The sequence below is a fragment of the Pyxicephalus adspersus genome, chromosome W (genome assembly GCF_032062135.1).
Source record: "Pyxicephalus adspersus chromosome W, UCB_Pads_2.0, whole genome shotgun sequence".
Lineage (NCBI taxonomy): Eukaryota > Metazoa > Chordata > Amphibia > Anura > Pyxicephalidae > Pyxicephalus > Pyxicephalus adspersus.
The window spans coordinates 10432890-10504978 of NC_092870.1; the positions used below are offsets into that span (position 1 = coordinate 10432890).

Here is a 72089-nt window from a genome sequence, read left to right on the forward strand (position 1 = left end):
AATCCTAGGTGCCTAGCAGTTACCAGAAGTCACTCAGAAGGGGTAAATGTCTTTTGCTGCTAATATGAGCTAGGCCTGGCTTGTTACACCACATTCATTATACTATTACACTAGTACAAAGGATTACACTCCTAAAACTTAGAACACTAGTAAGTTGGGTCACAATACATGGCATAGGACAGTTGTGGCAAAATGCATAGAACAGAAAAATTGGATATACTAACAGGGCAGGCATTACAAAGTTGTACCAAATAATTGGGAGAAGGTAGAACACTGAAACAATAAGAGGTTACTGGATACCCATGGCATAAACAACTGGGAGCACTAAATTTGCCGTCTTTTGCCACACCCTCTTTTTTTTACCACCCGGCTACAGCTTCCTACCACCCGGCTGAAAAAAATTTCTGGGGAGAACACTGCTTGGTGATTTCTCCTTTAGGGGTGGTGCTCAAGAAGGAGCCCATCAAATTTCATCTCATTCACCATTTGTCTTTCCCGGCCAGTGCGTCAGTGAATGAGGCGATTGACCCCCCCGCCTTTGTTCCGTATCCTATACGTAGTTCGACAGCGCACTGAAATGGGTGCGTAAGTATGGCAGAGGAGCCCTGTTGGCAAAGGTGGACATAGAGGCGGCCTTTCGGTTATTACCAGTGCACCCAGACAGTCAGCGTTTTTTGGGTTGCACGTGGGAAGGAGCATTCTATGTGGACCACTGTTTGCCGATGGGGTGCTCTTTGTCGTGTGCGCTGTTCGAAACTTTTAGTTCGTTTTTGGAATGGACAGTGCGGGAGGTAGCCATGGTAGATTCGGTCATCCATTACCTGGACGATTTTCTTTTCATCGGGCCACCTGAGTCGGCGATGTGTAAGGGTGTTGGTGGCGACATTTGATTTCTTGGCAGACAAGTTCTGTGTGCCCTTGGCGAAAGATAAATCGGAGGGCCCGACTTGCCAGGAGACAAGTTGCAGGCATTACGGATTCATGTGGCAAGGGCAGTGGACAGAAAAAAAAACTAACATTGAGGGACTTGCAGTCGCTCCTGGGTAAGTTAAATTTTGCCTGGTGGATATTTGCGAGAAGATTGGCGGTGGCTACAGCTGAGGTAAGTTGCCCAGGGCATTTTATTTGTCTGTCCAAGGACTTGAGGGAGGATTTGGAAGTTTGGAGGAGATTTTTGAACGAGTACAATGGGAGGTCAGTTTGGTTAATGGGGCCGGTTTGGAATGCGGACCTGGAGTTATTTACAGATGTGGCAGGAGCATCTGGGTACGAAAAGGGCAGCACAGTTGGTTCAGTGGCTAGCACTCTTGCCTTTTGCAATGCTAGGTCACAGGTTCAAATCCCTATCGAGGAGTTTGTATGTTTGGGCATTTTGGCAGGGAAAATGGAGTGCTGAACCTTGGCCTGAGTCGTGGAGGGAGGCTGGTTTGTTGGCAAATTTGGCGGTCTTAGAACTGTTCCCCATTGTGGTAGCGCTGCAGTTGTGGGGTGGGGAGCTTGCAAGTAAACGGGTAAGGTTCTGCTGTGACAATTTGGGTGTGGTTCAGGCGGTGAATGCCTATTCGGCATCTTCGCCGCCGGTGATTAGATTGCTGAGGCAGTTGGTTTTTTGTTGCCTTCGCTGGAACATTGCGGTGGCTGCTGTGCATATCCCTGGTACTGTTAACGGTATAGCTGACTGTCTCGGTTTCCGTGGAAGCGGTTCCGGCAGCTGGTCCCAGGGGAGGAGCGGCAAGGTGTCCCATGCCCTCAGGAACTATGGAAGATCCCCTTGGCATCGTAGCGGGCATGATTCGGCATTCAGTGAGTGCAGCTACATGGCTGGCTTATTCGGCGGTATGGATAGAATGGTGGGATTTCTGTGAGGAATGCCGGGGGGCTGGGTCAGAAGAGGATTTTAAGGGGTTGCTGATTTATTTTTTGTCGCTGTTTTGAGAAGGGGATGTCCGTGGCTGTTATGAATAAAAAAAATTAGCAGGCTTGGCCTTCTTGATCAAGTTAATAGGGTTGAAGGATTTGAGTAAGGAGTTTTTAGTGCGACAGGCGGAGAAGGGGTTTAGGAAGGGGAGAGTAAGAATGGATGGGAGAAGCCGGTGTCGTTTCCCTTGTTGATAGCATTGGTGAAGAGGTTACAGAGGATCTGTAGTAATAGTTATGAGAGGGCGTTGTTCAGAGTGGCATTCGTTTTAGCCTTTTTTGGGGCTTTTAGAATTGGGGAGCTGGTCAGCCAGGCAAAAAAGACGGCGGGAGGAATTCAGGTGACTGATGTGGAGTGTGACGGTGAGCAAATTAGGATTCGCCTGGCCAGGTCAAAAACCAGACCAGGGGGGTAAGGGGGTGGATATTGTTTTACAGAGTTTGGTTGGGGGTTGGTATGTCCGGTGGAGGCTGTGAGGGAATTTTTGGCGTTTAGGCCTGGGGGGTGGGCCATTGTTGGTGCAAGCTGATGGTTTGGCTTTATTGAGATATCAGTTTGTGGCAGTTTTTAGAAGATGTTTATGGGAGGAGGGGGTGGAGGCAGGACAATTTTCCTCGCATTCATTCAGAATAGGGGCAGCTACGGAGGCAGCTCGGTGGGGCCTTGGAGAGGAGGTTATTCAGTGCATTGGTCGCTGGGAATCATCGTTTTAGGTCATACGTGCGGCCTCATATGCTGTGATGTTCATAAGGGATGGATGGTATCGCGTTGTGCATAATTTTGTTGTTTTGTTTTAGGTGGTTCCCAGTGTCTTGTTTGGATCATCGGGCACCCCTATGTGAGCTGGGGGGCCAGACGAGCAGCATTACGGACGGATGGGCGGCAGCTGGGTTTCCCTCGTGCCGAAGTTGTAATTCGGTGGATTGGAGTGCCCGGGATGCAATGGAGTAGGCTGCTGGCAGAGGTTCGTTGGTATTTGCAGTGGGATAGGAGTCCAAATGTGTTGGTATTGCACATGGGGGGGAATGACTTGGGGATTAGGCCAATAAGGGAATTATCCAGGGACATTAGGTGGGACCTGCTTAGGCTGCTTACTTTGTTGCAGGGTGTCATAGTGGTCTGGTCCGATGTGGTGGCGAGGCGCTCGGTCAGTGGCCCGGGTGAATAAAGCTAGGATTAAGCTTAACAAATCGGTGGGGGGCTTTGTGGCACGGAATGGGGGGTGGTAGTCTGACATAAAGAGTTGGAAGGGGACTTAGGGTTGTATTTGGAGGCTGATGGGGTGCACTTGTCTGATGTGGGTATGGATCTGTGGTGTCTAGGGTTGCAGGAAGGAATTCAGAGAGGTGTCTGGGTGTGGCGGGGCGCACAAGGGCAAAGTGTTGCTCTCGTGGCTGTGAGGTCCTCGAGGGAAGGAGTGGTATTGGACGATTTCAGTGAGGGTCTCATCTATGGTATGGGACCCTTGGTAAGGTGGTTGTTGGGAAGGTTAAATTGTTTTGTGGTAGGGCTGCGAGTGCTGCTGGTATCGTTTCTGAGCTGGAGGTGCGGCTGGGAGCATTATATATCACGGCGGTGCAGACCCATTATGTGCAAGGGGTTACAATAGTGGGGCCTTCGAGGACCAGTAACCAGGGGGTGTGTTTTTAGGAAGGGGATGTTTTATTAATGTATTGGTTACAGTTATTTGTAAGTTATTTGTTGATTATGTGTTTATATATTATTTATGGTTATTTATTAAGAGTTAAATTTTAAGTTATTTTTTAATAAAAGGCGCCATTTAACCAAGTTGTTGTCTGTGTGTGTGTTTGGGGTAAAGGGGTGGGGGGAGGTTGGAGTGGGGCACGGCCTGCGGGAACTCGGCCCTATCACAGTCATGAGAATGTGCCCACCACTTGCACCTATGTTTTCAGTTTTGCACCCCCTACCTCAGAGAAATTGATGTACAAAGAGAAGCAGACAGTAGTCTCATAGGTATAGATTTGTGACAGGTAGGTATATATTTAGGGGCCCACCCCAATGCTCCTTGCTATGTTAGTGGCCCTGGGGTCCCCAATTTGCATTTTCAATTTAGGACTCCTAGTTGCACTTTCCCCTGAAACAGCAACCCCAAAGTTTAATTTTCATAACTGTTTACATTTGTGACCCCCATATCTTGAAATACTTTAAAGCTGGGGGGAATTTGTAGTAACTAGTATATGAGGGTCCCCTGTACACCCTGAAAATTACAAGTCATTGTGACATTTTTAGGAGATATGGAGGTTTGTACACAGAGCTGTGAGGGTGCATGCATGCAGACTTCACACACAGCTCTAGCAGTGGATACATTTCACCGGCAGATTTTTTTTTTTCCTTTTTTTTTTTCCTTTTTAAATAGAAATTCCAGCTTGTGCTATGAGATGGGGGCGGGGCTGCCTGTGTCTTCTTCACATGAAGGCTGAACTGTGTGCTTAACCTCTCATCACAGCAGCAATCCTCTGAACGAATGACAGGTGAGCACAGAGCAGCCTCCCTGAGATCCGTGCAGAGGAGGAGAGCTGCCGAGGAGAGGTGGGCGGGGGGGTATTCACAGCAACCCTCTGGGGAGAACTGTGCATTGTGTGGCATACGTTGATCGTATAGGGAAACTTTTAATCTTTGTATATAATTCAGCAGCGTGCAGAGCCTCCTCTGGCTCATTTACGCTGTCTGTAGTCGGATGAACACGTGAGTGTGTAAACCGCAGCTTGCATCCCAGCACCACGTGTTCTGATTCCCTTTCAGGTTCCGCGCCCATCCATTTCATCTCCGGTGGCAGAAGAGTCTTTCCATATAAGGTGCTACGGTTAAGGTATCATGACTAGCAGGTCTCGCCAGACCCTGAGTGCGGGAGTCGGATTGCTGGGGGATTTCTCTGGTCGGTTTCTCGCTTGTTTATGATGTTACATGGAGATTTTCCTTCACCTTCAATTTCTGGTATGTCGTTCTTAATGTCCAGAGGGTTCCTTGATTGTCAGTCACTTTACACAGGAGGATCCTTATGTTTCATTCCATTACCAATATGTATACATGCTTATAGGTTTCATCTTAGTGTGCCACAAAGGTAATTCTAATGTACTTTACGCTTATCATAATGTATATTACTTCTCAAATTTCCAGGAAAATATATGGTTTAGAAGCATAGTGGTTTACATAGATAAAACCACTTGGTGGCTTTATAATATGTTGGAATATTCCTGTTATTTGGTAACCGGTTACCTTTAAATTAGTGTGTGTTACACTGAATGTGACACATGATTAAAATAACATCTCTTGATAAACATACTATGCACCTGTTGCAAGAGGTTAACTAGTTCAATTTTTTTTTTTTTTTTTCTTTTCATGATACCTATAGTCTAGCATGGGCATGTTTCTCCGGCCCTTTGGGTGTTCTGCGGCTCTGGCCAGTGCCACCCGGAGCAGGGTCAGGAGAAGGACCTGCCGGGGCGGAACACATCCCTGGATCTGAGCCTGCGATGGGAGAGTGGGTGGGGTTGTGTGCAGGGACACAACCCGCCCACTGTCCCATCGCAGGCTCTGAGCTTACAATGGGAGAGTGGGCAGGCTGTTTCACTGCACACAACCCATCCACTCTCCATCGCAGGATCAGATCTGTGATGGGAGAGTGGGCGGAGTTATGCCATCATGACATGATTGCATAACCCCGCACACTCTACCATCGACCGGGCCCCTCTGGCAAATTTTTTTCCAGATTGTGGCCCCTGACTAAAAAAGTTTGCCCACCCCTGCTGTAGCATATAAATGTAAGCACATATAAGCATTGTTTTTGCTCCTTGGCTTTAACCCCTCTAGCGGTAATTCCGAGTCTGACTCGCGGTCGATTTTACTTGCAAAAAGCGGTAATCCTGAGTCAGACTCGAGGTACCAAAAAGCAGAATAAAAACCCACTTACCTTGTTCCATCACTGTCCCCCAGTGTCCTAGCTGTATTGAGTCCAATACAAAGAAATTTTCATATAATATATATGCATTATACATTTTTAATTATATGGTGTGTATGAGGTGTGTTTATTTTTTTTTTTTTTTTTTTTGTTGTAACCGGATTGTCATACAATATTGTATGACCATCAGATTGCACTGTAACGCTTGTTTCTATTTTTAGCTTTCAGCAAGTTTTCTTACCCCGAACCAGGCTTGGGGTAACCGCCCAGGTGGTTAATGACCAAGACAAACTTTGCAGTTGTTACTACATGTATTTTGCAGTTGTCGGGGACTACATGTATTTTCTTTCGTTTTAAAGATTAAAATAAATTATTGAATCAAGTTTTAAACACAAAATATTTTTGTTTCTATTGACACATTAAAAGTCCCTCTGTGCCAAAAAGTTCTACAGTTTTGTAGTGTTAAAGAATAAAAAAAAATGGTAATATTGATCATTTAAAGGGAATATCTCATATGTGCTCCCTTTGGGTGTGTTACTCTAGTACAGAAAGAATATTGTTAATTTCCAATAAGCAAAAATATTTCTGATATTCTGTGCATTCTGCAGTGTTTTTTCAATGTTCTGTAGTTCGAATTTATTTTCTGTCCTGTTGATGCACAGCTGTTCTTCTATAGGTACAGTACGTGAGTGTTTTAGGACACGGAAGTGTTAACTAGATCTGCTACTTAACTGCATACTTCAGAAACCCAAAATGTGACTTAATCTATATCCATTAAGTATCTGCTTTATGTAACAGATCTGTAATCCAATAAAAAGGTCACATTGCTTCAAAATTAGTCTTTGTTCATTTAAATATTTAACTCTAAAGTCAACAGATCTCTGCCCATTGCTGACTCGCTGTGCCTTGTGCATGCTGACTAAAGGTGGCCATCTTGGTAGAGGCAAGGTTTTACTTTTGTGAAATGAGAATTGTGTGTTTTTTTTTTTTTTTTTTTTTTTTTTTTTTTGTCCATAATTGTTGGAAGGCTTCTCAGTGGGTCAGAAACATTGCTTATATGTAAATAAAACTTGTTGATGCAAGAGTTAAGTGTGCTAAAGATGTGCTAGTGCAATTGATGGAGAGTGCCTGAATGATGGAAAGCACCATGTTTTATTCCTGTAACTTTGTTGTATGGCTTGCTGCTGAAATATCTATTGTACTTCTAAAATGTATGTGCCACCCTTTAGAGAAGCATTTGGGGCTCCTAGAATTTTAAACCCTTTAAGCCTTAGGCATTTTTAATGTACAGCGCTGCGTAATATGTTGGCGCTATATAAATCCTGTTTAATAATAATAATAATAATTTTAGTTTGTAAATAGACTGGCCAAAAATGTATTCCCTCATTTCTTATAGACCCAGAGAGATCAATGTACAGCCAGGACATGAGAAGAGTGATGTTGATCACATTACATGACTCGAATTGCTGTATCAGTTACACATTTTCTCTGGTCCACATCCCCCCACAGTGGATAGGGCTAGGCCCTGTACACTAGAAAAATATTGGGTATTAAGTAGACAGGTGCAGCAAAGACCTCTGTCTAACACTACTGGTGTATTTCTATGGAAATTTATGCTATAAGTGGGAATTGGAGAATTTTGCTACTAAATGCAGATGGAGGAGTACATTTTACCAAAAGTAACACTGGCTAGTTTTGACGTTTGTTGCTAAGATTTTACTAATGTGTTTGGTTTTTTTTTTTTTTTTTTTCCCCTTCCCCCCCCCCTCTGTGCAGGACTGGCAGCCACCGTTTGCAGTTGAAGTAGATAACTTTCATTTTACACCTCGTATTCAGAGACTCAATGAATTGGAGGTAAACATCTAAAGCTTGTGTGTTCTTGATTAGTTTTAGAATTGTCATATCAGGATATAAAAATGTACAGCAATAGGGAAAGTTAAAAAAAGAAAAGGGTGTTGCACTTGCTACAGAGACCACTATTGGCAGAAAGACTGGATTGAGCAATTGGATGAGAAGTGAAAATTGCTGTGCAATCTACATAAGCAGAATTACATTACAGTACATTCCTCCCCACCCACTCCTCTGGATTTGGTGTTCTAGACGATTGAATGCTTCAGATTCCAGTTTGAATACTTCAGGACGTGTGATATTTTTAAAACTATTTTCTGCAGACTACTTTACAATTGGTGCCGACTTCTCCATATGAACCTATATGGACATAGGGGCTATTATGGCTTTCTTATTGTAACAACATGTAATGCAACATCCTTTTTGAGCTGCGTTATTCTAACAGGTTGTTGAAATATAGTAGGATCCTGAATTGTATCAATTATAATATTGCTCTCCCTAATCCTAAAACTTCTCTGTTATGCCAGGCTGAAACTAGAGTAAAGCTTAACTATTTAGACCAAATTGCAAAATTCTGGGAGATCCAGGGGTCATCGCTCAAAATCCCCAATGTGGAGCGTCGAATTCTGGACCTGTACACCTTGAACAAAGTGAGAATACATTATATAATGTTTACTTTGTATTTGTTTCAGTCTTGGACTGTATTGTTGAGGGGAAATTATATATACACACAAACAAACGCATACAGTTTTAGTGTAAACAGAAAAAGGTGTAGCAGATAGTGGGGCAGTGATGTTAACAGCATTTCCAACAGGGCAATCTCATCCACAAGTGTTTACCTGTTGTGTTCATTTTTAAAATGGCTTATTATGGTAAATTTAGCCTGCTTGCTACAATTTTTTTTTAATATATATATATATATATATATAATATTCTTCGGTCTAAAATGATTGAGTTTGTCATCAAAGTTAATGGTTCCAAAAGAACAGGGAAGATACTTGAATTTTTCATGCTGCTAAACACTGCTGTATTAACTTCCTGGGCGGTTCATTTCTGTCTGGATTTATATGTCAAAAAGTGGTACATTGTCTTTCATGAAAATTATTTTACATTGCAGGCCTGTAATTCATAAGCATAACTCAACAAAATATGTCCAATATTTAATAAATTCAATAATAAACTTTAAATAAAAAACACAAAAACCTGTTAAAACAAGGGTGCATAAATAAATCAAAAATACTGAAACCTGTAATATAACTGTGCAGTAGTGCATATATATAACTTTATATATATTTTACAGTTAGGTCCATAAATATTTGGACAGATGACTTTTTTTGGTTCTGTACATTACCACAATAATTTTAAATTAAACAACTCCGATGCAGTTGAACTGGAGACTTTCAGCTTTAATTCAGTGGGTTGAACAAAAAGATTGCATAAACATGTGAGGAACTAAAGCCTTTTTTTTACACAATCCCTTCATTTCAAGGGCTTAAAAGTAATTGGACAAATTAAAAAGCTGAAAATAAAATGTTCATTTCTAATACTTGGTTGAAAACCCTTTGCTGGCAATGGACAGGGCTAGACACTAAATTTGGAGCTCCTAGTTAGTTATGCTATAGGTATCCAGTAACCCCTGCCATTGTCAGTGTTCTACCTACCTCCTATACTTTATTACAACTTTCTAACGCCTGGGTTGTTTGAATGTTCAATTTTTTTCTTTTTTTTTTTTTTGTATTATGTCCCAACAGTCCAGTGCTGTGTATTTTAATCCAACTCCCTAGAGTTCTATGTTTTAATAGTGTAATCCCTTGTAGTATTGTAATATTGTGATCAATGTGGTTTAACAAATTAGGCTTAGTTCACATTAGCAGTAAAAAATAAAATGCCCCTTCTGAGTGACTACTTAGCAACTGCTAGGCACCTGGGACTGGTAACAGGCCGGTAAGTGCTGGGCACCTGGGATTGGTAACAGGCGGTAAGTGCTGAGCACCTGGGATTGGTATTTGGCGGTAAGTGCTGGGCACCTGGGATTGGTAACAGGCGGTAAGTGCTGGACTTTTCAGGCCTAGCAGTTTTTCAAGCAGCATTGGTTCCCGGCGAGAAGAAAGTGAGGGGTAAATGCAGCAAATGCAAACTTTCTGCCAGTGTGAATTCAGCCTACCTTCAGATGTCACCTCCTAGTGCTATACCTAGGTAACACAAAGAGCATCAAGCATGTGATTGAGATGAGGGCAGGACAGCCAGTGCTCATCACTGCCAAAAACTTCCTGTGAAATTTATCCCCGCAGTGTGATTGCTGTGTGTGTAAAGTCTGCTTGTCAGATTCTGCAGCCTAACAACTTGTGTTCAATCCTTTAGATCTCCTAAATTGTTGGTTGTAATTACCTAAAATTTTTGGGGTACACAGGGGACTCTCATAGTAATATGGGCATCATGAGTTTAAAAACTTGTGGAAATTGAACATTTGGGTTACTGTTTTATAAAAAAAAAAGTGCACCTAGGAGCCCAAAATTGAAAATGCAAATTAAGGACCCCTAGGGGCCACTTACATAGCAAGAAGCATTGGGGTGGGGCCCCCTAAATATTTTACCTACCTTTCACCAAACTATAATTGTAATACTATGCTGCCCTTTCTGCTTCTGTTCTTTGAATCCCAATTCCAAAGTGGGGAACAGACCCCTAAAATTTCATTAGCATGGCATCATTAGAACATAAAAATCTCTGCCCATCAAACTGTCCGCTTCCCTACCTTGAACCCCAATTTCTCTAGAACAGAGGTGCAGATAAACCGAATTAATGGGTGCAAGTGAGGGCTTTCAAACTTTCATCTCCATGGCATCAATACATAGTCTGACCATCAAAACACGGTGCCCTGTTACCCATGACTTGCCCTACCAGTACCTAAACCCAAATTTGGTTTTGATGGGTAGAGTTTATTCCAATGATGCCATTGTGATAAAACTTTAGGGGGTGTTAGCCATTCCCCACACATTTTCAGTTTCTTACACCTCCCCATTCCAGAGAAATTGCTTTTCCGGTGCTAGAAGTGGGCAGTAATGTGTAACAGGGCAGTGCGTTTGCTATAGTAATGAAATTTTAAAGTGGGTCGTTATCATCAAACTGTGTCTCTTACCCCCCCCCCCATTCTAGGAAAATTGGGGTTCAAAGAAGAGAAGCAGACAGGGTAACATATGACAGTTATAGATTTGTGAGAGAAAAGTATAAATTTAGGGGCCCTTCCCCAATGCTCCTTTCTATGTAGGTGGCCCTGGGGCTCCCTAATTTGCATTTTTAATTTAGGACTCCAGGGCACACTTGCTTTTAATACTGCAACCCCACTATTGTATTTTCACAAGATTTTACAATTCTGATCCCCATATCATGAAATTTGTAAAAGCTGGGGTGCTGAAATTGTGAAAGGAAGTCATTGACATACAGTTTAGGGGATATGAAGGTTTATACACAGAGAGCTCTAAGGCTGAGGAATGTGACATGCAGCATTTATACACACACACTGCTCTGATTACATCATTAAACACGCCCACTGGGTGGAGACATTGTTTGCACAATGTGTTTTTATTTTTATTTTTTTCAAGACTTGCACAGTTATGAGAGGGGGAGGGACAGCCTGTGTCCTGATCTCCTTATAGCTGTGCTGTGCTCTCCTCACTCCGCCCAGCTCTAATCAGGGGAGAGCAGAGCAACCTCTCTGGTGTCCTTCAGAGCTGCTGAAAATGTGCTGGGCAGAATATTCACGGAAGGTGGGCGGCCCGCCCCCAAAAAAACGGGCTGGGTAGAAGTGTGTGTGTGTGTGTGTGTGTGTGTGTGTGTGTATGTATTCCAGTCACTTGTGAAACCAATTTTTCCCTGAGGGTTGAGCTCCTGGGTCCCCTGCAGCACTCACAGGTTTCTTCTGTTAATAATCACCTAACTAATCTATCCTGTAATAGATGGAAATCTGAGAGGAAATGTAGTGCTGTTCGATGTGGGATAGCATAACCAGGTAACAACTTTTGAATGAGACACAAAAATGGATTTTGTGAGCTACATCTAAAGGTCCAATCCATAAGGTTGACAAAAAGGGTCTGGTTCCCAGATTTGTGTGGGTGTCTTTGACAAATGTGAGAGCAGTGGCCTTTATATTTTGAGTGTAAAGTAGTCTAATTTCTATTCCACTAGATTGTACTCGATGAGGGTGGATATGAGCTGGTCTGCCGAGACAGAAAGTGGGCACGAGTGGCACAGCGCATAGGGTATCCCTCTGTAAAGAACCTTGGCTCACTTTTGAGATCTCATTATGAGCGTATTGTATACCCTTTCCATATGTACCAGTCTGGAGCAAACTTGGCAGTAAGTCTTGAGAGAACCATTTTTGCAGCTGAAGGATGCATCAATCTATGTTGACTTTCTTTGTTTTCTTTCTTACTTTCCTTTGTTTTAGGGTTATAGTGAACGGCCACGTTATAACAATGAAGAGAAAGATAAGGAATACAAACCTCATAGTATTCCATTAAGACAATCTGTGCAGCCTTCAAAGACCAGCTATGGACGACGGGCCAAGCGCCTAACCTCGGAGGCAAGTGATCTTGCCGAATCTGCATAGTGTAGTCAAGTATTCCCTTCAAGCCAGTCTCATTGCTTAGCTGCAGTTTTGGATATAGTTGATATTTTTAAATCCATCTAGATGTTCAGGATAGTGTATGGAGGGAGGGGGGCTGGGGGGGGGGGGCTGCCTTTCCTTTCCTTTCCTTTCCTTTCATGGCGGATCCTGACTGCTCAGATCCTGCCTCTCAAAAGCCTCCAAACATCACCACCCTGGGTATATAGTTCGGTTTGTTGTGCTTTTAACTTGGTAATACTACACTTATGCTGCATGTTAAAGCTGAAGTAAACACAAAATAAGTCACCCACAACATCAATCCTGCAGAGCAGTCTATCTGTCAGGAGGGTTCTTCCATCAGGTCCCACGTCGTCCCGGTATCTGTCTTCGGCCCGGCGCAGAAGGAGCCCCAGGCGCCGACATCTTTTCCTCTTTTTCCGCATCGTCCTTCCTGCGTCACCCTCCGATGTATATTGGAATAAACTAGGCAAGTTCCTCAAGATACATTGTCCTGAAAAATGTTTTCCAAAACTGCAGATAGTAATGTGCCACCATAAGGTTTAGATACTTGAGACATGCAGCTGCCATATGTCAAAGAATGTGAGTACACATTGCAACACTAACTCAACATGCTCACTATGTTTTTAATTACATTCCCTACAGTTGAAAGTTATGAAAGAAAACACCGCTAAGGCACCATGGATGCATAATAAAATAATAAAAAAAAAAAAAAAAAAAAAAATGGTCACGGGTTAGACTGGTCTGTATAGTTGACTCTCCTTAGATAGGACTTGGGAATATCCCTGTCTTTGTGTGACTGTGATGGGTGGGTTGTTGCCAAGATCTAGTGCTGTCAAACGCCTATCCTTTTCTGGGATAACTGGATTGTTTGTTGGTATGAGGCAACAAAATATATCTGCTGGTTCAAATTAATAATGCTGCTTGGGTATGGTTGGTGGCACCTGGGGACTGGTTTGGGTTACATTCCTTTGTGTTATGCCCTCTTCCCATTCCTTTACTGTTTAAGCCTGAACCGACAGAAGAAGACATAGAGAAGAACCCAGAGTTAAAGAAACTTCAGATATATGGTGCAGGCCCAAAAATGATGGGACTTGGGCTAATGGCAAAAGATAAAAATCTTCACAAGAAAGGTATGGTAGAATTTTTTTTTTTTTTTTTTTTTTTTGTATTATATAAAGAGCTTTAAATGATAACTGCAAACCTAAAAGAATATAATGCTCAAAATTTTAAGATGGTGAAAAAAAAGCTTTGGATTATGACACACATCCTGTTTCAGAAGGAGATGTCTTAGAATGCCCACCAACACTAGTAGTAAAGGAAGAGGTGGGTGTAGACTCTGAAGAGAGCCAGCCACACTTAACGCTTGAGAGGTCGCTTAGTCCTCAGCCCTGCACCAAGATGACTATGCGACATCGGAGGAGTACCAATAGTTCCCAGTTTGTAAGTCACACAAGGCCATTTGTCCTAATATCTGTAGTTTCCCCTTGCTTTGCTTAGTGTAACCACTAAAAGGTCAGATCAAACAAATCGCTTCTCTTGTTTAGATGGATTCCTACGTGTGCCGTATCTGTTCCCGTGGGGATGATGATGGGAAGCTTTTATTGTGTGATGGCTGTAATGACAACTACCACACCTTCTGCCTGCTACCTCCTCTTCCTGAACCCCCAAAAGGCATCTGGCACTGTCCCAAATGTGTTATGGCAGTAAGTAAACTTGTGGGGGGGGGGGGGGTATTGGAAGGTATCTTTTACTATTAAACTTATCTAATAACCAGGTATTAAAGAAAAAAATAAAGGCCCAGTTCCAACTTGAACTAAAAACAAATGCACTAACATTTAAAAATTAACTCTGTGTTAAATGTACTGATACACCAGTTTTTTTCTAGGTTGACTGGCACCCAGGATGTAATGGATTCTGCTAAATGGGGTGGGGGCGGTTATTGATATGACCAATTCTAGAATACATTTTTCATAACTTTAAGCACATTTCTAAAAATTGTATTTCATGATCACATTTGGAGTTAGAACTCCCCTGTGTGTGTGTGTGTATATGGATATATATGTGTGTGTGTGTGTGTGTGTTTCCTTTATTTGCAGGAATGTACACGGCCACCTGAAGCATTTGGTTTTGAACAGGCCACATGGCAGTACACTCTGCAGAGTTTTGGCGAGATGGCAGATTCTTTTAAGGCAGATTATTTCAATATGCCAGTTCATGTGAGTGTCTATACTTTTGGCTTTCTTGTTAAAACTGAATATTCTTTTATTTTTGCTTTCTCTGGTTCATACTACTCCTCCACCCACATTGGACACCTCATGTTGAACCTACTGATAGGAGGGGCCAGCTGGTGCTTTTTGAAAGGATCACATCACTGGGCTTCATTAATCCTCTTAAAATAAAAACCTGACCTTCATGCAAATGGCCAGTATGTTGTTGAGAAAAGGCATTCTGTAGTTAAGGCTAAGGTATTAGTGAGTTTAGATTAGCAAAGAAAATGAATCTGTAATTTTAGTTTAGTTGGCAAAGCACTTGGCAACTTTAGCAGATGGCATTTGGCTATATATGTTATATACAAAGGTGGTGTACATTAATTGAGCCCAGAGTTATTCCTATATAACGATAACATTTTTGAAAGTAAGGTTTTCCCTATGATTCCGAGGGGTTTGTGTCCTAATCCTGTAATTTTGTTGAGGGGAGCGACTACAATCTATAATCGCACTGCTTACAACATTGTTACAACTCCCATCATTGTAAGCTGCCAGTCTACAATCTAATGGTGCCTGAGGGAATGCAAAGTTAGTTATCACCTGGTCCTTTTTAAGAAGAGAATTGTGGCATTGTGAGAAGTACAGTTCCCAGTTTGACCCCCCTGCCCTCTCCAATTGCCTGAAAACTGTTATAAAAGAATGTTCTTGGAATTTAGGAGCAATTGGCAATATGTCTACTCAGTTTCTCTAAACATTAGATTAGTTGTCCAGTCTTATTAGTGGGATTAAACCCAGTCCCAAAATAAAGAATTTTTTTTGTTTTGTACTGATGTGAAATCTGACTTATGGAATGCATGTTTCTTTGAGAACTTGATGATGTCCTTTATCCTCTTAACACACACTCTGGTCCTCAAAAACAGCAAATGTAAAGAGCTCTACAAGTAATTTTCCATTCCCTGTTAATTCTTTTCTGCACAGTGGACCACCGTATTCTCCCCCAGAAATGTTTTTGAGCTGGGATTAAAGTAGGCGGGTGGACACAAATATGAGGCAACGTATGAAATCTATTGCCCCAGATGTTCAGTGACCCCTCCAATCCCTATAATACGGTCAACTCTCTACTACCCCTATACTTTCAACTTCATAATGGGACAAGTATGTCCCACTTTTTTCATCTTTGTATTTTGACTCAATTTTCAATAACCCCCCCCCACCCCGAATAAAAAAACAAGCAAAAAAAAAAGCTGAGTGGTGCTCCTGTCTAAAAGGGTCGGGGGAAAAGGCTGGACCATTACCTTGATGTGACTTGTATTGATAAGGGAGTTGCTGCACTGTCCCCTCTAAAATATTTGCTTGCCCACAATCTTTTCTTTAAAAAAAAAATTCTGAATGCAGGGAGCAATGTATAACTAAAAGTGCTATATATAGGTCAGCATATGATTATGCTGTTTTATTATGATTATGTAAATATCACTATATTTCTCCAGATGGTGCCTACAGAGCTGGTGGAAAAGGAGTTTTGGCGTCTGGTCAACAGTATAGAGGAGGATGTTACAGTGCAGTATGGAGCTGATATTCACTCCAAGGAATTTAGCAGTGGCTTCCCAATACTGGATGGGAAAACTGAGCTGCCACCTGAGGAGAAGGTAACTAATCTGCTTGCTCCTAAATCTCCACACTTTTTTTTGAGTTTTAATCCTCATTTTGCTCATTTGCCTTGCCTTTTCTCCTCAGGCATATGCCACCAGTGGCTGGAACTTGAATGTGATGCCCGTGCTTGAGCAGTCTGTGCTGTGTCACATCAATGCAGACATTTCTGGCATGAAGGTACCCTGGCTGTATGTGGGCATGGTGTTTTCTGCTTTCTGTTGGCACATTGAAGATCACTGGAGCTATTCTATCAACTATCTTCATTGGTTAGTACTTTGAGTTTGGAATATTTGTTAGCGGAGTGTTTTCTTTACCAAATTGGGTTTAAGAGTAATATTAAGCTAAACCCAGCTCATACTTCTCTTCTGATGGACCCCTGTTACCCCTATAAAGGAATATATAACCTAGGAGTGGGGGGGGGGGAATCTAGACGCCTTATGCCAAGAGTTGGAAGCTAAATTACAAATGAAGATGCATTAAGAGACTGTTTTGCAACAAGTGCATTGTAGTTGCACACAACACATGGACTGATGCACAGGATTGCTTGCCATTGACACTTTATTTTTTTTTTTTTTTTTTTTTTTTTTTTCCCCCCTACACAGTACAGCGCGATGTTCAGCTGTGTTGCCATGCAGTGTGCTTTGAAAAATGCAGCACGACTAAATTGTGACATATTGTGCATGGGCAGCCAATTCAAAAATACCACCCTGAAGCAAATATCCATTATGGGCAAATGTCCTAATAGCTGGTTTAGGAACTCTCAAAATAGTGAGGTTATTGTGTATTTTCCCTGTAATGTTTTTGTAAGGGACTATTTAACTATTCTACTATGACTTTGCACAGGGGTGAGCCCAAGACCTGGTATGGGGTGCCATCCTCTGCTGCTGAACAGCTTGAAGAGGTCATGAAGAAACTGACCCCTGAGCTCTTTGAGAGTCAGCCTGATCTCCTGCATCAGTTGGTCACGCTAATGAACCCCAACACACTAATGTCTCATGGTGTTCCGGTCAGTCATCCTTTCAATTTTAACACTTTTCTGCTGTTCTTTTTCTAACGATATGTTGTGCATTTTGCCACCCAGTATGTAGTAATTGATCATCTGTACTGTTCTCAAGTCCCCTTTTTTTTTTTTTTTTTTTAAGGTTGTGCGCACAAACCAATGTGCTGGTGAGTTTGTCATCACATTCCCAAGAGCCTATCATAGTGGCTTTAACCAGGGCTACAACTTTGCTGAGGCAGTGAACTTCTGCACAGCAGACTGGGTGAGTAAGAGGTGATGCATTGTCTCATTCCTATCCTATGGGTTTGACATTCAGGTTAATTTGCTTAAATATATAGCAATACAGCTGTTCCTACCAGGACAGATAAGGCTATTGTCGTTTCTTATTTAAACTAAGCTCAATCTTACACAGGTTTGTCCAAACACAGTAATTATGATTCCGAAAACTTTATGCAATTTCCTATATCATATGGGATCATGAAAGAAATAAATGGACTATTATTGCTGATCTCTGTAAAGGGGGGAAAAACATGCTTTGCCATTCGGCTGCTGATGAGTTTACCTGATATTTTTTAACAACATTGAAAATCTACTTACGATCCACGTAAATTTTTTGCGTTCCCTTTTTTTTTTTTTCTTTTTTTTGAAATTGTAATTTTTTGTACTTATTTAAAAATTTAATAAAGATAAAAACAATAGAAGATATAAAACATAGCAAGGCATCAGTATACGTATTTCCACATAATTATAAATAACCAGTGCAATCACAAAATAGTCATCTTAACTAACAAATGTTCATTAATAAAAAACAATAGGCGGAAAAAGGGGGGAGGGGAACCAATACTCAGGCCATCATAAGTGAATAGTGTTCATCCCAAGCCTCCCATGTACATTCAAACTTTTGTACCCTGTTCTGAGTACTGCTGTAAGGTATTCCATGAGACGGACATCCTAAATTTGGTCCATTGAAGGAGGAGAGGCTGACCTCCACCTAGTGAAAATAAGTGAGCTAGCTGCCACCAGAATATGTATGTGCATCTTAGAGAGGCCCCTAGGCACCCCAGATATTGGTAAACCTGATGCAGAGAAGGCTTTTGACAGGCTCAGTTGGTCTTTCATGTTTTCCACCCTTTTGCGTACTGGGCTCACTGGGCCTTTTTACCAAGCGATCTGTTCTATTTACTCGCTCCCTTCATCCAGATGCGTGATCATGTCTAGTTGTATATGTAGATGGGAGACATCCTGAACCAGCTGATTCACTTTAAGCCAATATTGTTGAATTTAGAGGTACATTGCCAATAAATATTCTCCAATGTTCCCCTATGTGTGCGACAGCGCCAACAGGTGAGATCAGTTCCCGAGAAAAGCCTATGAAGGATTGCCCCGACGTATGAACAGCTTACAGACACTATGAGCAGACAGACGTCCAAGAGGACATGCACCGCAAGTGTGCTGCCAGCTAGTATATACATAGGACTGGGACTCCTAAACCTCCAATCTCTCTAGGAGCACAGACAGCTTTCTGAGCCAGTCGATGTCTTTTATAGGCCCAGATAAAATTCAAAAAGTCTATTTGGAGCTGTCTCAGGGTGTGAGTGGGTGCAGTTACCGGGAGGGTCTCAAACAAAGAAGCTTCGGGACCAGCCTTATTTTTTTTAGATGCTATACAGCCCAAACAGGAATATGGGATGGTTCTTCCAATTCTGGAGGGATGTTTTAAGGTCTCTAATCAATGGAGGAAAATTCTCTCCATATAATAGGGAGTATGATGAAGTGATTTGTACACACAGATATCGAAGGGACTTCTGCTGCCAGCTAAAGGGGTATGTCTCCTGGAGGGATTTGAGTAACAAAGTGGCACAAACAGGGGCAGGGCCTCAGTCTTCTGGGAGTTAACCCAGAAACTGCTCCAAAAATTTGAAGCTCCATCCACAAATTGGGAAGGGTGACAAAAGGATTTGTTAAGGTAAGGAGGAGATATCATCTGCATAGAGCGAGATTTTAATGGATGTCCCCCTATCTGCACCCCTTGTATATCCGGATTAGAACGTACATGGGCAGCTAGGGGCTCAATAGAAAGGGCACATGGCAGAGGAGACAGGACAGTCCTATCGGGTTCCATTTTTAATGGGGGAGGAGGAGGAAGACGCATGGGGAAGTTTAACTGAGGCTGAAGGGAGCGAGTAAAGCGAACAGATCGCTTGGTAAAAAGGTCCAGTGAGCCCGGTACGCAAAAGGGTGGAAAACATGAAAGACCAACTGAGCCTGTCAAAAGCCTTCTCTGCATCTAAATCATAAAGCCATTAAAAAGCTCTGATATGGGAAGTTCTGTAAGGTAAGTTTTTAAAGTTTAAGTATGAAAGGCTGTCAGGGCCAGGGGCTTTATTGGACGGGAGTTGCTGGATAACTTTAGTAATTTCCTCCTCAGAAATAGGACTAAAAGGATGCTCCAAGTTTTCTACTGAAATTGTAGGCATCGCGACAACCGCCAGGTATTCATCAATTTTAGCCTAGGTGTGGGTTGCCTGTGAAGTCTGGGCTTTTGTACTATTTTGTAGAGTTGACTGTAAAAAGTCTCAAATTGGGAAGCTATACCTGGTGGATCATACAAAGGAGTGCCCATTTCATCCTTTAGGGCTGCCATATGTCATGAGCTCCGCAGTTTAAAGAGGTATTAGTAGGTGGTCTCAAGGCACGATGAGCCCTGTTGAACTTAATCGCTTGGGAGGAGGGCCTTCCAATAACATTATTGAATATAGCTTGAAGAACCGGTTTAAGATGTGCAGCTTGAGTGGCTTCAGGCAATCCGTGAACCTGTATATTGTGTCTACGTTCCCGATTGTCCAGGTCCTCTAGGTAGTGATACAAGTCTCAACTTATTATCCTACTCATGAGATTTATTCTCAAGGTGATCCATGTCCCCTTTAGCCTGCTGTATCTCCTCATCAAGGCCCTCTACTCTACCTGCCAGGGACTGGAGATCAGTGCACAAAGCTCCAATTTCTGACCTACATGTTGCCTGTACTTCAGATGTGAGGATTTGGAAGTCAGCCCTAGTGGGGAGACTTTGCAAATAATTTCTCTATTAGAGAAAAACCCAAATCCGTTGGTAGAAATGCAGGTGATCCATCACATAACCTCTGTGGGGCAGATGGGGCTGTATGATGTGGTGGGGAAGGAAGTGGGGTCTTTGGGACCTCATGTATCCTCCTATTAGACGTGTGGAGTGTCCATGGGAACATGGGCATGTGGACCTGGCAGAGCTGCAGGGGTTGAACAAGTCAGCCTTTGGTCATGGGTGGAGCCAGGACCAGCTACCACCGCAAATGTCTGCAGGTCTGGGCCTAAAGAGCGTTGTGAGGCAGAGGGAGAAGAGGCTTCCAAAAGCAAAGAGGGACTCACCGCTGGACCGTCTGGCGTGCAGCAAACTCCGGATCCCATTTGCATCGGAGGAGCGGGAGTGGTAAGCTGTTGTGACCAGCTTGGCAATCCCGGAGTCTCAGAACAAGCCTGGGAGTGCGCTGTCTCCTGCCAACCGGAAGTCAAGAGGATGCTCGGGCTCCCGCATGGCTGCCTGTGGGGAGGCCGCAGGAGGAAATTCGGAGATATAGTCCCGAATGGAGGTCTGAGAGGATCCGGACCGCTGCCACGGGTTGGAGGGAGTCTTCACTTCATTACAGCGCTTAGATTTTTCCCGTGTTCTGCCGGTAAGATTAAGGCTGTAGGTCGCCCAGATATGCCAGCACAAATCGGAGATCTTCTGAGCCCGCCAGGCCATGCCCCCATGACTTGTACATTTTTATCTCCCAGTTCTTCTGTAATCTCCTCACTCCTATTCTTTCTGATACTCTGGCTTGTGGGCAGGCTTTTTTTTTTTTTTTTTACAATGCAGGACTATTGGCTATTTTTGTAGTTAATGACCTCTGAGCTTGCTTAGGGAAAAGGTTTTTTCCTCAGGTCAGCTCTGAGGACATTCCCTACCATGCAGAACCAATAGTACTGGTAATATTGATAATTGTATTTGAGCGTTTAAAGATGTAAATATTTATATTAAAAAAAAAAAAAAAAAAAAGACAATTACTCACTACAAGTAAACCCCAATTTATTACAATTTTCAGATGAAAGATGCCGACTTCTGTGGGAATACACTTATTGCACTTGGCCAGAAAAAAAATATTAATAATAAACAGGATTTATATAGGGCCAACATATTATGCAGCTCTGTATGTTAAATAGGGGTTGCACATGACAGACTAATACAGACCGTGATACAGGAGGAGGACCCTGCCCCGAAGAGCTTACAATCTAGTAGATATTCCTAATGCTGAATATGTACCATAATGTATATAGGCAGATTCAATCCGTTTATTTCCTTGCTTTCCCCTTTTTCTCCATCAGCATGTTATATAAATGTCTTTCTGGGCAGACTCCATTGCATGCAGACCACTCTAGGTAAAGCCCACATGTAGGGCTAAGCTCTGATTTAAAAAAAAAAAAAAAAAAAAAAAAATCTCCAGGGGTAAGGACAGGTAAGCTGGAGAGGAAGGAGCTTATTGCTACTGGACATCCTTCAGTCTGAAAATTAGGAGGGGCTTTTTATGATTTGAAATCAGGTATGCGGTTTTAGATAAAGACCCTGTGCTCCATTGGCTAATAGATTGTAAAATTTGAGTATTAAAGTGTGAGTGGTAGTTAAAGTTTTGAATAGAACTTATGTGCCAAAGCAGGGTTTTTGGCACAATAAATATATTGCCCCTGATTCATCATTGAAATCCGCGATCGCGGGAAGCGCGATAATACGCGCGACCCGCGATCGCGGATTACCGCGGTCCGGGACTCGAGTGCGCGCGTCCACTCGCATCCTGAATCTGCCGGCCGGATCGCCAGTAAAAAGCTGTCGGATAAGCGCGGCTCCGTGCGCGAGCTTTTCCGGTTGTTGAATAGCGCGATCGCGCGCGATTCCGGATCGCTAATACGAATGCGCGACCGATAATCCGATTTTGCTTGATGAATCAGGGGCACTGTATTCAATAAATAGCAATACAGAACATATCTGTTCAAATAGGCCACAATAAATTCTAGTGGTCTATATAGTGTCACTTTGGCCCTAAGCACTATACATACAACATCTAGCAAGTTACTCACATAAATCGCTATTCGTATTTTATACCTTCTGATAACAAATATTATTCGTGTTGACCGTTGTACCCGGTGCTTTTCGCTCTATTTGGCTTCCTCAGGGGTAGAGGTATGTCGGCGCATATTTGACGCTTGCAGTTAATACGTATAGTCTTGGTATATGGTTCAAAGTGCTTTTTGAAGAGGTCAGGAAGGGATAGTGCCACCAGACTGAATTTAAGTAATGTGAGAATATTATTTCCCTGGCAACGGGAAAGTATGTACTGTAGCAGGCTGGCATGGATCCCAGTGAGTATGGTTAGGGATCATACAGTTGCCCCAGCAGAACCTTGGCATTCTCCAAGTGAATAGAATGAGAGAGTAGGGAGGGTCAGCACATAGGAGGAAACCTTGCAAACATTGGTTATTGTGCTGTATTATATTAGCATTATTCTGTAGTAATTGAAGCTGTTCTTTTAATTGGGTTTGTAGATTTTTCAAATAGTTTTACTATTTGTTTAAGAAACTGGATGCCGGTCGCAATGTGTGATTTGTTGCTAACGTGATAATATAATTTGATACACTTTATAAAAAGAGTTTCTTGTGGAGTGGTAACGCATTTTTTGATTGAATGCGTTGGGGTATAATGGTGTGGACAAGCCGGCAGCAGCGTAGAGTACAACGGTCAACATGAATAATATTTGTTATCGGAAGTTATAAATACGTATGGTGATTTATTGTGGCCTATTTGAAATTATATGTTCTGTATTGCTATTTATTGTAAAAAATATATTTATTGTGCCAAAAACCCTGCTTTCTCTTGTTCCTTATTTTACTAATGGATTGTAATTTTTTTTTTTTTTTTCTCCATCCCCCCCCCCCAAGCTCCCAACAGGCAGAAAATGTATTGAGCATTACCGCCGCCTCCGGCGATACTGTGTCTTCTCCCATGAAGAGCTTATTTGCAAGATGTCTGCATGCCCAGAAAAATTGGACCTCAGTCTGGCTTCAGCAGTACACAAGGACATGCTCTTGTTGGTACGGCAGGAGCGACGTTTGCGGAAAGCGCTGATGGAGAAAGGAGTCACAGAAGCAGAACGAGAAGCCTTTGAGCTACTTCCTGATGATGAAAGACAGTGTCAGAAGTGCAAGACAACCTGCTTCCTGTCTGCATTGGCCTGTTACAACTGCCCTCAGGGCTTGGTGTGTCTGTATCACATTGATGACTTATGTCAGTGCTTGCCTTCTCGACAGTATCTCAGGTAATTGTATTGTCCATGGAATGACCTGTTCTGGAAGACTGCGTGTCATGTTCACCGTCATGTATTTTTTCAAAATTAAAGCTTTGAGGTGTAAGGAAAACAAATCTCCTCATCTAGTTATTTTAGAAGGTTAAACCCCTGGCCATATTCTTGTTTAACATCCCGTTCCAAAACTATTGATCTCTTTGTTGCGGCGAATGCCTCCATTCTACTTGGAACGCTTTCCACAAGATCTTGAAATCTTTGTCCCTGCAGCCTAAAGAACCTTTGTATGTCATGTACTGATGGTTAAAGAGAAGACCTGGTTTACAATCAATGTTCAAATTCATGTTCTAAGGTGTTCATTAGGGGTTAATAAAAGTATATAGTGCCAACATATAATGCAGCACCGTACATAAAATGGGGGTTGCAAAAAAAAAAAAAAAAGTCTTGGAGAGCTGTGCGTTTGAGGAAGTAATTAGGTCATTGGAGTAGTGAAGAGATCGGTTAGGCGTGTATTTTGCACCTCCTGTTGAGGTATTTGCAGGCAATGCACAGAAGCTTAAATTTGATTTGAAGGGGAAATGGAAGCCAATGAGAGAACCACAAAGAGGTATAGCAGAAGAGGAGTGGAGGGAAGGATGGATAAGTATGGCTGCCGCATTCATAGTATATTGTAGATGGGTAACATGGCTGACTGTCAGTGATTATTTACAGGTGGAAGGAGTGGATATGGTTGGAGTGGCATGGTGGGCAGAGACATTGTGTCTGATTTGGACGATTTTTATACAAATCCAGGTGGTTTCTTGATTAAGATTCATCCCATAGGCCTAAGGAGGAAATTGCAGAGTATAGAAGTTTCAATTCTGTTCAGTTCCTATTCTGTTCAATTCCCTGTATTGGTCTCAAAGCACCTACAATTTGGCATTTGAAATTTGGGTAAATGACCATGCCTGATGTTGAAATAGTTATCCTTAAGGGCTTTGTGCAGGCCACTTGTGATCCTCCACACCAGAATGGTAAAACTTTTGTATTAAGGAGGGGATTATAGTTAATAGTTCTGCTAAAACAGCGAAGGGCCTTACCCAAACTGTTGTAAGGTCATGTGTCAAAAATCTTTGCATGCTATAGCATAATTTGTAACCTTCAATAGTAAACTTAATACATTGGAGGGCTAAATGCATACTTTACAAATCCGGAACAGGATGCACTCAAAGACGAAACGAATCATTTGGACACCCTTTGACTTAATCAGGAATGCAGATGGCAGATCAGAAGAATGAGGTTTACCTTCTACGTGCCCATTTTTATGAACCATAAATAATTGTCTAATATGGTATCCTTCATGTTTCTCTTAGTACAAGCTTTCTTTAAAAGAATCTTATTGTAAGAGAACATGAAGGCTGCTAACTATTCTGCAAATTCTGGTTATCTTTCTGTAATGCCAGTGCTCTGATAAATTTTAGGTTAAATCACTAACCTAAAACCAAGCTGCAAACACAAACTTTAATTTGATTCAAATAGGTTGTTTTTATTTTTTCGGAATGAGGAAGCTATGACATTTTACACTTTTGGTACAGATTTTCAGTACGCTAAAGATTTCAATATTGTGTCCGTTCTATGTCTGTTGATATCCGTCAAGTGGTTGGTGGGTAGGTTTTCCTGACCCAATTAATTGACTGTTGAGGATGTTATGATAGAAATAGTTGTTTAGTAATTATTTGTTAAGCTTGAATTAGTAATTTCTAAAAGCCTGATGTCATGCTCGGTCTCATTTCCTGTAGCTTTATAGCAGACTAATTTGCATGTGGAATGCTGTTTTTGTGCAGTTTTTATGTTGTTTTTTTTGGCATGGTAGCATGACATTTGTAGGCTTTTTCTTTCACTCTCAAAAGGTTCAATGTTTTAAAGATTGTCTGAAGTCATACATGTAAACGGTTTGCAAGGTCGGATTGATGTGAATGGTGTAATGCACTGTCAGACTTCTGCCATAATATTTGTTTATACAATGTTGTACAGATTGAGCTATAATTTGTTTGGATTGTTAAATTCAGGTATCGTTACACCCTGGATGAGCTTCTGGCTATGTTACACAAGCTAAAAGGTCGGGTGGAATCCTTTGACACCTGGGCGAATAAAGTGCGACGTGCTTTGGAATTCCGAAATGTCGGCAGGACAGGTAGAGTCCTAACTCCTCTTTATTCTGTTTTTGTTATGGGGGGAGGGTTGGTGTGTGTGTGTGTGTGTGTGTCTGTGTCTCAGTCTCAATTTATTCTTTTTTTTTTTCCAACTTTTAAGAGCTGGAACATTTGCGAGTCCTTAAAGCGGAGGCAGTGGAGAATAAATTTGCTCAGAATGATTTATTACAGGAGCTGAAGGATACCATCAAAGAGACTGAATTGTGTATTAACGAGGCCAAGAAACTTCTTGATAATCCATACTTGGACAGGTTTGTAGTTGTATGTCAGCAAATATCTATATTTATGCAGGTGGTCCAATTTAGATGAAATGATCTTTAATTGTTTACACCTGTACTAATTGTATTTTCCACCAAAAAAACACGGGACAATACTGCATGTGTGTGTCATTGATGACAAACTGCAGATTGCTTGTTTCACTGGTATCAACATCAAACTGTTATATGCATAGCAATCTTCAGCTTACACCCCTTACACAAACTCCTGACCTGGTTATGTGTAGTCTGCTGTCCTGTCTGTCTTTTATCGGAGAGCTGGGTTCTAATGTTTGCGTGCATCATTTTAAACTGTGGTTTTCCTTAGCAATGTTATCAGAAGTGTATTTTATTCAATCCTTTTTAATGTAACCTATGATACATTTGTTGCATCATAATTTAATACTGGGTGAGACATTCACTTTGCATGTGGTTTAATTTGTTACTCTGCTCTGTTTGCTGTAGGAGTAGTGCTGCAGCCATATCTTTGAACAGCTTGAATAAGCTTATCCATCGTATCCAAGCTCTTCCATGCGTGTTCAATCAGCTGCCAAGACTAGAGGTAATTCTTTGGTCAGGTAACATCAATTGATACATGGATTACAGTCAAGTCGAATTAAAGTACAACTGGATTTCTTTTTGTATGTAAAGGTAACACCTTTACAATGATCATGCCATTGCTTTATGAATATACAGACTATTGCAGCAGCACAAAATGGCTCCCGTTGTCCCTCCAGCAATGCAGATATGAGAGCTGCAGCTCTTATTCACAGCTGCATACTGTGTCTCTCTCTCTCGCCTGTCTCTGTCTCTCTCTCGCCTGTCTCTCTCTCTATATATATATGTGTGTGTATATATATATATATATGTGTGTGTGTGTGTGTATATAATATATATATAATGTGTGTGTATTTATAATGTGTGTGTGTGTATATATTTCCACTTTAACACAGCCTTATTTTTCAGACAAAAGCATCCACCTGCAACACTTGAAGCAATCATTAAAGAAGCAGAGAACATTCCTGTACAGCTTCCCAATACGCTAAGTCTAAAAGAAGCTCTTTGTAAAGCCAAAGCCTGGAGTGCTGATGTGGATGAGATACAGGTAATGAGAAATATAAACCACTGTATAATTACTATGCTTCATACAGAGTAGCAAAGGCCACCTTTTAATGGAAACTAGAGTTCACCTAAAGTATTTATTTGCCACCACTTCACACATGTTACTACTGTGATAGGGCTCAGCCATGGCTGGAGATAAGAGAATGGGTGTCACTTGACTGCTGTCCTCTATTCCATGATTCCACCTGACTACATTTGTTGCCAGTGGCAATAAAGTAGACCTTTTGCTTTGCCCTGCCCATCTGTTGGACGTATAAGTAGTCTGCTCTGCAGATTATTAATTCCTAGGGCATTAAAGTGGTTGCGAGCGTTCTGCATTTAATGAATAACAAACAGCCCTGTAATAGTAAGCGTCATTTTGATACATACGTGGCATGCAAGTACAAGTCTAGTGTGGATCAGGGACATGTAGTTTGTAAATGTGTATTTGTTTTGGTAGAATTTTAGTAAAATTTGTTTTGCTGTTGAATAACTGACTTCAAAAACTTTATATGGGTTTATTATTTTTTATTTTGTAGCGTGGGGATCATTACCCTTGCCTGGATGACTTAGAAGGGCTGGTGGCTGTGGGTCGGGACTTGTCAGTGAAAATGCAGGAGCTGCATCAGCTTGAGGTAGAAGTGGCTGCTGCACACTCCTGGAGAGACAAAGCTGCCAAGACCTTCCTAAAGAAGAGTTTGTGTTTTACCCTATTGGAGGTACCAAGTACTTGCCAGTTGACTTTTATTCTTAAATGTATAATTTATTTGTATTTAATACTCATTCTAAAGGGATTGTTTGACTTAACTTTGTAACTATTTGTTGAACTGTGCTTTAAAGTAAATCTAAAGCCAAAACTTAGAGTAGTGTTACACTACTTGGTACCGGAGAAGGGTCAGGTGTTTTATTTTTGCGAAAAGCATTAGATTGCAGTTTAAAAGTAAAATTGGACTGTAGTTTACTCAAATGGTGTTGTCATTTTCCGCTTTAGGGAATGACTGTGATATGTGCATGTAGTCTCAGTGGGTATATTTATGCATTTTAATGCATTTAGGAAATGTGTCAAGAGGTGTGACTGGAAAAGTTTGTAGTATGGAATGCTAAACCCGTCAGGACCTGGAGCTTTCCCTGCTTTGGAGGTGGAAATGGCTATGGCCAATTCTTCAGATTTGATGGGGATCTCTAAGCCTTCCATCCCTTCCTCTGGCAGATTGGGCATGCCAGATCTTTCTAAATGAAAGATTATACGTTTGAGGTGCGTTATCGCTGGATCATCTGGAGGAAAGAGGTTATATATATATATATATATATATATATATATATATATATATATATATATATATATATATATATATATATATATATATATATATATATATATGGGTTTGAGTGTGCCTAGCCCGATACGTATAAAAAATAGGAACAGTAGAAGACTGTACCAACTTGAGCAGATTGAAAATAAAAGGTGGAGATAACTCTATTCCCAATGTGTTTCGCCCATTGCGGGCTTCCTCTGGGAATTTAGGAGTTGAATGTACTAAAGTAACATATAATACAGGTGTGTCTTTAACTTACAGCAGTTGTTGCATTAACATTGCATATCCTTAATCAAAAATATCAAAATGGTAAACTTACTTTAGTCAACCAATGAAGGATCATACCAACTGTGTATGCAAGGTAAGAAATAATGTAGCCAAATGGCTGTATGTTATATATTCTAGGTGAAATAAAAGATAGTGTTAGACAGTCATCCAGTGACTATGCGGACAAATAATGTCAAATTTCCTTACTTGTATGCTGGCCGTATGTTGAGTGTTATCAATAAAAGGAAGCCTGAAAGGCGTATTAACATGTTAAAGAAGGCTAGATGATTACCATTGCTAACAGCCGTCACAGTTTTTACTGACGACGAGCGGACCTTCCTTTTTTGAAGGAACTACTTCTTAATATCTTTAGTAAATAAAGTGGGGCATGTAATGTTTAAATAAGTCTGTATATATCTAATACTCATTAATGAATGTAGATAGTAGTTAATATTGGAGTCCTGTAATTAAAGGACATACCTCCTCTTTATTGTTGGAATATTCACCGGGTGGTTTGATTTTCCCTCCGGAAAGTAGCCGTACGTGAAGCACTACAAGAATATAATTATAAGAGTTGTATAGTCTAGAAAAATCGATAACCATTCCTAATTGGAAAGGTATCCAGGAATAAAATGGGATTTATTAAAATACGTATATTGGTGATTACTAAAATATACAGGGTGTCTACATACATACATGGTATGTGGATTGCACAAAAAATTGAAGAGATATAAGAGAGTTTAAAAGGATATAAGGAACCTTTGCATGCATGTATGGTGCATCCATTAAATCATGAAAGATTGTAATATGGTATGAAGATCGTTAGATATACTGATATGCTATGTGAAGGCTCCACCATCATCGGACATAGCTAGCTTATTGCCACGGGACTGGTGGTTGATACCAGTGATATACTTTTATTATTAACATTAAAAAGCGATAAACAGTTTGCTGAAGCTTTAACACGATCTAGCTGACCTCTCGCGCATAATTACATGCAATTAACAATGTGTTAAGTAAATAAGCCATGATTGACGCGTAGTAATGTACAGGGAAACAAATTAATGCAGTATTCACAAAATATATTGTTGCATTAGTTGTATCCAGGTTATTGTCCTTCTTATTGGACAAATACCTATAAGTGTTTCACATATTGTAAGGGAAAGTTACAATGTATTCAGACAGGGAAAAAAGATACAAAGTAACTACACCTCAAACACCTCAGATGTGGTAACTGAAACTGCTCTTAGTAAATATACAGTGTATTCAATATCATATGTGGAGAGTATAGTTACATTGAAAAGCACTCATAGCTGACAACAATGTTATAACAATCACATAGTACGGAGTCAGAAGTTATAAAATATCCAAGGAATGCTTGATCTATAATATGGTGCACTTATAGTATACAATGTGTATATGTATCCCAAAAAATCATGTAATAATTTATCCAATTTATATCCAATAAAATGGATATTTTGGGAAAAGTATCCTGTTAATTCTGAAATTAAAACCGATATTTGAACACTAGTCAGTCTTGCAATGGCATATTAATTTCTTTGAGAAGTATATAGCTGAGGAATGTAATCAGGTGCGAATTGGAATCAACTATTTCCCAAAGGTAAAAACCCTGAAGTTATCAAAGGAGAATGGGAAATGGTGCATAATAAATGCTCTAAATCACTTATGCAAATCATGATTAACTATTTTAAGCAAGAATTGATCACTTTGAATCACCACTTAACAGAAATTCACTCCAAAAATTTGGATACTATTAACTCAGCTGTCTTAAAAGACAAATACTTAATACTAAAAACTCGGAAAAATTCAATACGAATATCTTTAACAAAAAAGAGAATAAATTCCAGAAAGATAAATGGTCATTTACCAAACACTAAGCATATAATTGGTATTCTTCTTATCCCAAACACGTGAATGACCCTTCACCAACCACTTCTGACTTCCAATCTAAGCCCTCAACAACAAAAAAAATCACCATCTAATACGACAACCTCAGCCCCTACTCAACCTAAGGACAAATACAGGAAGGAGACCGCACAACTACACCCTCACAATATGGATCGAAAGGAACCATCGACCATGGTTTCCAACACCTATCGAAACCTAGGAAAATAACGCTAAAAAAGTGATTCTAGTCTCATTGATCCAAAATGGAAACCGTCACTAACCTCCCTTGACATTCCCTTACTCTACACCATCCCATCAGATTTTTCTCAATTACAAATACTGGATACAACTTTAGACAAAGGACTGCCCACACTCCACAAGGTACCAGATGACCACTTGACAGTCCAGTTCCCCCACCCAAAGCAAAAGACCTCCCACCCATACTATCTCATTATGCTCTACCACTCCCTACTTCATCATTCTGTCCTTCCTCTAACTTTTCTTTGCTCAAAACCTCACTCTGAAAGTGATGTTTAACAAATCGCAACTACAACAGAAATTTACTATCCCACCTGAATTTAACACTTTCAATACACGATTTTAAGAATCTCAAAATCCACCACAAACTCCTAGAGGAGAACAATACAAACAACCAGGAATCCTAAGCTATGTCTCTCCCTCAATATAGAGAAGATCAAACAATATCCATTCCCGTAAGATGGGTCCACGTTTTTTCATTCTTTATCACAATTTCCCCATATTCAGACCTTCACCAATCTGATTACTCAAGAAATATGAAAACTGACCCCTGACACTAGTCGAGTTTCCCAGAATCAGGACCCTATCCTTCGCAAAGCATGGAATAACCGTAGAAGTAACCAACACATTGTAATCAAACCCTCAGACAAAGGGGGGAATATTTTAATACTAGACCAGTCCCATTACAAAGTTATTTGGTATAGAATTCTTCACAATACTGAGTGGTATAAGGCAATCTTCTCTAACATCATCTATTTCTTAGGCCCAATATTATTCTATAATAAATGATGCCTACATGAGAGGCACTATTGATCTAAAAATGAAGAATTATCTCGACAATAAATACCCAACTATGCTCTCCCGAAGGTACACAAGGATCTATGAAATCCATCAGGGAAATTTAAATTATTTTGTATTGGATTCAATACAAAACTGTATTGAATTCAATACAAAGTTTTTTATTTATATATATATATATATAACAGGCTTCAATATTTTTGATTTATTTATGCACCCTTGTTTTAACAGATTTTTGTGTTTTTTTTTATTTAAAGTTTATTATTAAATGTATTAACCACCTGGGCGTTACACTGAGGTCTAGATTTCTGTACCAAAAGCTTTACAGGTTTTAATGAATTTTTTTTTTTTTTGAATTTCCCGCCCCGCCTCCCGCCCGCACCGACGCATGCAGCGACATCACCGGGAAACCCCGGTGATCGTCACTGCACTCGCCGGATGAAGAAAGAAGACAGAAGACGTGTCCGGAGGAGCTGCGGGGAGAAGGTAAGTATTTTTTTTTGCGATCGACGCTGGATCATCGCACGGAGGGAGAAGAAGCCGGCCGGCTTTTTCTTCCCGGAGAGGACACCAGACGCTGGAGGACGACGCTGGAACGCGACGGATGGACGATCGCAGCGGGACCAGGTAAGTGATCGATAAACCCGAACTTTTCTCACTGTATTTTCATACAGTGAGAAAAGTTCGGGCTTATCGAAAATAGTAACTTTTTTTTTAGCCCGTACCAAGGTCGGGCTTATCGGTCAGATGGTTAAATATTGGACATTTTTCAGTGGGTTATGCCTAAGAATTACAAGCCTACAATGTAAAATAAATTTTCATGAAAAAACAATGTACCGCTTTTAGATACATAAATCTGGACAGAAATGAATCGCCTAAGAGGTTAAAAGACACAATCGAACTTTTAAAATTCACTTCAAACCTACACTTTTCCGCCCAAATTGCTATTATTGACTATAGATGTGAAGCCTTTATATTGTAGATTCCGCACCAAAAAGGAATAGATGATATTCGAAAAATCCTACAAAAACTCTACCCAATGAATATTTAATGTACAGCGCTATATAAATCCTTTTAGAATTTCATCAATGTGTGTCCAAATATTTATGGACCTAACTGTATATAGGAAAGTGACCGCAGGTAACGCCATCCTACATGTGGCAAGTGCCCACCCCACACCTCTAAAAAGTATACCCCCTAGTCAATATCTTAGACTAAGACCAAACTGCACTGAAAATGCAGATTTTGACAAAGAATCAAAAGCTTTCTGAGACCGATTGCTCCTAAAAGGATATAGCAAAAAGTTATTGAAAAGAGCATATCAGGCCAAATCCCAAGAACGACAGGACCTAATATTCCGTAACAAACCTTCAAGCCCAGACGAAACTATAGGAATTATCACTACCTTCAAAAAACAACATAATACCTTACAAAGCATTTTGTCCAAACATTTGCACATTTTATTAGGGGACCCAAACACATCTAAGTTCTTATATCAGAAACCTCATATCTCCTTTCGCAAATCCCCATCACTCAGAGACACACTGGTTTCAAGCCACTACCTTGAAAACATACCCACAGATAGGGTTACTATGCTTCCAGGCACTTACAGATGCGGTAAATGTCCTCAATGTCAATGGATTAAGGAAGATTGATACACTCCACTCCCCAATAAAAAAGTGCACAATTTTGGAACATCATGTGGATTGCACATCCACGGGCATTGTTTATCACCATAAAATGTGGGTGCTAATATGTAGGCAAGACGAAACAAGCCTTCTGCAAAAGAATTTATGAACATATTTACACAAAACTGGAAAAATGCTTACACCAATTAGCCGCCATGTTGGCACAAAGCACAACTTTGATACCCTGAGTATTTCTTTTTCGGTCCTGGATAAGTCTTTATTTACCCTGATGTTTTGTATTTTATATATTAAATGTAGCATTATTTTCATGAAACTTTTTAATTTGCTTTCTCTTTCTTCAAGCATTAGAGAATTTGTAAAACAACCATATCTTGCATATTTTGGTATTAAACTGGGGGACCAAGATAAGTATTGGGCTTCCCATATGGTATGCAAAACTTGTGTAGGTTGGAAAAATAGAAAACTAAATAGTTTGAAATTTGGTGTACCTATGGTATGGTGAGAATCCAAAAATATTCATAATTGTTATTTTTGTGCTGTGAATGTAAAAAGTTTCAATCGTTACAAGAAAAACAAGTGGTAGTACCCGGATTTGGAATCCGCAAGACGACCTGTGCCTCATGGTGCTGATGTTCCCACACTAGTGTTCTGTACACTCCCTGATATTCCTGTATCCGACATGGAGGGTATACAGGGTTTGGAGTTTAATATAGGAGTTAGCAGTGCAACTGAATATTAAGGAAGTGTTTAATCAAACCAGCAGTTCTCCCAAGAAGAGCTCAGTGATTTAATGCGTGACTTAAGTCTGTCAAAACAAGCATCAACAAGCAACTTTTAACATCCAGGCTAAAAGAAAAGAACTTTCTGAGACCTGAAGTTAAAATTAACGGTATATAGCTCAAAAGGTGACACTCCTACCATATTTCAATGAAGATGGAGACGTTGTGTACTGTTGTAACATCCCTGGACTACTAGCCCATATGGGAGTACCAGAATTCCAAGCACAAGACTGGCGGCTGTTCAGAATTGTTCCCCAGTGTAATTCGTGTTTAACCTCCCCAGCAGTAAGCCCGATTGTAACTCTGGGTAAAAAAAAAACAAGCTGAAAGTTAAAAAAATAAAAATAAAAAAAATAAACATTTACCTGGTCCCATCAGCGTCCTCCAGGGTCCTGCAATCCTCTGGCCGCGTCCTCTTCGTCGATCTGTCCCCCGGCGAGTGGGGCAGCCGACCTTAAAATGGTATGCTTCCTTTTTGGTCAACAACGTGGATACACCAAGTATCCCTGTTATCTGTTCATGTGGGACAGCAAGTTCGTGAGAGGCATTGGGTGGAAAGGAATTGGCCTCCAGGATCTGCCCTAAGACCAGACAAACATTCTACATGAGCCACTTGTTGATAGAAAGAATATTATATTCCCGCCTCTGCACATGAAACTGAGCCTGAAGAAGCAGTTTGTTAAAGTTTTGCCAACTGAAAGACTGTTTCAAGCACCTCATTTTGGCATTTCCTAGCCTGTCATTTGAAAAAAATAAAGGCCACTGTGTTTGATGGTCCACAGATTCGCCAGCTCATCAAAGATGAACATTTCATCAGGACAATGTCAGAAGTCTAAAATTAATGCTTGGTTATCATTCAAAGCCATTGTCAAGGACATTCTTGGAAACGCACTAGCAAATTATCACACAGAAATTGTCCAGAAACTCTTGGAGAGCTACAAAATGCTTGTAAAAGTCAAAGTAACAATAAATCCTTTGTATAAAAAAAAGAATAAATGGAAAATAAAATTTAAATAAACACTACATTCAAGTTATTTTTTTCATTGTATGTAAAATTTGTATGTTTTTTTGACAAAAATGTAGGATACCCTGTATCATAAAAACTGGATGTGATAGCGAAAAACTGGGGTAATTTTTGAATACACCACCCAAAAATTAGTAAAAAAACAAGTGTAAGATCTAACTCAACAAAAAATGCGTTCCCCAGTGTTATCATTCCGGAGGTAGGTTTCCTGTACATTCAATTAACATTAAATTAGGAATTGTTATTGATTTTTCTAGACTGTACAACTCTTATAATTATGTTCTTGTAGTGCTTCACGCATGGCTACTTTTCCGGAGGGAAAATCAAACCACCTGGGGAATATTCCAACAATAAATAGGAGGTACGGCCTTTAAATACAGGATTCCAATAACTACTATCAACATTTATTATTTAGTATTCAATATAAACAGACTTATTTAGACTTTACATGCCCCACTTTATCATCGCTAACAGCCGCCACAGTTGCTACTGACGACGAGCTGACTTTTTTGAAGGAACTACCTTTTAATATCTTAAGTAAACATATACCCTTCTTTAACACTCTATTTTAAGGTTGTTTCACCCTTTATGAAGTGTCGTAACACCTAATGCTAATTCAACATCATCCTCTTTTTGACTGCGGCCAGCAAGTAAGCAAATTTGACATTATTTGTCCGCTTAGTCACTGGATGACTGTCTTTTATTGCACCTAGAACGTAAAACAGTCATTTGGCTACAATATTTCTTATGTTGCATATGTGGTCGGTATGATCCTTCATTGGTTGACTAGTAAGTTTAGTTTACCTTTTTCATATTTTTAATTGATATGCAATGTGAATGCAACAATTGCTTGTAAGCTTATGACACTCACATGTATTATATGTTATTTTAGTACTTTGAACTATTAAATCCGCGTTGGGGATAGTTACCAGAAACTGTTTTCCACCCGCTTAAGTTTGTATAATCTGACCACAGACTTTGTTCTTGTTTTAAAAAAAAACTCTGTGAATATTACCTTAAGCATAGCAGAGTTTTGTACTACTTAGACCAGTGTTTACCTTTTTTGAGCGGGGCACATTTTTTACATTGAAAAAATCCTGCAGCACACCACAAATAAAAATGTTACAAAATGACACTCTGTAGCTAATTCTCTTGTCTCTAAGAATAAACAAGGAAATTAAGCTGAAAAAACGGGAAAGGAAGCAAAGAAGGCTTTATATTTAAAAGGCACAAAAAGAATTGTAAATAAAATCAGTCATTTTTTATTGAATACAAAATCATTAAAAATTAAAACGATAATCTCTATTCATACAATAAGGTTTACTTTCCACTCTAATTTTTGGTAGAGGAAGTTACAAACTTGCATATATTTCAAGCATAGCAGGACGGGGTCTAATCCTGAAGCGTTTCGCCCAGAAGCTTCCTCGGGATATATAGACCCTGGAATTGCAGTAATACAATCGGATTATAATACATATGTGACATACAGAGTAAAATTATGCAGGATACAGCATAATTAAAAGTGGTAGGGAAGTGGTAAAGCCTTACTTGGGTGTTTGAGGTGATATTCGAGCGGTTGTGTGGAACAAAAAAAATCTTATTTTAAGAAGAGTTGGTATTAAGGAGATCTAATGAAAAAATGATAGTAGTTACATTAGGGTTTGTGGCCTATTAAAAAGGAGTACATTGATTTCCATAAGTGTGAGTTATTGTACTTACTGGTGACTTATTCAAAGCTGTAATAAATGTGGGTACAGAAGTTGAGATTCCTTTTTGTCAGGAAATTGTTTAAAATATATATAAAGTAATATAATTGTGTGTATTAGCAAAACCTTGGATATCTGTGTGTGTAATAATAAAAAAAAGGTCCACAAGATGGCGTATTTTTACTTTGTGTTTCCGTGATTATATATGTATAGTACCATTAAGAACTAATGATTTGGGTACAAACATGTTCCTTATACTCGGCTTTTGAACATAGTATAACGGTTTAAACCACATTTAGTATTAGCGTCAATATTTAATTACTTGAAAGTAAACAATCATTCAATCACACTGAAATTAACTCCCTGTCTCCATGTCCTAACCCACCTAAAAGTTATGGAGGAGAGCTCCCTCTTGAGGAGAAATTCCCCATAGGTACTCCCTCCAAATAGTGCGTCCGAGGCTCTTTGTAACCTACAAAGGGACCTAACGATGGGTAGGAGGACTGCTGAGGCACATGGAGTGCCCCTGGCAATCAAAGATAACACCTAGGTGCTGGTCTCTCGTCCCTCGTAGGGTATGGACCCTAAAGGAAGTGGTAATACACTATGATAAAGTGATGCCATCTAACAAGGGTGGCAAAACTGTGTATGAGTATTTCTCATTTTACATATATTACTGGTACTTATATAGAGGTATATACCTACTTGTTGTAGTATGGAGGTAGAGATGTGTGTCCAGTATTAAGAGCTATGTTGTTGGTAGTGTTTTCATGGAGGTTTCCTAATTGATAAGGAATAATTGGTTATGCGTATTCTAGTTCCTGAAAAATAGTTTATTGCGGGGGATTATAGAAATGGTTTGAATGAAATAATATCATTCAACCTGGGGGGGGGGGGGGGGGGGCTTGTAGTTCATAAATCCATTTTGTTTCTTTTTTTTCAAAAGATTTTTTTATCCAAATCTCACCTCTAAGATTTTGGGGGAGTTGTTCCAAAACTGAAAATGAGATAACCTTGTTAGATAATTCCCATAGATGAACATGTAATATTCTGTCTAATCTTGTGTAATTGGCCATTGGGGAGGGTAAAGCTAGATTCTTCATTATGCCAAGGGCATTGAGAACAATGTCCACATCTGTGAGTACCAGGTTTGATATTGATTGTGTGAGAAATGTGTTTATTGAGGTATTTTGAAGTGCCGGGATTACTTAATAGTATGTGCCAGTGCCTTTTAAGAATCGTGTTAACCTCCTGATGTTGTGTTTGTTGAAGGTAGTGATTACCTACTATTTTGGTACAAAATATCACCATGAATCTTTAGAAGTCCATGACAAACCACATCTAGTACTCTCATGTCTCAGTGACTTAATAGGGTAGGCACTTCTAAGCCCCCCTTTCTCTCCTTTATTTGCTTCTCAGATGTGGCTAGTCATTTAAAGGACTTGCAATTATTTTTTTTTTCATTCATGTATAACATTAATTACCCTTCTACACAAAAGCCCTACCGTAAGAATAATTTATTAACGCAATCATGGATTGATGCAGATTGGGACAACTTTATGACACAGATTCAGGATGAATGTTTGTCCTCGAACTATGACAAACCTAAAAGCAAAAGTCTCGTATACAAATTCAAACAAATGTTTAAAAGAAAATCAACCATACATTGGCATATCAAATTTCTGGAAAAATATATTTTGGAAAGATCTAAGCCATCTAGACTTCAAATTCAACTCTTCCCCACCAATAAAAACATTGAATTAATCAAACCAGCACGGGAAGAAGCCCTAAATTTATGCTCTGAGACTTTAATGCATATCCTCTTTACCCATTGTGATAAAGAATTAATTGATTTGAATTAGGAAATTACTATGCTATACTCAAAAAACATAGCGCTTATTAATTTGTCATACTTCAAGGAAAAATACACCTCACTAAAGGCATATCTGGAACGATTTAATACAAATCTATTCAACAAGAAACAAAAATTCCAGAAAGACAAATGGTCCTTCATCGAAAAAAAGATCCTACAAATGGGACACAACCACCCCATAATCTCAACCTCAACCCCCTTCTAAAGACACTCAACCACCTCCTAAAGAAACTGATTCAAAATCACAAGAATCCAAAATCCTCTTAATCTTCAAGAGGGGCATCACATCCAACATTCACCCGACAATCACAAGGTCCCACCACATTTTTTCCATCAAAACCTACCCCGAAACACTGTAGCCCTACAGACACCCCACATGAAGCCACCCCGCCTCAAAAATGCCATAAAAATCATACCCTATCCTGACCCACAATCTTGAACCCCCATCGCAAACCCCCTACTCCCTTTGAAATTACCATCCATAAGGAGGAATCTGCCATACAGGCATATACAAATCCCACAATTGCACAACCTCCTAGTCTGAAAGATACTAACCCTACAGCCATAGGAGATTCAAATCCCCCCAACGTTCAACTCACCATGTCTCCCAAATTTATCCAACTTCCCATTCCTTCAGTCGCCCCAAGACACTCACTTGGAGCAATTCCAAAAGAAAGTCTTTTTATACACCTTCACCCCCTTCCATTCCCATCCCCAATACCTGAGAGAGGTCTAATGGACAACTTTTGTCACTAAACAGACAACCTTGAAATAATTAATCTGCCCTCATATACTCTTTCATCGATAGAAATAGATCTCTTAACTTGGACTAACCATTTGTCATTCTGCTAAGTTGGATAAATTTGAATTCAATAAAGACTTAAATCTATTAGGAATCTCACATTCAAAATGATGTTTGATAAAAATTCCAAACTGAACAAATTTGAACCACCTCCAGAATTCTGTCCATTTTAATATCCAGGATTTCAGAAATCTTAAAACATTATACGAACTATTAGCTGAAAATGAAGAAACAGACCCAAGTGGTGTGAACTGGGAGAATATCACACAAGAACCTCCCCTACCCACTATCCCCCAAAGAATATTGAAATTCACTTTTTTTTTCCCCCCCATCTACCAAATATGTGCACCTTCACACTTTAGTTACTCAAGATATCGCCACGATAAACACATCTCAATGTTTAGCACAAGACAACCTTTCACCCCAACAATGCAAGGCTATAAACAATCTGTGCAACAATTATAGAATTATCATCAAAGCTGCTGATAAAGGGGGAAACATAGTGGTTCAAGACAAAAACCACTATGAATCCATCTGCTACAAGATAACTTAATCACGAGCATAAACAATATCAAACTGACTTTTATACCATTGTCAACAAAGCCTTTCAAACGGGGACTATTGACACCAAAATGAAGAATTATTTGAACATTAAATTCTCAACAATACCTACCTTCTACTCCCTTCTGAAGGTCCACAAGGACCTTCAAAATCCATCAGGCTGTCCCATTATCTCGGGAGTATGATCAATTTCTTCTAACGTCAGTGAACTGGAGATACATATCTTAGGCCTATTGTGACTACCCTTCCCTCATATTTGAACTACTCATACTCCCTCATCACATTAGAACTACTTAAACATGCCTCCGAACTATGTGTTCTCCCTGAATGAATCCTAGTCACAATTGATGTAGAAGCCCTCTATTGTACTATCCCTCACAATAGAGGCCTACAAATAATGGAAAGAGTTCTAGATTAACTTTTATCCTAACAATAAACCATTCAACATCTTCGTTATGGCCCTACTAGAATACATTCTAACCAGGAACACTTTCATGTTCAATAACCAATGCTACCTCCAGACTTATGGGGTAGCAATGGGGACACGATGTGTCATATATATATATATATATATATATGCGATTGGGTAAAAAAATCTTTTTGTGAACCCTGATAACATCTTAATTTGGAAGTGATATATAGACGCTGTCTTTATTGTTTGAACAGGTTCTACAGATAACCTACAAGTATTTTTTGAACTCATTCAAGAAAATAACTATAATCTGAAGCTCACCATGGCCTATCACCCTCACCAGGTTCTATTTTTGGATCCTTACATGGGCCTGACAAATATGGGTAAAATTGACACTACACTGTATAGGAAGGACACAGCAGGCAATACCATCCTTCATATGGAAAATGTTTATCCCTTACCCCTCAAGCACAGTATGCCAGGATCACAATATCTGCGAATGAGGAGAAATTGCTTGGACATTCCAGATTTTAAAAAAGAATCTAATGCTCTGAGAGAGACTCTTAAAAAGAGGCTATAGCCTTAAACTTTAAAAAAAAAAAAAAAAAAACATACCAAAAAGCTCTTTGTTTTAACAGACAAACTCTCCAACAAACTACCCTCATTAGACAATTCAGTCCAGTTAATCACTACCTTCAAACAAACATCAGGAGGTTACCACGATTAAAAGGCACTGGCACATACTATTAAGTGATCTCAGCTCTTCAAAATCTCAATAAACACCCTAATATCACATACCGCAAATCGGCATCACTTAGGGACATACTTGTACATAGTCATTATGCTGGGATTTCTCCCACAATTAATATCAAACCTGGTACTCAGAGATGTGAACATTGTTCTCAATGCCCTTGGCTTAATGAAGAAACTAACTTTACCCTCCCCGATGGCCAATTACACAAGATTAGACAGAATATTACATGTTCATGGGAATTATCTACAATTATCTTCTGCATATGCGGAAGAATTTATGTAGGTAAAACTAAAAGAAATCTGAGAAACGCATATATGAACATTTGTATTTGATCGACTCTGGAAAAATGACCACACCGGTAAGCAACCATGCTGTGCAGACACACATAACTCATAATTTCAACAACAAGGCTATCTCATTTTCAGTTTTGGCACAACTCTTAGATCTTAGAGGTGGAGATTTGGATAAAAATCTTTTGAAAAGAGAAACAATGACAAAATGGTCATTACATACATAGTTTACAGTATTGTATAGAACTATATTTTACTGCCCTGAACATATTCAAACTTCCACTATCCCTTATTTACCCACTTCATATCCTTTGAATATTGCCCGTTGCTGTTTTCTTTGTGCTTCATGTTCTTTTCTGCACATAAGTAAGTAATATGTTAAGTTAGAACTCTGCCAAATTAAGGGCGGACGTGTCTGCTTACATACCCTGCCCCCATAACAAATTGCTGAGCACTCATGGGTCAACCTTCACTTGCTACAGTAATTAACATTCCATTGCTGAGCACTCATGGGTCAACCTGCGAGTGCTACAGTAATTAACATTCCATTCTATGTCTAGTGAGGGCGGAAGTATCTTCCTTCACATCCTCTGCCCCTATTCACCCACTGTGCATGCTTGGAACATGTGTCTGCACAGGAATATACCAACTTTACACCCTGTTAGTGAGCCGCGCAGACTCAGTGGAGTGGCCAGCACTAAATGCGAATATCACTAATAAATGTTGAGCCTGCGGTGCCCCCAGTCCTCCGTATGGACGGCTGCCGCCGGCTCACTCTTTCATTCTACCAGGTTAGTAACCCCTTTCTCACTTTTCTACAAAATAATTTCAAGTCATTAATACACCTTCTTATACTACCTTATTCTCAATTTTACTATAGGTCCTTTACTTGAGACAAAAAAAAAAAAAAAAAAACTTAAAATTCTTGGATACACTGCTGGATCAAGCTGTGTGTGTGTATATATATGTGTGTATATATATATATATATATATATATATATATATATATATATATATATATACACACACACACACACACACACCTTGTTTGCTTTCCTTTCTTTCTTATGGCGGGAAAAAAGTTCTCAATGGTACTATACACATATAACTACGGAAACACACAGTAAAGGTATGCCATCTTGTTGACTTTTTTTATTACACACATACATAGAGATATCCAAGGTTTTGCTAATACACACAATTATATTACTTTATATTTTTTGACAGAATTTCCTGACCATGAGGAATCTCAACTACTGTAGCCACATTTATTATAGCTTTGAATAAGTCAACAGTGAGTACAATAACCCACACTTATGGAAATCAATGTACTCCTTTTTAATAGGCCACAAACCCTAATGTAACTACGATCATCTTTTCATTAGATCTCCTTGAAACCAACTCTTCTGAAAATAATAGTTTGTCCAACACAACCCCTCGAATACCACCTCAAACACCCAAGTAAGGCTTTACCACTTCCCTATCACTTTGAATGCTCAATTTTAGTTATCATCAATGCAGTAGGTTCCTTACATTTCCCCTTCCCTCCTCAGAGCATTCAAGCGGTTCCAATGATTGATATTCCAATCAATTGACAATCTTCTACTACTTGGCTTAATTTCAGTACTACACAAGAGTAAGTTTATAACCCCCCTTTTTTATGAATTATGCTATGGATCTAAATGTCGCAATAATTGCTGTATCTCGCATAATTTTACTCTGTATATCACATATGTATTATATTCTGATTGTAACTATGTTATTACTGCAATTCCAGGGTCTATATCCCCTGAGGAAGCTTCTGGGCGAAACTGCTATGCTTGAAATATATGCAAGTTTGTAACTTCCTCTACCAAAAATTACAGTGGAAAAGTAAACCTCATTGTATGAATATTGATAATCGGTTTAATTTTTAATGATTTTGTATTCAAATAAAAATTACATGTAATTTTTTACAACAATTCTTTCTGTGCCTAAAAAAAGCCTTCTTTGCTTCCTTTCTTGTTTTTTTTTTTTTTTAAATAATAGTCCAATTTTGGGCTAAATAGGCTTTTGGTGCCTAAACAAATGGATTGGGACAAAATATTACTATGAATCTTTAGAAATCCATGACAAACCACATCTAGTACTCTGTCTCAAGGCAATTAAGCTACCTACTGCCACCCACTGACATGGAGGAGTATTACGTTACTCTGCCAGTCACTACAGCACAGACACTTGACAATGGTAATTGGATATTTTCCCACAGTACACCTGAAGATCTCCCACGGCACAGTGGTTGAAAATCACCGACTTAGACTTTATGCTTTTTCATTTATTAAATACTTATTTCCACCATTATATTTAGTGTGGTCAAAAGCCTTTCTTTCTACTCTTTCTATCCCTATTTCATTATAGAAGTGGCTGAGATTCCTTTGGTGTTAGTAATTCTGTTGCATGTGCTGCAAGTAGAAATTGTTTATGTAGGCATTCTAGTAGAGCCACTTAGAGAGCAAAGAAGTAACCTTTTGCTGATATTCCTTTTTAATTCTTGAGCCATGTTTATTTGGCTTCCCCCTTATGTAACATTTAGGTGTCTTCACAAGATTAAGGGTTGTTGGTCAGTTTGTTTAACCTACAGCTCCAGGCAGACTGTAAGGTAGATGGAGGTGTTAAATCTTTATATACTGGAGCATGGTCAGAAAAAGAATGGAGTAACAGTATCCAAGGAGCCATGTGATACCAGTTTATGGTTTATGTTTATGGACACCCGAATAGTAAATCTAGTCCCAAGTCTTTGGGTATTGGAGACGCCAAACGTCCAATAATTGGAACTACAGGAAAGGCGAGATGTCCCTCTGGAGACGTCTAAAATGGTGTCTATTGCAACATTATGGCCTCCTCTGATAACTACAGTACCCGAGGAGAACTCTTAACTGTCTCAGAGCTTCTTCCAAAAAGGTAAGTTGGCTAATGTTAGGTACATAAAAACAGTCAAAGGTAAAGTGATGTTGAATTGTCCTGTTCACAAACTCATATCTGCCTTGTGAATCACTCTGCACTTCCACACATTGCCATGGGAGGGAGTGAGACGTTAAAATACAAATCCCCGTTGGATTTGTAATTCAGTGATTTTTCTGAGGGAATCTGTGGGAGCAGAGCTTGTGAAATTTGTCACATTTAAAGTGGGGTTTCTTGAATAAATCGGACACGTGATTGCAAGTAGTACAACTCAAAGTACCATGGATCTCTTGGCAGGTTGATGTAGGTCTTTGATATTAAATGACACTAACCGAAATGTATCCCTTCCTTATATGGTGGAGGGTCAGCCCAAAAAAAGGAGAGGGGTGGGTGATAGGGTCGGAAAAATATTAATCGTGGGTAGGGGGAGGAAAAGCAAATGGGAAGGAAACAATGGAACTTGGGCTACGTACACATGTGCAATATTTAAGTGACATGAAAGCCATAGAAGCAAGCGAGTCGGGGCAGCGGGAGGCATTATAAGTAACAATAAAAAGTGCAGGCTTTTAAATAATTACAAAGTATAGATAGAGCCCTGGGCTTTTGACTTTGAACATTTAACCACCTCTTGTAGAAAAATTAACCTATTGCCTTTTGTATGAATGTCATCAAAACCCTCAGGAGCCCAGAAGACCAGAGTAGGGTACTAGCAGTCTGCAGCTTAAACTGTTTCATATTGAAATTCTTGGGTGGGCCTGAAAAAACAGTGTTTGCATTTTGTCAGAAGTATGAAATATTAGTACAATGAGGCCCCAGCCTTCTAGCTAACAGTGTTGCATTTGCTCAAAAAGTACACATGCAAGTTTTATAGTTTTAGAAATTAGGCCCTGAGACTTTCAATGCAGTATAGAAGGCCAACAATATGAAACCGTGTAGAGGTAAAAACATAAGCATGGGTAAATGCACCATATCCGGATCTAACAATATCTGAATAAAGGATGACCATGGGGCAGGGTTAGAGTCCAAGATTCAGAGGACTGTCCAGGTGAAGGACTTTGGTGACACCAGGATCTGTTGTGTCCGATGCTGGCGGTGGTCTGGAGGTATTGCCGTCTTTAGAGAAATCGAGTCAATCGGGAACTGGTATGGGGTCAATATCCAGGAACCTGAAGGAGGTCCAGTAGCTGATCTGGTTTGTGAAGAGTGAAGAATTGCCTTTGAAGATGAAGGGGGTGGGCCCTACCTGTACTGAGCTGCTTCTTTGTGTACCACATCGAGCAGTGGGTGCACTACTCGTCACATCTGTAATGAGGTTCAAAAGGTGTGGCAGAAGAGAAATTATAGCACTATCAAGGTCTACAGGACCATTGCACCAGGCCCTATGCATGGTTTCTTCTTTTTGGTTGTACGAATTGTAGTATCTAGAGTACCCACTTTATGTACTCTATTTAACCCGAGGGCACTGGTAGGTGGTTGCCCAAGGACAGTTAGGAATGACAATTGCAGAGGCCTAGAAGTCAGGGCCAGATGTCAATTCTGGGATGATATGTAATCTGATGTTGGGTCGATTGCGTTTTTCACCGTCTTCTAGGCAGAGTTTCATGGAGCTCAAAGAGATGACGAACTAAGGACTGGAACATCTCAAGCACCGTCAAACTGGATTTGATCTTGTCGGCTCTCTTGTTCAGGGTAGGCACTTCCTTATTCACAATATGTTGTTTCATATTGTGGTTTTCGCAGGTTGGTCTCAATTCTAGATACCCAATAATCTAGGTAATTTTTACTGGGCACGGCTCGGAGCAAATTTGAGTTCAGGGTCCCTCTGCTGCTTGGTAGGTGAACGAGTAGGGGATCTGTTCAGTGTATCTGCCCCCACTACAGGAGCCTCTGGAGAAGCTGAATCTGTATTTTTTGGAGGGATCTGCAATGAGCAGCACATGGCACAGAGGCTTTCAGGCCTCAGGAAGCAGTCCCATGCTGCAGATTGTGTGGTTGCAGTCTTGGTGGAAGCCTTGGACACCTCCATCTTGGATGAAGCCCGCCTCCTCTTTCCGAACCCAAGCTCCTTTAAAGCAGAGCCGCAGATCTGCGGCAGCTGTCGAGGTGGAGGCACCTCAGCTCTTGCGGCATGCAGACATCTGCATTCTGACCCCGTGCAGCACATGCTTTCTGTTTATTTTTCTCCCACTGACCGGAGCGCTCAGCAGATGCGTGTGCTCGGCTGCATGGTTTGCCTCGCCCCCCAATCTCAATTTTTAAACGATACTAGCCAGTCACTGTTCTGTTTCGGGCACTGTCATCTTTACCCTTCTTCCTGGATCCTTCAGCCATCTTGTCTGGGATGACTTATCTCCTGTGCATATCCCGGCATGCTAAACTGAGCTAGCAGATGCTAACAGCACTGTAATGCAACTGCCTGCCTCCGTGGTGATATATACTTGTATGTTTTTTTTTTTTTTAAACATCATTTTTTTTTTTATTTGTAGGTGCTATGCCCAAGTTCAGATGTTTTCTCAAGCAGTGAGAAAAGGCCTCATTGGAGGAAAGCGAAGGAGCACAGTCTGTATCGTTCAGATAAAGAGAGTCTAGGGCTATCTGCCCAGGACCTGCGGGATCCTGCCTGTATCGTAAGTACAGTACATTCAGAATAGGCAGAAATAATGTTAAATTCTCCTCAGGTGAATTAACAAGGTCTGTCTTTCAGGTCCTTGCATTTAAAGAAGGTGAGCAGAAGGAGAAAGCTGGCATTCTGAAGTTAAGGACAATGAATTCTTCAATTCAGAGACGACGTGTTTGTGTATGTGGCGAGCCTCCAGGAGAACTAATGCTTCGCTGTGAACTGTGCCAGGACCTATTTCACGGGCTTTGCGTCCCTTTTCCCAGATTGACTTCTCATTGTGGTACACACTCCTCGCCTTCCCCAGCCTGGTGGGAATGGAACAGTCACTTTCTGTGTCCACACTGCATACGGTCACGCCGCCCCCAGCTGCAGACCATCCTATCTCTGTTGGTTGCCCTGCAGAAATTGCCTGTACGGTTGCCAGAGGGGGAGGCACTTCAGTGTTTAACAGAGAGAGCAATGAGCTGGCAAGATCGTGCGCGCAGGGTCTTGGCAACGCCAGAAATATCAGCTGCTGCAACAGCCTTGGTGGAGAAAAGGCAGAAGCTGCAGCACAACAAAGGCCCTCAGGCACTTAGAGAGACAACCTGCAATGAGCAGACTCCTGTAAGTAACTGCAATGTGTGATCTGACGTAGAACATGCACCGATCTGCTACTTAAACCGGTGAACTGTATATGTGACTTATTTTATATGCCAAAGGATTTGTTATTCTTTTATGTCATTAACACACTCCTTTCGCAGTTTAATTATGCAGTGGATTAATATGTATTAAGTGTGTTTAAATATCAGTTGCGTTATCTGTGACATTGCTGGTGTTGCACAAGGTTGGGGATCAAAGATAATCTATGGCCACCCCACTAACCCCTATGTGGTTTTGGTGTGTTTTTTTGTCATTTTATGTCTAGTAAGTTTTATGTCCATGTTGTATGATGCACAATTTTTTGAAATACAACAGTCTTCAAGATTGGCAGTGTATGTAAAATTAAAATAACATTGTAGACATTTCTGTGCTTCCAAACCAAGTTCCGGTTCTCAAAGGATTCTTTTAACGGACATTTACCATTCTAGTTTAACTAATTGACTCCTGCCAACTAGCAGCTAGGTAAGGTCTCTGATTTTTGGAGATAAAAGGACGTTAATCACACACTTATTTTTCTAATGTTACATGCATGGCTTTCATATTTGCCCATTTGTGGCAATTGCTTTAGAACACAGTTTGTGGAAACTGTCCTCCAAAAAAGGGCCCCCCCACCCCCAATACTGGCTTATTCAGTGTTCTGCACTGTAATAAAGTGGCATGGTGTGTAAACTCAGTTTAGGGCAACCAGGGCAAAATTCACAAATTTTGTGGAGATAACTATATCATTTAGGTGTTGCATCAAAGTTGATACAATAATTATTTCCTAATTAGTTCTTGGACCTTTAAGGCACCAGAATATTAGACCTCAAATAATTCTAAAAACTTAATTTATTTCAGCATTTAAAAACAAGAAACATGCATGAGATAATAATCTACAATTTTTACAAGAACAATAAAGATGTTACCAAAACTGTCCCATTTTTCAGTTATTGACGTGTTTCGCAAACAATTGCTTCCTCAGTAGGCATGGGACATTGGAGACAAAATATTCATGGATCTCATCCAAGACCTCTGCAATGTCAAATATGCATATATATACAGCTAGACCGTTGTGGTGGATATTGAGTGTGATGAGATCCATGAATATTTTGTCTTATGTTCCATGCCTCCTGAGGAAGCAATTTTTTTGCGTAACACGTCGAGAACTGAAAAATGGAGCAGTTTTGGTAACATCTTTATTATTCTTGTAAAAATTGTAGATTCATATCTCGTGCATGTTTCTTGTTCCTAAATGCTGAAATAAATTATGTTTTTAGAATTTGTCTAATGATATTTTTGAGTCCTAAACGTCCAATAATTGGGAAAGAAATACTTGAATAAAACAGGGCATCATTGGCAACTTTTGGGTTTACTTTTCTGACTTAATTCCCTCTGCAATGTTTCTCTGTTGCTTTAGCTAGCCATCTTGGTAGAGAAGTCTGCTTCCTCCTGTCTTGGGTGCCCCCTTATGACTTTTAATCAGATGCCTGGTGTGAAATATTGGAGATATGTAGGAAGTTCACATACACAAAATGGATTTGAGGCTAATAGATGCATGCGTGCTAGTCCTCAGGTACCGCTTCTATCTGCTTTTTTACATTGTAGGTCTGTAATTCTTAGGCCGAAATATGTCCAATATTTTTTAATAAACTTTAAAAAATACAAAGATTTGTTAAAACAAGAGTATGGAATGGGACAGGCAGGACACTGGAGGACGCTGGCCCTATATTCCAAACAGTTCTAACAGGGATTTTTCTAAAGTAAAATACTTGGCTTAACATTTTTTCAGGCATGATCTGAATTGGACATTTGCACATCTACTATTGAGTGCAGTTATTAGGTGTTCAGATACTTTTCTATGGCGTTTGTAATGAAGTCATCAAAGTCGATAGCTTTTGTTTACAGGTGCAAAGTTGCTGTTGTTTGCTGTTGTTGCTGTTTAGGATACCTTTTCACGCTTAACATTTAGGCAGTGTTATCAAAAACCAGATGTAGATTACCTTTCGTGTGCTGTAGACAGTCTTACAAGGTTACCTTATATTGTCCAACTTGTGTATTCATCCTTTTGACTTCCCCCCCAATTAGATTGCCAATGAGAATGGAGACTCGCACTTGAAGAATGGCACAGCAATTCCAGGTAATGTGACCTTATTATGTTATTATCTTATTATGTATACCATGTTCTAATTGTGTAATAACCAGTCCTTTTTTCATCACAATGAAGATCTGGATGCCATGGCTGCTCTCATCTCTCAAATTGATAAGACGCCAGTTCTGGAGATTTCTATCGGCTCTCGAGCGTTGTTGGAAGACCTGATGTTGGAAGGGGACCTGCTTGAAGTTGCACTTGAAGAAGAGCTCAGTATTTGGAGACTGCTGCAAGCTTCACAGCCGGCCTGTGTGGAGAAATTAAAGACTCTAATTGAAGTAAGATGGGATTCCCTATATGGCTATGCTAGTCATTTTGTTCTTTTAATCCTCTGTACAGGGTTACTGGCACCTCTTAGAAATTATTTTCTGATGATCATAGTATATGTAGTGTATGTTGTGAAGAAAGGATGTAGTCGTCATAATCCAATTTTTCTAACCTGTATTTGTCCCTGGGGGTTGTTGATTGTACATCTCTGTATGTGCTCTTCCTTTTATTTCTTAGAGGCAATTGTGTCAGATTCCTGTATACACTGCTGGAATTGATTTGTCATTTAGATTGGCTTTAATGCTACTTGTGCAGTAAGTTCCCTTTGGTTTCCATACCACCATGTGTTGAGGGATATGACTGACGGAGCAATACACTTGGAATTAGCTGAATGTGATCCCCAAACCTGTTCTTCCTGTGTCTGTGGCAAACGAAGGTTTATTCTTCAATGTATGTACTGCTTTAGCATGCATTAACAAAAAAAAAATATGGGTTCTCAGGGTTGCAGCTGAGCCTGATTAGATCCCTACCAGCACTTTAAAACTTGTCTGGTGCTTGTAAACCATACCACAACTATTTTGTGGCCCTTCTCCTTTGTACATTCCATGTACAGCAGTGTGTCCATCTTGGTCCTCAGGTAGCACGTATAGGCTAGGTTGAATAAAAACATTTTATACAAGTATTTTCTACCTCCTTGTAAGCCACATATCCCTAAACTTACTGCTTTTGGGGAAATAATAAACATGTGTTTGAATTCTGTCACTTGAACTGCAGTTGGACACCTCTGTTATAGAGCAATGCAGACTGTGTGGGAGCCTCCTGCCTGGCATGGTGGTGAGCGATGAGGGCCATACAATGAGTAAGTCAGTGTTTCTCTACCTTTTTTAACAAAAGGAACCCTTGAAATAACTTGAGAAACCCCTGCTATATTTACTATATCCACAGCTCACAGTAAATTTGTGTGGTCGTCAGTAAGAAGAATGCATCCTATATTTCTGTCTAGTAAAAATGATGCCCCCCTTAGACATTGTCAAAAAGATAATTGATACCTAAACTTTCCTGAGTGGCACAAAATGTTAATGGCTTAAGGAACCCCAGTTGACCAACACGGGTTACCAAAACGGTTAAAGGCTAGAGTTTCAATGTGTCAAACATTAAGTGTGATCAACCTTTACCAGTCATCAGGATAGATTTTAGAAGTCTCAATTTTTTCTTTGACTTTCATGTCCCATCTGCAAAACTTGTATATAGTTACCTTAACTACAGTTAGGTCCATAAATATTTTGACAGACAACTTTTTTTCTAATTTTGGTTCTGTACATTACCCCAATAATTTTAAATGAAACAACTCATTGCAGTTGAACTGCAGACTTTCAGCTTTAATTCAGTGGGTTGAACAAAAAGATTGCATGAAAATGTAAGGAACTAAAGCCTTTTTTTTTAACACAATCACTTAATTTCAGGGGCTCAAAAGTAATTGGACAATTGACTCAAATGCTGTTTCATGGGCTGGTGTGGGCAATTCATTTGTTATGTAATTGTCAATTAAGCAGATAAAAGGCCTGGAGTTGATTTGAGGTAGGAGGGTGCTTGTATGTGGAAGGAGCTCTCATGCAGGTGAAACAAGCCATCCTTAAGCTGCAAAAACAGAAAAAACCCATCCGAGAAATTGCTATAATATTAGTAGGGGCAAAATCTACAGTTTGGTACATCATGAGAAAGAAACAAAGCACTGGTGAACTCGGCAACGCCAAAACACCTGGACGTCCACGGAAGACAACAGTGGTGGATGATCGTAGAATAATTTACATGGTGAAGAGAAACGCCTTCACAACAGCCAACCAAGTGAACAACACTCTCCAGGAGGTAGGCGTATCGATATCCAAGTCTACCATAAAGAGAAGACTGCATGAAAGTAAATGCAGAGGGTGCACTGCAAGGTGCAAGCCATTCGTAAGCCTCAAGAATAGAAACGCTAGATTGGACTTATACAGCCATACCACATCATACAGCATACCACTGTACCAACATACAGGCAAAACAACCCAGGAGTTTATTAAAGCAAAGAAGTGGAATATTCTTGAATGGCCAAGTCAGTCACCTGATCTGAACCCAATTGAGCATGCATTTCATTTGTTGAAGACTAAACTTTGGACAGAAAGGCCCACAAACAAACAGCAACTGAATTTATGCAATCTTTTTGTTCAACCCACTGAATTAAAGCTGAAAGTCTGCAGTTCAACTGCATCTGAGTTGTTTCATTTAAAATTAATTGTGGTAAGGTACAGAACCAAAATTAGAAAAAAGTTGTCTGTCCAAATATTTATGGACCTAACTGTAGTTACTGAAAGCAAAGGAAACTAATATATAATCAATAGCATAACACAAAGTCCAACAAAGGTCCCAAAGATTTATTCATGAGAAGAGAATACACAAGTGTGCATTTTTCGTTGAGGGAGATGCACATATTTTTTATCCAATTGTTTCTGTTTATTAAAATTTCCTCGAGGATGTTTAAAACAAGCAAAGGTCTGTGTTCTGTCTGACAGATTGAACGGATGGCTAATTGCCTGAAGGGAAAAGACCATGAAAAAAGGAAGAAGAGGAGAAGTAAAAGGGTGGAATGGGGTAGCCCCCCACCAACACTCCTGAAGGAGGAGGTGGGACCAAAAAGGAGTCGCAGTGATCAGACAATGGACGCGACAGCAGACAAGTCGAGCCCAAGAAAGATGGGAACAGAAAGCGACCAGAATGGAGAGGTGGGTCAAGAAGATGGGGACTGGCTGTGTATTCCAGTTGTCATTTGTCATTTTTTGAACTTAAAAAGTGTAACTTTTTCATCTCCAGTGTGTAAGAGTTTAGAGGTAAAAAAAAACAAAAAAAAAAAACAGTTGCCTGTTAAAGTTGGAATTTCAGCATTGGAGCTGTAAAATGTTTAATTCCCATTGCCATTTTACTACATCATGTTTTGTGCTGTCTGTGTGGAGGTGACTGTATTGGTAGAGAAGTCTGCTTCATCATGTCAGTTACTCCCCTGATGACTGTTGTGATGACTTGAATGGTGGTCTGATCCTCAAGTACAACTTTAGTCAGACATTGAGCAGCACCTTAGTTACTTATTGCAAGTGTTTCTTGAATATGCCTTTGATCCAGACAGACAAATGTTTGGTTGGCAAGGTAGACAAATGTTTGGTTGGCAAGGTAGACAAATGTAGACCCTCTCATTGCACATGGCAAGCAGGGTTCTGCTTGGGTGCAGCTTACAATTCTAGACATTTCCTATACATTTGTTTTTGTTTTCGTTTTCATGTACATGTTATTTGGGCTCAGTATTTAGCTTATACATGCATATACACTTCAGACCTTTACTCTTGCTTTCACAAGACCAGAGCTTACTGTAGAAAGTGTTAACGGTACCATATTTCTTCTGCTTCCCATCTTGCAGCGATTGTGACTCTTCGCCATGAAGACCTGACACTGACAGACAGATTGAGTTCAATTTTACCTTGCTGACGAATGGTGAGAGGTGACTGGGGAGGGTGATGAGACCCAGGACCCCCCTCCCCTTTACCTGGTACAGTGTTCTGTTCTCCCTTCACCCCCGGAGATGGGGGTGTACCTCTCTGGGGACATTAAGTGGAAGCTGGTGCTACATTCTCACAACTGTTGTCAACACTTGCCTAAAGACTCATGGGCAAGGGGGTTCCCTTTTCTATTTAATGTTTAAAGTCAAGCAATTACCCTAGCGTGTTTCCTGTAGGCCGTAACGAGAGGTGTGCTAGAGGACCCTGTCTGTTTTGCCCTGAAAGATTGGGGACACTCATGAGCATACTAAATTTTTTTAAAAAAAAAAAAATGTATCCCCTTCTCGTGTTTGATAGTTTCACTAGCACATTTCTCTTGTCTTTCCCTATAGTCTAGAATCCACAGGGCACTCTGTACTTCCAACCCTCGTAATACATGTTCACTTTGTTCAGGACACTTTTTTTTTTTTTTTTTTTTTTTAATTCTGAATATTGTCAATGGTAAATACTCTTAAAACTCCCTTCTGGAGGGTTATTTTTCTGACACGTAGAAATAAAGCTAGAGGTTTTTGGACTTTCTTCCAGTTGTGATTTGTTTTACGTCACTGGGTTTTTATTCTTTATATTTTTTGCTCTGGAACTAAATTATTGCGCTTCTTGGGTTAGAATGTGTATCTATTGCGTTTGGTTAACTGGTAAGAAGTCTTTCCTTGGTAAGGTCTAAATATTTGTATTGCATAAAATTCTATGATCTGACTATTGCAAAAACATTGATTATCCAGATTTTGTTGCCTTTTAGTTTTCTATGAATGGCACTCGCCTGATAATGGTGTTCACATTATAATAAAAGTACAACAAGCTCTCCACACAATACATCCTAGATACAATACATAAAAAGGGCTTATTGTGTTTAGCTCCCTAAAACTGAAGAAGATACTGTCACGGGAGAAGTTATTTTTTTGAAAAATCCACTGGGAGTTTTTTAAACAATTTGCTTGGCAAATGTTTTGAATCCTGTGCTAAATCCATTCATGGTTTGCTCATTTCTCCCATGATAGGCTTGCGTATTGGAAAGCTTTAACCTCCTGGGCGGTAACCCCCGGTGTGAGTCGGGGTAGAAAAAAGATGCTAAAAGCGGTAACCCCGAGTCACACTTGGGGTAGGTAAACCTATGGGAAGTAATAGTAAATCGCTGATTACCTGATCCGCCAGCGTCCCGCGTCATCTTTCTCTGCAATGTCCGTCTTCTTTCTTCCTCCAGCCGGCTTCCTCTGCACTCGAGTCACCGGGAAGTTACCGGTGACGTCGGTGCGTAAGGACGTTGCCGACGGGGCAGGGTGGGAAATTCAAATCCATTTGTATTGCATTCAATACAAAATACCTGTATTGTATGCAATACAATTGATTTATATGTGTAAAAGCAGTACATTGTCTTTCTTGAACATTTATTTTACAGTATATTATAAAATGAGTATATTATTTTGTATTAGTATGAGTATATATTTTTTTTCTTTTTTTAATTCATTTAATTTATTTTTTTGACGAGATTTTGTGTTTCAAACTTTTTCTTACTCATAATTTTTTTTATTCTGTAAAATAGATTTTCGTGAAAAACAATGTACCGCTTACAGACATATAAAACCGGACACAAAAATGAACCGCACAGGAGGTTAATAAACCCCGGGTCCAGTATGTCCTTGGAGTAATTTCTAATGCCACCATTAGGGGTCTCCTAATGTTTACTCAATCTGTCTCTTAAATACTATAAAAGTATCTTAAGTAAAAAAATTTTTTTTACTAAAAACAACTAAACTCCCTCCCATTATGCGGCACTTTGGCAAGCACACAGTCCTTGTGCAAACTCTTCCATTCTTGGGCGAGCACTTTGCTACTTGCTACTTCTTGCTCGTCTGTCTTGTGCTGTGATGATACTTTCATTATAAACACCAGAAGCTCTACAAAAAAAGGTCAGGCAAAGAAGCATTCACCAGCATTGCCTGTAGTCTTTGTGTAGTTGGTTTCCCCCATTATGTTGCACAGTGTGGGTGCCTATTCTGTCTAAAACAAAAGATGGGGGGGAAGGATGGTATAAATACACTTTCACTGAAGTTTCGAATGAAATGTAAAGATTGGAAGGATGGGTATAACAAAATTACTTGCCAGATTTAGACTATTGAGGAACAGTGTTTAGTTACATATTTTGAGTCTAGATCGTCTGATGTATGTCTTTTTTGTTTTTTTGCTCACTACTTTAGTAGGAGCATGAGCGTTGAATATCTTTTGATGAGTTGCATCGAAGTAGGATGGGAGTTCTTTTCTAGGACGGTTGTGGGTGGGCATAAAAGTAGGGTTAGGAATACTGGTGCCTGTCCCCTTTTCTAGTCCATTTGGAAGGACGCTGTATTATGGGGGTTACAGAAGTCCTGCCCCTCAACTTCTTTAGGGATGGACAAAAAAAATTTTGGACCAACACTGATAAGGACAGGGATGCAACAATGTCCTATAATAAAAAATAGTGTTTTAGGTGTATCTACTTTTTAATAGAACTAAAAAATAAAAAAAAATGGTTGGGAAGTGTGGCCCTTTATGGGTGTGCCAATCTTGGTGGCAAGAGATACTCTCCTAAAAAAAAAAAAAAAATCTTATCCTTCCTCTTAGCCTAAACCTAGCCATTTTTCTATTCCTCTAAACTTTGGTTCCTCATGTCATAATCAGTGACTGATAAGGTATAAAAAGGAGGCAGCATTGTCCTAAATCTAACCTACCAAGTACACAACAATCAGACCCTATGGCAGGAGTGCTTTGGTACAGTAGTTGTGTTGGGAAGTGTATTGCTGGTTTCTAAAAATGAGTTAGAAGATGCGGTTTCCAACAAGATTGCAAATCTCAACTTTTTAAAATGTACTTAGGAGTTTCTTTTTAGGATGAGTGTCAGATGTTTGGTCGATAGTACAGATTTATATATATATATTAATATATATATATATATATATAGTTCTCCCCAGAGGGTTTTAGCCGGTTGCTCCGCCCAGCTGCTTTGAATACCCCGCCCAGCTCTCCTTGGCAGCTCTCATCCTGTGCACGGATCTCAGTGAGGCTGATCTGTGCTCTGTGTCATATGTTCAGAGGATTGCTGCTGGGAATGAAAGGTGAGCACACAGTTCAGCCTTCATGTGAAGGAGACACAGGCAGCTCCGCCCCCATTTCATAGCACGAGCTTGGATTTCTATTTAAAAAAAGCTGTGAGATCAAGAGTTGTGTATAAAGTCTGCATGTCATTCTGCATCCTCACAGCTCTCTTGTGTACAAACCTCCATATCTCCTAATATGTACGTCACAATGACTTGTAATTTTCAGGGTGTACAGGGGACCCTGGATAGATACTAGTTACTACAATTTCAGCCCCCCCAGCTTTAAAGAATTTCAAATTATGAAAATTGAACATTGGGGTTGCTGTTTCAGAGGAAAGTGCAACTAGGAGTCCTAAATTGAAAATGCAAATTGGGGACCCTGGAGCCACTAACATAGCAAGGAGCATTGGGGTGGGGCCCCTAAATATATACCTACCTGTCACAAATCTTTACCTATAAAACTACTGTCTGCTTCTCTTTGAAGCCCAATTTGTCTGAGGTGGGGGGTACAAAACTGAAAATATAGGTGCAAGTGGCGGGCACATTCTCCCCTTACAATCTCATTACTATAGCATCATTAGAACATAAAACACTCTGCCCATCAAAATGGGTTTCCCTACCCCGTTACACATTCCTGTCCTCTTATCTAACATTCTGAACTTGGGGAATGGGGAGGTGTGAGAAACCAAAAATATATAAGTGGGGAACATCTGTGACTAACATCCCCTAAAACTTCATCACTATGGCATTGTTAGAAAATGAACTCTGCCCACTAAATTTTATTGAGGTTAATGTACTGGAAGGGTACAGTCATGTGTAACAAGGAAGTGCATTTTGATGGACAGTTTTTTTTTTTTAATGATGCCATGGTGATGAAAGGTGATAGCCACACGTGTCTCCCACTTCCACCTATATTTTTGTTTCCCTGCACCTTTTAATTCTGAAGAAATTGGGGTTTGAGGCAAGATGCAGACATATATGTGTAACAGAGCAGGGAGCACATTTTTCTAGGTAGAGATTTATGTACTCATTTTGCCATACTAATTACATTTTAGAATACACTTGCACCTACAGTTTCAATTTTCTATGCCTCCATGTGTACCTTAAAAATTTCAAGTTAATACAACCAACGGTTTAGTAGATATGAAGGTTTGAACACAGCGAGTTGTTAGGCTGCAGAATATGACAAGCAGCTTTTACATTGCTATCACACTGCGCTGCTGATGACATTACACACTGCGGATAAACGTCACAAACTGTTTTTATATAGAATATGGGCAGTGATGAGAGGGGTTCACTGACTGTCTTGTCCCCATCTGATATCACATGCATGATGCTATTAAAGCATCTCCACATTTTTAACATTGTATTAAATCGTGAGTTTCTCTTTTATGTAGTGACGTTCTTTTTTATTGTTTTTACACTTTTGTGGAGAGGACCTCTCCCCTTCAGTCTTCACTTCCATTTCGGTAAAGACAGAAGGGCAAATCCGCAGCCTCCTGGGAATTTTGTGTCACATATCCCAAGAGGCTCTGCACTTCTCTTTGTGTGCATGCATCTTCAGAGGCTTTCTTATAATGTAAAAAAAGTGTTCAATCTTATGCATGCGCAGTGCAAGGCGGCACTGGACGTACAAGTGAGCATTAGAGAAAATGTGGAAGCTGAGCCAGCATGGGCCTGCTGGGCTAATTTTGTAAAAGAATCGAGTGAAAAAAAAATGTTTTCACAAAAGTTCACTTTAACTAAATATAGACACAGGAGCACATCTGACGTACGGCTGAATTCACATGGGCAGTAAGGTTACATTTGTCCATTCCTCATGCCGGGAACCATGCTTGTTAAAAAAAACTACCTCTGAATAGGCCCAGCACTTACCGCCTGATACCAATCCTAGGTGCCCAGCACTTAGCGCCTGTTACCAATCCTAGGTGCCCAGCACTTAGCGCCTGTTACCAATCCTAGGTGCCCAGCACTTAGCGCCTGTTACCAATCCTAGGTGCCTAGCAATTGCCAGAAGTCACTCAGAAGGGGTAAATGTTTTTTGCTGCTAATATGAACTAAGCCTAACGTGTTACACTGCATTCCTTATACTATTACACTACTACGAGGGATTGCAATCTTAAAACTTAAAATCACTAGTAAGTTGGGTCACATTACACGGCATAGCACAGTTGTGGCAAAATACATAGAATGGAAAAATTGGATATTCTAATGGGGCAGGCAATACAAAGTATAGGGGTAAGGTAGAACAATGAAACAATAGAGGTTACTGGATACCCATGGCATAAACAACTGGGAGCACTAAATTTGACGTCTTTTGCCACACCCGGCTACAGCTTCCCACCACCCGGCGGAAAAAAATTTCTGGGGAGAACACTGTGTGTGTGTGTGTGTGTGTATATATATATATATATATATATATGTGTGTGTGTGTGTGTATATATATATATATATATGTGTGTGTGTGTGTGTATATATATATATATATATATGTGTGTGTGTGTGTGTATATCATTTTCCCCTGGGAAAGGAAAAGGCAAGCATGTTATGTATATATATATATATATATATATATATAAATATATATATATATATATATATATATATATATATATATATATATATGAAGCCCGTAATTAAACATACAAATTATGGACCCCCAGGGCAACCTTAAATAGCAAGGAAGTGTGAACCCTAAATTTTTACCTACCTTTTACAAAACTAGAAATGTCATACTACACTACCCTGTCCCCTTCCCTACTTTGAACCCCAAGTTCAATGGAACGGGAGATGTACAAAACCAAAAATGTAGGTGCAAGGGGGGGATTTCTGTGACCTACACCCCCTAAAATTCTATTGTTAGGCAATTGTCAGAACAATGCCCATCAAAAAAAATCTACCCTGTTACACTTTGCTGGTCACTTCTAGCACCTGATCCCCAATTTCTCTGGAACAGGGGGGGGTGCAGGTAAACAAAATTAGAGGTGCAAGTAGGGGACACCTATGTGGGGTCCTGCTAGCTATGAGGGTCTCCTGTGTACCCTGGAAATTTCCAGTCGGTCGGACATACTGTGGAGGTATATGGAGGTTTGTACTGGGAGAGACGTAAGGCTGCAGTACATGACATGCAGCATTCATACACAAACATAGCTGTGAAACTTTCCTAACAATTGAGTCGTACACGCCCCCTGGTAAATTTATTTCACGGGTAGATTTTTTTGTTAGAACACCTGTGTCATATGAGATAATCCTACTTTAGGAATGCATACTACCAGTTGATTGGGTGTATACAATGACGTCACATTTGGCTGTTTCTGCTCTGTGCGCGCCTATTCTGTCTTTTTTTTTAATGGGATTCTGCTTCAGCGTGATCTCCCCAAGAGTGGACGTGTTCTAAAGACCTCAGAGATCAGCTGTGGCTGCTCCCCGGCCACTGTGTACTGTGAGATAATCCTACCCTTTGTACACCAGCAGCAGCATGAGATCTGTGTCCGTGCTGCTCTCATTACCCCGAATGTATAAACCTTCATATCTCCCACACCGATTGTTGTACAAACTTTTCAGGGTGCACAGGGGTCCCAGAGGGCTGGTTATAAATTTATTTCAGCCCCCTGAACATAAAAAGTTGCCAGAGGGACTTCCGGTTCCGGCGCCTCGCGAGCCGGCAGCATGCGATAGCGGCTCCTGTTCAACTCTGGGATCCCGCGATATTAAACCAGCACTTCATCCTCTCACTTGCCCGCTGCAGTTCCTCCGGTTACCGGTGCCTGAATGGACCGGTTTTTAGAGCGCTCCGCCATTGTATTTGACCAGGATTTCATGGGGAAGAAAGATAAGCAGAAGGCAACCCCCTCCAAGATGGCCGCCGCATCAGCGTCCTCACGTGCTTCCAGTGCAGCATCCTCTCATTGATACTGCGGTACAAAAGGGTATTCAGTCTTTAAGAAATAATTTGCGGGAACATTCTCAGAGATTAGATGCCGCTGAACAGCGCATTACTATGGTGGAGGATGATGGTACCTCCGCCAGAGCTATTATATCTACACTAGAAGCTAAAACACAAGCGCTGCAAAATAGAAGATCTTGAGAATAGATCGCGGCGTAACAATTTACGTATTGTGGGACTACCAGAAAGTATTAAGCCCTCCCGACTACCGGATATCTGTTCAAATGTAATACCACAATTACTGGGTCTCCAGATTGCCTGTAGAGTGGAACGTGCTCACAGACTGGGCCCTGTGCGTACAGAATCATCTAATCCCCATTAGAAAGAATGATTTTTTAGGGGAACAGTGACTTTTAATGCAAGCTCGCCAGTGTAAAGCTGCCGGAGATGCACAGCTCTGGCCGCGAGCTTTTTTCAGTTGCTGAATAGCGCAACGGCGTACGATTTCGGATCGCGAATACAAATGCGCGAGCGATCATCCGATTCTGCTTGATGAATCAGGGGCATATTTTCTTACATCAGCGGAGGAAGCAGAAAGGCTGGTGCATACTCTATTGTCTGATTCAGCTTCTACTCAATCTGGACGATCTGAAAGATCTTCTACCTCCCCATCACGCCCTGCCGCACATTCATCCATCCCTGTTTACTCACCTAAGCAGCCCAGGCAACTAGGAACACCATCTGCTAAGAGGGTTCGTGATACCCTCCGCTCCGACCTGCAGTCCATGGCGAGATAAACCGGAAAGAACTCATCTCCATTTAAAGTGCCTTTTTCTGTTTCTTTTTGAAATGTTATTTCTATGATTCCCATTATATGTGTGAGGTGTGAGCCCGTCCCTGACGGCATTGTAATGTTTTTGCACATGCTATTGTTGTGGTTTGTGTTTTGTTGCTCTGCGAGGAAAAAAGAAAGGTCATTCCTCCTTGTTGTCTGTCCTTTCCCATATGTTTCCCTGCTGTCTCCCCTTTGTATTTTTGTTTGTGTTTTTGGCAACACTCGCTGTTTAAGGACTCACAGCCAATATGATTTTGAGGTCTTCTGTTTATATCCTGACAATCAGGGGTTCCCTATGTCCGCCAGGCTTTTCATCAATCGTCTATACAGGTCCGATTCAGTGTCATTACTCTCCTTTTTATATGTATTGGTTATAACACTGTTACATTGTGGTTGCTTTTATTCCTGTATGATTAAGCCCTGCCTTCACATTATATGCGAGTAATTTCTTGGAATGTCAAGGGTTTGCGTTCCCCTAACAAGCGCATGTCCGTACTACGCCATCTAAAACGGCTGAGTCCGGATATTGTACTGTTACAGGAAACTCATTTGGGTAGTGGAGACTTTCACAGAATGAAGAAACTCTGGGTGGGTGAAGTGTATGGGACATCTTCTATTGACCGGAAAGCTGGAGAAATGATCCTGATAAATAGATCTTTTCAGGGCAAGGTTAAGACAGTGCAAAGTGATTCTGCGGGTCGCATTATAAAAGTTCTCCTACAGTTACATGATCAGGACCTTTCAATTTATATTATATATATGCACCAAACTCTCCGCCTTCAACCTTTTTTCAAGAGATATCCTCCTGGATAGCTCAAGATCCCACCCCCGCCAAAATAGTAGGGGGTGATTTTAATTCAGTTATGGTGGATGCGGAGGACAGGAGTTCTGCTACTGTTGAGTACGGGGGGAGACGTACATCGCGCTCTCTGCTGTCAGATTTTACTACTGCTATGTCTTTAAACGATGTTTGGCGACAATATCACCCTCTAGAAAAGCAATATACGTTTGTCTCTCAGGCTCATATATCTCAAGCTCGCCTAGATTATTTGTTCTGTACGGACTCCATTATGTATCAAATAGAGTCTCCAGAGATTCATACTATGGTAATCTCAGATCACTCCCCCATTTCTCTTGTGCTACGCGATCAAAGGGGTATTATGTTCCCTGGCGATTCCCCTCCTGTTTGGCCAAAGACCCTGAGTTTCAGGGAATGTTGAAATCAGCATGGCTTGAATATGTCCAACACAATGCTGCTCATAGGAATGACCCAATACTATTCTGGGAGGCAAGTAAGGCTTACTTGAGAGGTAGGATCATTTCCTTTATGGCGAAAAGGAAAAAAATAACTTTATCCCATTTTTCACAAGCGCAACAGGAGCTTAGACTAGCACAACAAGCACTGATGGATAACCCTACCCAAGATACTAAACAAAAGTGGTATGCCTGCAAACACAAATTTGATTCTTGGCTCTTCCAGTATGAACAGCTGAAATGTAAATACAGATCCCTAGAATATCATAAATATGGCAATAAATCGGGTTAAATGTTAGCCAATTTGGTTCGTACCGGCTTCAAGCCGACATATATTCCTAAATTAAACACAACGGGTACTGTGGTTACCTCACCAAAGGAGGTGAACCACTACTTGGCTCAATATTTTCAAAATTTGTACTCCTCTCCAGCAGCAGATCTGCAGGCGGGGAAGACATTCCTATCGGAGGTTACCCTACCTAAATTGCACCCCAGTGATATTGATGCTCTTAATGCACCCATTACTACAGAACAAATATTGGTCACCATTACTTTGCTAAAAAATGGAAAAGCCCCAGGCCCGGATGGATTCACCACGGAATTTTTCATAATGCTAAAGGATGAGGTGGTGGAGGATCTCCATGCCCTCTATCCTACCCTTTGGGAACGGGGTATATACTTTCGTTCAGGACAAGAAGCTTATATAAGACTTCTTCTGAAAAAAGATAAAAACCCTTGTGATCCGGAATCATATCGCCCCATCTCTCTGGTAAATATAGACGCTAAGTTATTGTCTAAAATTCTTGCTGACAGATTGGCTAGATTACTGCCCTCCCTTATCTCCCCCTCTCAAGTAGGTTTTGTCCAAGGCAGAGCAGCAGTGACCAATATTAGGAAGGTACTGGTAGCACTGGAGACTGCCAAACACCGGCCTGATTTAGACTTGGCTATTGTTGCTATAGACGCCCATAAGGCATTTGATACAGTAAATATACTATGGCTCTTTACGGTACTGCAACATGTTGGTATCAGGGGTTCTTTCCTTAAATTGCTTGAGGCTATGTATGCTTCTCCAATTGCTTGCATACATACTCCGGGGTTTTTATCAAGTCCCATTGCCCTTCATAAAGAGACTAGGCAGGGGTGCCCCTTATCTCCCCTCCTGTTTAACCTTGCACTGGAACCCTTGGTTAGATACTTCCACCCCTTTATTGCATGGAATTCCAGTTCACGCAAGTGAGGTACGCACCGTTTTTTTTGCGGATGATATCTTAATCTTTACATCTAACCCCCGACATGACAGTAATAATATTCAAACTGTGTTTCAGACTTGAGAGTTTTGCTGGGTTGAAAATAAACTTTGACAAAAGTGAGATTTTATCTTTAGCTACAGTTGGGGATGTGGCGGATGGTTGGAGGACATCTATGCCTTTTAAAGTGGCAGCACATTCTATTACATATTTAGGTCTCCGGATTGGACGGTTGCCGTCATCTCTTTATGCCCTGAACTATCCGCCACTGATTGCCAAAATACAAAAAGAGTTGAAAATGTGGGAACATCTACCCCTATCGTTCCTAGGCCGTTGTCACCTAGTGAAGATGATGTCGTATTCCAAATTGCTTTATCCGATGCAGACATTGCCTCTTTTACTGACTCATACTGATGTAAACGCTCTTTGTTTTTTTTTTGTTTTTTTTTGTTTTTTAGCAACCAATAAAACAAACATTAACATACTACAAACTGGTAAATACAAAAGATTGTCAAACAAATACAAAAGGGAGCTTACAGTTTTGTAAAAATATTCGTATCTAATAACTTTTATAAGTACACAATAAAATTCCCATAGGAACAATAAGCCATCTACTATCAAGTTTCACTGATTACTGATTTTATATTCAGAAATAAGAAGAGGGGGGAGAAAGAGAGAAAGTGAAGAAGGGAAAAAAAAGGGTGGGGGGAGGACTGGGAAAGAACAGAGGAGGAAAAGGGGACGGGAGGGAGGGGACAGGGCTTGATAAGCAGTGGAGGCGCCATAGTGTCACTGTAAGGGTCGGAGTAGCCACAAAAAATTTGCAGTGGTCTTGAATTCTTCCCAATAATACCAGGTATGTAGTGACCTGCGCATAGAGCGGTCACCTGGACTCATAAGCTCCTCCATATATTGAATATCGTTTACCCTGGTCAACCATTGCTGCACAGTGGGCGGAGTAGTTTGTCTCCACAGCGGGGGGGATGCAGGCCTTGGCCGCATTTAACAAATGTCGCAGCAGGGACCTTCCATAGCATTTCCTCCACATTGCCGATATATGAAGCAGCGCAAGCTCCGGTTTATCCCGTATCCAAACCTCTGTCAACTTTTGCACAATATCAGCAACAGCCGTCCAAAATGAAGTTAGACCAGGACAGGTCCAAAACACGTGTAACAACGTACCTGTGTGTTGTCCACAACGCCAACACTCTGAACTAGTATGCGGGAAGAGTTTCGCCAGCCGATCAGGTGTTCTATACCACCTGGTAAGCACCTTGTAATTAGTTTCTTGATAACGATTGCTGATAGCAGCCTTGTGCCCATAATATAACATACACTCTATTTGATCTTCGGTAAATTTAACACCAAGATCTCTCTCCCATTTAGTAACAAAATACGGCGGTGTAGGGTCATGGACTGTCAATTGCATTTTATATGTATGAGAAAGCACTCCTCTCAAGGGATCGCCACTCACACACATATTCTCTAGCGGGCTAAGAGGGTGGTCAAAATCTTGAGCTGGCGGCAGTGACTTTATAAAATGTTGAAATTGGATCTTTCTCCAGATACCTAGACTCAGGAGAGAATAGTCTATTCGGAGCTGATCCGTAGTGGACCAGAGAGAATTGTGTAGGAAATGAATAGCCCGATAGACTGCGCTCTCAATCCAGATCTGATATACTGGGTCTCTCCTGCTAGTCTGAAAATTGGGGTGACCTAGAATAGGGGACATCGGAGAGGGGAACACTGTAAGTCCTTCTCCACGGAAATATCTTGCCACCACTCTCAGCGTCTCACCTATCAGGGGGTGTCGGTGTAGTGTAACCGTGTCCTCAACTGGGGACCAAGCCGCAATACTTAGCATTACAGGAGACTGTGCGTCTTCCAATGTCACCCATCCTTTAAAGCTGGCGTGTCTGCACCAGTCTACCAACCGGGTCAGGTGTACCGCCCTGTGGTACAATATCAGGGAAGGACATCCCCCCCGATCCTTCGGTAGACTAAGAATAAATTTGTTAAGGCGAGGGGTATCAGTATTCCATACAAAGCGCAAGAACTCAGAGCGAATTTTATGCAGCAAGTAAAGAGGAATACATACAGGTAATTTTTGCAATAAATAGAGGAGACGTGGCATGATGTTCATTTTTAAAATAATACATCGGCCAAACCAAGAAAAGCTCTGTTGCCGCCATCGTTGGAGATCGCTGTGTATGGTGTTAAGCAGTGGTACAAAGTTCAATTCTACAACTCTTTTTATGTCAGCAGGAATATTAGTACCCAGGTATCTAATAAAACCTCGAGCCCATTTAAACGGGAAGGAGGGCGCTAATGCTTTCCGTAGCGCTGGTGGTAAATTAATATCCAGCACCTCTGATTTTTGTAAATTGATTTTATAGTCGGAGAACTGAGCATACCGACGCAGCTCCAATAGTAGGTTGGGAAGGGTCACCTGTGGAACAGTAATGTAAAAAAGAAGATCGTCCGCATATGCAGCTACTTTGTGATCAACAGAACCCACCCTAACGCCCTTAATATCTTGGTTCTTGCGAATATGACCTAGCAAGGGTTCAAGGAGTAGAATAAAAAGTAAGGGAGACAACGGGCACCCCTGTCTTGTGCCATTTGTAATAGAGAACGGACGGGAAAAAATGCCATTTACTCGAACAGAAGCAGTAGGATTCCTATACAGGGCCTGTATCCACGTAAACATCTGAATAGGAATGCCTATAAAATTAAGAACCTGGCGCATATATGTCCAGTTTACTCGGTCGAATGCTTTTTCGGCGTCCGCCGAGAAAATCATAGAAGGAATTTTGTGAACAGACACATGGTGAATCAAGTTCAGCGTACGAGTAGTGTTATCCCTTGCCTCCCTAAATGGCAGGAAACCACTTTGGTCCGAGTGAATAAGGCGGTGCAGGATGGGCGTTAGCCTGCGCGCCAAAATGCTAGAAAAGAGTTTTATATCACAATTCAAAAGCGATATCGGGCGATAATTCGCACACAGCGTAGCATCCTTGTCTGGTTTTGGGATGACTGTGATATGGGCTCTGGTGGAGTCTGTAGGCAACGGGTATTCCGGAGAAAGTGCGTTAAAGGCCGTCAAAAACAGGGCGGAAAGTTGAGGCAGAAACCTCTTAAAGTAGGCTAAGGTAAACCCGTCGGGACCTGGGGCCTTACCCATGGGTGCTTTCGTTACCGCTGCCTGTCTCTGCTGAAGTAGTAGGAGCATCTAAGGCTGCCAGGGCCTCCTCCGGAATCTAAGAATGCCAGAGGCTGCCAGGTAATCCCGAATTTGTGTCTCAACTACGGCCAAGTGACTCTCCTCAGAGCTCCCCCTCAAATTATAAAGATTAAAATAGAAGTCCTTGAAGGTGTTAGCTATATCCTGGGAACGATGTAAAGGGGTACCAGCTGAAGCCACCCGAAGTGGACCCGACAAAGGCATGGCCCCACCCGCCTCCACCGCAACTATAGCATTAACTAACAGTTCAAAAATCCGCCAATAACCCAAACTCCAAGAAAACTTTTGAAATTATGAGGAAATCAACATTGCTGCCACAGGAAAGCCAGAAAAAAAAATGTAAACGCTCTTAACAGGGCTTTCACAACATTTTTGTGGAGCTGTAAATGCCCGAGAATTTCTCTGACTAAATTATATCTACCCAAGAGGGTGGTGTGGGTTTTCCCAATAAAAGACTTTACAACCTGGCCACACTGGCCAGACATGTTGTCGATTGGTTTAGGGGGACATCCTGTTACTCCAATCTACCTTTGGAGAGTGCTATGTCATACCCCTGGAACCTCTGTGCGCTATTACATTGTAGCTTCTCTTCCATTCCCATCTCTTTGCGCCATAATGTTTTAATTAGAGACACGGTGGTTACATGGAAGGTGCTCAGACAGCGGTTCAAACTGCCAGTTCGTATATCTCGTTATTTACCTATTTGTGGCAACCCTATGTTCCCTCAGGCACAAGACCATGCAGCATTTGAGATATGGAAACAAAAAGGTCTGCTGTACTTTAGAGATCTCTTCCAACTGGAGGAGTCGACTAAACTTTCCTTGACCAGTTTACAGGCGATATACAATATTCCACGTTGGGCCCTTCATCCGTTGTATTACAATCAGGCTATGTCATACCTCAAATCGTTAGCTCTCCATTATGCAGAGCTGTTTCGACCCAAGCACTTTGACCATCTTCTAACATTGTCTCCACCTAATATATCTAATATATATGCATGTCTTCTGCCTATTTTTACTAATCCTCTGTCATCCTCTAATGTAAAACTGTGGCAGAAAGATTTCCCAGATCCTGACATAGTGGACTGTATTATACAAGGTTATCAAACGGTCAGGCAAAGTATGGTCAATGAGAATTGGAGAGAATCTCAGTTTATGTTACTGCACAGGGCCTACAAGGTGTTTAGACCCTCTTTCTCGGCCTCACAGCCTAGATCATGGTATCTCCAGTGCCCCAAGTGCGGCTGTTCAAATGCTTCCTTGTCACATCGGCTATGGTTTTGCCCTGAGATCACTACATTTTGGTATCAAATAATGAGATTCGTGTCCAATGTGACTGGTCATACCGTACCATCTACTCCTGTTTTGTTGCTGTTTGGTTCCTGGGACGGCATAGACATAGATAACATACCTCGATCTGTACGGACTTGGGCTTTGTCTTTTGGCTGCCAGAAGAGCAATTATGCAAAACTGGATACAGCCCCATCCTCCTGGCCTGGAACAAATCATCTCCTCCATGAAGACCCTATTTCACAGAGAGATGTTGGATGCTAAGATGCTGGGTAATGACTCCATAACTCGTTTCTGGACACACTGGTACAAATTTTTGATCTATGCCTTTACTGATTCGGACTGTAACTCGATCCTTGAAATGTTTAAATACTCTACTTGGTATATCACCAATATATCTGGATGACTGTGTGATTGCCAGCTATTACCATTTTGATGTTAACAATGTTGAAATTCTGAGTGTTCCAGTTTTGTTCCCCCTGTTTGTTCTGTCCTCCCCTCCTGTTAGTTATATTTGTATAGTTGTATTTGTATAAATGAAAATAAAAACAGTTTAAAAAAAAAAAAAAGTTGCCAGATACAGGGTCTCAAACAAAAAATCCTAATAAGAATCAGGGATCTTTTCTCATTAAAGTAGGTCTAAACTAAAAAAAAAAAAAAAAAAAAAAAGATGACACCTTTACCTGTACAGATCTGTGACGTATGCCGCTGTGTTTGTCAAAAAAAAAAATGCCAATCTCATTGCTCATGTGTGAGATTGCCATCTTTCTTTTTTCACTGACAGAAAAGTCCTCCTGCGCATGGCTGTTCTCAGAGCCTCCTGGGATTCATAGCGTTCGTATCCCAGTAGGCTCTGCACTTACATTCAGACTTTACTTCCAAGACGTTAGTGACAAAATGGGAGGGGCCTTGCCTTTTTGTGTTTTAAAAAAATTGGAAAAAGAAAAACAAAACAAAGGGTTATATTCCCTTCTATATAAAATAAAAGTGTAATGATTGGCTATTTCAAGACCAAGGTACCCAAATGTAGTTTGCATATTAGGGACCCCCGGGGACACTTCATGGCATTGAGCATTAGGGTACTGCCGTTTGTCTGTGCGCTGTGGTGCCTCAAATATAAATTTGCCTGCTCCCCAAACTTTATGGCTGCGTACAGACTGGTGGTGAGATGGCGCTGCGGTTACCCCTTCCTCATGCCATGGAACCCTGCTTGGGGGGGGACTCTCAGTACCGCTCACTGCCGCCTGGAGTCAAATCTGTGGACGCTGGGGTGCCAGGGACTGATCGGGTGGCGGGGTGCCTGTTAAACAAAGCTGGGCACTTACTTCTCTCTGGTAGCCAATGGGAAACACTTTTTGTCCACAATCCCTCCCCCCTACCTCTACTAAAATGTTATACTCATCAAATTATGCTACCCTGTCACACATAGCCCAATTTCTCTGTAACATTTAGCTATAGATGGAGCTTTTATTGACACATGTGTGAGAACAATCAAATATGGCTATTGTTCTAAATGTTTTATGTGCTGCATGAGTTTATAAAAGTAAAATGAATAACAGAATTACATAGAAACAACCCAGGGACTTTCTACTTATAAATTAAACATTACAAGGTGTACATTTTGTTCAGTATAGAAACAGTTTACCTTTTTTCCTAGGAACCTAATATAAATAACTCATATGTAGGGGTTTTTATAAAATCTTAGGAAATTGTCACTGTCATGAGTTCTTAATTATAAAAAAAAAATTATGAAATCTGATTAAACATCTGTTGGTCACAAGCTTAAAGTGGAAGTAAACCCAAAACTCACCCAAAACAATAAAATCACACTTGGCTTTAATACTGCAGATCAGTCTATCTGCCACCATTTTCTTTCTTTCTCCTACGTCACCCGATCTCACACTGTGCAGGCGTGAGATCAGCAATTTTTTTCCCTATTGATGAAAGGGCTCCTTCTGTGCATGCCCGAGATGCTCGGGCATGAGCAGAAGGAGCAGCCAAAAGCCTCTGTGGATGGTTGACGTAGGTATACCGGGAGGCTCTGGGCTCCCATTCATTCTTGATCACCTAGGCGATCAAGAATTAAGGGGCCGGTGCTGCACCTTTTTTTTGCACTTAAGAAAAACACAAACAAACAGAATTTTTACTTTAACCACCTAAGCGTTACACTGAGGTCTAGATTTCTGTACCAAAAGTGATCCACTGTTTTTCATGAAATTTTTTTTTAAATTGTAGACCTGTAACTTACAGAAATATGTCCGAACAGGGGTTCTAGTAGATAAAAATCTCGGGCTTAACCATCCTTGCAATTTTTTTTTGCCCGAGCGAAGGTCGGGCTTAACTGCAAGGAGGTTAAATAAAAGGGTTGTCTACCATTTTATGTAAAGTGAAAAATCTGAGTTTAGGTACGCTTCAATATACCTTAGGATGAGTTACATAGTAAGTGTGATTACCCCCATCCCCCACCAAAACTTAATCCCCACTATCATTGAATGGTGCCCTGTCACATATAAATGTCCCTTTACATTCTTTGAACCCCAATGTACACATTTTATTTAATTTGTAAGGTAGAAAGTCTCTGAGTTGTTTCTATGTAATTGGTATTTATTTTACTGTTATAAAATCATGCAGCACATAAAACATAAAACAATAGTCATATTAGATTGTTTCCACACATATGTCATTTAAAAGTTCTATATATAGCGAGATGTTACAGAGAAATTGGGATTCATAGAGAGTAAAGGGGTAGCTATGTGTGACCGGGTAGCATGATATGATGAGTATAAGATTTTAAAAGAGGAAAGGGGGCAATTTTGGACAAAAAGTGTTTCCATTGGCTCCCACAGAAAAGGTAAGTGCCCAACTATGTGTAACAGGCGCCCAGCCAGCCGTTCAGTCTCTCGCACCTCAGATTTGACTCCAGGCGGCAGTGAGCTGTACTGAGCATCTCCCCCTAAGCAGGGTTCCATGGCATGGGGAAGGGGTAGCCGCAGCGCCACCTCACTGCCAATCTGAACCCAGCCTTTAAAGCTTGTTAAGTAGGCAAATTTATATTTAAGGCACCACAGTGCACAGACAATTGGCAGTACCCTAATGCTCATTGCTATAGAGTTGGCCCCTAGGGGTCCTTAATATGCAAACTCCATTTGGGGAGGCTGGTCTTGAAATAGCCAATCACCACAATTTTTACTTTATTTAGATATAAAGAATAACCCGTTGTGTGTGTTTAAAAAAAACAAAAAGACAAGGCCCCTCCCATTCTGTCATTACTGCTGCGTTAGTAAAGACTGAATAGGAGCGCAGAGCCTTCTGGGATACACACGTCACAAATTTGAAAATACTGTTCTGTCACTGAATGAAGAAAGATGGCGATCTTACGCATGCGCAGTAATATCGTTTTCTTTTTTTTTTTGACACAGTGACGTACGTCACGTATCTGTGCAAGTAAATTTTTTATTTAATTTTACTTTAGGTTCACTTTAATGAGAAAAGATCCTTGATTCTTATTAGGATTTTATGTTTGAGACCCTGTATCTGGCAACTTATGTTCAGGGGGCTGAAATTAAGTTTAATATTAGCTCTCAGGGTCCCCTGTGTACCCTGA

At 40.6% G+C, this 72089-nt stretch overlaps 1 protein-coding gene across 1 annotated transcript; it reads left to right on the plus strand.

The window, feature by feature from the left end:
• Positions 1-4828: 4828 nt before the first annotated feature.
• LOC140342788 (lysine-specific demethylase 5C-like) lies at positions 4829-54175 on the plus strand. Its single transcript, XM_072429139.1, has 25 exons — positions 4829-4873; positions 7614-7691; positions 8213-8335; positions 11868-12038; positions 12130-12264; positions 13316-13439; positions 13586-13749; positions 13854-14012; positions 14406-14525; positions 16004-16162; positions 16251-16432; positions 17010-17172; positions 17309-17428; positions 23170-23546; positions 25580-25704; positions 25824-25974; positions 26443-26539; positions 26879-27082; positions 27618-27797; positions 46902-47042; positions 47120-47641; positions 49742-49793; positions 49881-50083; positions 52622-52831; positions 53518-54175. The coding sequence occupies exons 1-25, from the start codon at positions 4844-4846 to the stop codon at positions 53524-53526; spliced, it is 3999 nt and encodes a 1332-aa protein (XP_072285240.1). The 5' UTR covers positions 4829-4843; the 3' UTR covers positions 53527-54175.
• Positions 54176-72089: the final 17914 nt, after the last annotated feature.

Coding starts and splice junctions, on each gene's coding strand:
- LOC140342788 (XM_072429139.1), top strand. CDS start 4,844: ATGGAGATTTTCCTTCACCTTCAATTTCTG. Junction 17,429..23,169: donor ACTTCTGCACAGCAGACTGG/GTGAGTAAGAGG, acceptor CCCCCCCCCAAG/CTCCCAACAGGCAGAAAATG. Junction 27,798..46,901: donor TGTGTTTTACCCTATTGGAG/GTACCAAGTACT, acceptor TTTTATTTGTAG/GTGCTATGCCCAAGTTCAGA.